Here is a 72,089-nt window from a genome sequence, read left to right on the forward strand (position 1 = left end):
GGGAGAACTCTGCCACAGTCCTTCTGGTCCGCCATGCTCCATGGCATTAAATGTAATTTGTGCTGGCCCCAGAAAAAGGAGTTCTTCAAGGCTATTAATGTTTTAACAAAGTTTGCATTTTGTACTTTAATGATGAATTCTTTTCTCTGGAATGCAGCAGAATCTGACAACTCTTTTTAAAAAAAATAATTGTTTCCTTTGCAAGTAAATATTTAGTAAATAAGATCAATATTCTGATAGGTTTATATTTTCCCCAATGAGATGAGTGGAGCTTAAAAATTCTGCAAATTATTTTGCTTTCCTTTTGTTTTTGTTAATTGACATGTTGCAGCGATGTTAAGTGAGCGTTATTTTATAAAAATATAAGTCAAGCATTGAGTCACATGCTGCAACTTTTGCAGAAAGAATTAAATGCTGATCTTGGTTCCAACACTCTCTGAGCTGTATAGTAACTTCACAGCAGTGACCCGGTCATCAATGAATTTTATCTTACAAATGAGAAAACCAAACAATAGGCCTTGCTTGTATTAATTCAGGAGACCTGGTGACTTGTAGGCATATTTCTTCCTACAGCATGTCCTTCATGGAATTAAACAATACAAGTGTCCATATCTTTCTTGGACACTGTATGCGGTGATTTTGAATTTTAATGCAGAAAGATTAAAGTTAAACACATACAAAAACTGCAACTAAATTTAATTTATTTACCACTGAATCACCATTTGATAAAATTAAGCTTTTCAAATTCATAACTAATATGCAGTTTAGATATTCTTGAATGTCAAAATGATCAGTCAACCTGTCATGTTAAGGAAGACTCCGACAGAGATTAAGAAATCAAAAACTCCAGGGAACACACCATTCCCTAAAGGACCCTTTAAATAGCAAAACAAAGTTGGGGGAGGTGAAGTCAGACTGTTGCAGAATTAAATAATCATCTGTTTGTTTAGGAAGCATTTAAATACAAGTAAAAGTATCTGTGGTGCATATTAGTTATGATTTTTTAAAAAAGGTTAACTTTATCAATTGAATATACAATGTTAAATAAATTGTATTTAATTGCAATTTCTGTACATTCATTTTCTTGTTCCTGACTATATCTATAAAATGAGTGTATCACTGGTTGTGAGGAATTTCAAAGGTTATTTTAGGCTCAGTTTTAACATTTAAATTGAATCATTTTGTCAGCTTATTCATTGCCATTTTAAAACAACTATTGTATCATTGCAGGTCACCTCATCCCTGCCAGCTGATGTTACCACACACACACACACACACACACACTGTTGTAACTCTAATTCTACAGAGTCTGTGGAATAGATATAGATATTGCACCTATTATATCCTGGCAATGCTAGTCAGACACCTTCGCACCAGACAAAATATTGGTATTATGTTTTTTTTTAACCCCAGTATGTCAAGTCAGATTCATCCCTCCCACCCCAATTTAAGACATATTATGGATATGGTTGCCAATAATAGCATTTTCTACCCCTCTCCTTCCAGATAAGAAAGATACTATGAGTTCGTTCAGTAGAGAAGCACACTGCCTAGAATCTAATGCTGCTGCTACTTGGCAGCAAAGACTACTTGTCTTATGAAGCGAAGTTCAAAGATTTCCTATGAATGACATTGAGCACCTTTATAATTAAACCTGTCATTAAACTCACTTTTGGAAGCTGAGCTATTCATGTTCAATGCTGCTTTGTTAACTCTAACACAGTTAATCCAAATGGAGGAATTTTAAATACAAATCATTTGTCTTGTTTTCTATTTAAAGCTGACATCTTTATCCTAGGCTGGATGTTCATACTTGACAAACATGATTGGAATATTGTCACATGGGTACTCCATTACACACTAAAACTAAGGGATATTATTTGCAGTAACAATTTAAGTTATGACATTGATTTTTATACAAGGTCAGCTAATATTAAAACAGGAAAAAAAACAAACATCTAGTTTTTAAAACTGTGAAAATTTCTATTTCACTCTAAGCAGCTTCTACATTTTCAACAATACAATTCTTGTCAAATCCATTGCTGATAATGTTCTCTACAAAACATTGGCAACTCCTTGAGGCTTGCTCACATTACAAGATCTCATATGATAATGTAGACAGAGATAATAAATGTTAAACATAAAAAAAAGTTTAAAAGCTTTTTAAAGTCATATTGAATTTTTATTTTTAAATTATATATTACGCTATACCAAATGAGAACGAATATATCATGACGTTTTCTTCAATAGATTCCATCTTTAACTGATAAGGCTTTTCCACTTCCTGGTATGTCTGTTTAATTGTTGACATTTTGGTTTTGATGTGGATTTAAATGTCACTTAAATTTTGGTGCTATCAAAAAGATTTTCTTAAGGGGTGATACTTAAAAGAAAATTCTCGTTCCTATATTATTTCATTGCCACTGTCATCTGTGTGGCAAAAACTGTACAGAGCTGAATGGTCCTAGGAAAATGGTTTTAAGGATGATCCTAGTCATTGGAATACTACTGTAAGCCAGTAAAAATGTAGGGAGAGAGATTGCAATGTGTCTCGCATGTTTTTTGGGTCCAAAATGGGCGCGATGGAGACGGGCACACCAGCCTGCTGTTCCGTGCCAGGAGAGTGCTGGAAGTGCGTGCGACACCACATTGGCCCTGGCGCTGAATAGGCGTCAACAGCAACTGCCTGCGACAAGCGCAGGCATAATTAAAATGAGATAATAAGGGTCCTGCGCCTGAATCAGGGCCCTTTGGATAAATTGATGTCCGTGCTTGACTAAAAAGTCACTTCCTTAACTTGTCCAGCAAATCACGGTGGGAACAGTCGGTAAGCAGCTTTCACGATCGATATTTACAGGGATCCTCACCTCCATTAAGGTAAGCCTTTGCTCAGTCATTTAGGCTGCTAAAATGCTTATCAGATTTATTTTTGGCAAGTTTGACACTGTTTAATACTTTTGCAGAGTGATTTTGTGGAGGGCAAGAACCGTTTCACAGAATTTGCTTGCTCTGAATTACTCAACATGGGGATACTGCTGCGCTTACCATTGCGGCTCTCAAATCAAGAGGAGGGGCAGCAGCAAGGAAAGCAGCAAAGACCTGCACAGGCTGCAAGAAGAGGGTTAAGGAGGCAAGGGCACAGGAGGCATCACAGCATGTGGGTATTCAGGAACAGAACATCACACCTGGATCTCACAGTGGATGTAACAGGCAGTGTGGTGACAGTTACCTCCCTAATAGAATGGCAAGGTGATTGCTTCTTAATAAGTCCCTTGTGGATGCTCAGAAGATACCTGTTGTATTGAAGTTGAGAGCAGTGATGAACTTTACGACCACTGATAGTGGAGTACACGTGTTGATTAAACGTGCAGGCCTTTGCAGACCAGATGGCCACACCTGTCACAGCCTCATCGGTGAACCTGAGCCTCCTCATGTACTGCTCCTCCATTATACCCACATAATTGACTCTATTGCAGTAGGCCCATTGGCTGGGGTACCTGCTGTATTTCATGAGCCAATGCCCAAAGTTCTGCCTGATCTCATCCTCTTGCAGCTCTACTATGATATGTTTGACATTGCCTGTTACATCCATGTCCTTTTTAAGATTCACTGCCTCCTTGCTACTCACAACCTTTCCCTTTCATTAGCTATATGCCTCCTAGCCATGGAATGCTGTGGGGGTTTTCACACTCATCCACTGTAATTTTGCCGGAAGAGCTATGGGAACCCTAGGAAAAGGGTGGAAGTGCCATCATGCCATTTTGCCAGGATTTCCATGGGTCTTCTGTCAAAATCACGATGGGCTAGCGGGAGAAACCTTACGGAAATTTCCCCCCCGTGACAATTTAAATTGGTTATTGTAAAGAAAACTATTCTCTAGAATTTGTTATTCCTGTTCTGAGGGATAGGCAGTATTGGTATGTGGGTGCTCCTGAAAGTGTATAATTGGGAGCCCAATTAAAAATTCATAGCTGTTGCCCGGGTTTCCCAGGGATCGGGAGACCCAGCTATGAAAGGGAGGCAGGAGCTGCTGGCTCCACAAGGTGAGTGCCTTTTTCAGCACTCCTTGTGGGCTAGACGGAGCAGGGGTGCTTTCTCCCCCTGGCCCCTCAAAGAAGCCTTTGGCCTCCCCCAGCACCGATCGCGGCCCCCCCCTCCGCCCTGCCGATCGCGGCCCCCCCTCTCCGCCCTGCCGATCGCGGCCCCCCCCCCTCCGCCCTGCCGATCGCGGCCCCCCCCCCTCCGCCCTGCCGATCGCGACCCCCGCCCTCCGCCCTGCCGATCGCGGCCCCCCCCCTCCGCCCTGCCGATCGCGGCCCCCCCCTCTGCCCTGCCGATCCCCGCCCCCCTTTCCCCCTGCTGATCATAGCCTCTCCGCCCCCCCCACTCCCGATTGCCGGGGACCAACCCCAAGAGTCCTCGGTTGCGGTCCCTTGCCGCTGGTGTCCCCTCCCAGCCGCTGGCCAGGCTCTCCATTTGGCCAGCTGCCATGCGGGAAATGGAAATAAAAAATGTTAATGAGGCCCTGTCACCAAGTACGGTAGTACTTCTCCGTCCCCGGCCTTGCCAGGTTCTTTGGCCATTATCGGCCTCCCCCACATCCGCCTCGTGAATATCAGGGCCGATGGTTTCACTTGAGGGGAGTCCAAAACTAGGGCTCATAAATATAAGATAGTCACTAATGAATCCAATGAGGAATTCAGGAAAAACCTCTTTAGCCAGAGAGTGGTTAGAATGTGGAACTCGCTACCACAAGGATTAGTTGAGGCAAGTAGCATAGATGCATTTAAGGGGAAACTAGATAAACACATGAGGGAGAAAGGAATAGAAGAATATGGTGATAAGGTGAGATGAAGTAGGGAGGAAGGAGACACATGAGGAGCATAAACACCAGCATAGACCAATTGGGCCGAATGGCCTGTTTCCGTGCTGTACATGCCATGTAAAAATCCATGTGAAAAAAGAGGCTCTCGGTTGCAGCTCCCTGGATCAGAGAATCTTTTTGCTGTCTGGTTTGCCAGGAGATTTTCCAACTTACAGGTCACTTTTTTTCGTTACTTTCTGCCATTATCAACCTAGGTAAGCTTTACTTGCTTATTCTGAGGCCATTCTTGTCTCTTAATTTTGGATGGAGGAACATTTGGAAGAGGAGGAACAGCAGCAGCTGGGCCTCTCAGAAGACAGCAGGTGAGGGGGGTGGGGGCAGCTTGTAGGAACCCATACCCAGCACATGGGGCCTGCAGGCCAAGAGAAATCTGTTTGGACCTATCTGAGGAGCAGTGCAAGAGGAGGCTGGGCTTCTCCAGCCTCCTGGAACAGGACCTGCTGCCTGCTGGGGGACACGCTTTGCCTGTGGCTCTCAAAGTCACAACAGGCCAGAATTTTTTTGCCACAGGATCCTTTCAGGTTACTACAGGGGACTTCAGCCACATATCACAGTCAGAAGTGCACAACTGCATGTGACCGATGCCCTGTTCATCCGGGCAGAGCAGTACACCTCCTGCCCCATTGACCTCAGCAAGAGAAAGCTCAGGGATTTGCTGCAGTGACTGACTTCCCTTGTGTGAGGGCATCATTGATTGCATTTCCACTGATCTGCAGGAGAGCAGACTGCAGAAGATGAGTGAGCCCTTCTCTATCTATTCAATCCACCAATCTCTCCATGGTGGGCCCCAAAGCCTGCATGGCAGCTATTTGAGCTTCCACCAAATCTGTAAAGTGTGCAAGTATGGGGGTGTTAATTGCATAGCCACGGCCTGCTGGCATGAACTGGGCGCAGTGAGCAATCCGTGTGCCAGAACAGGTGAGCCTGAAGCCTGATTAAAATTGGGCCTCGGGGCTCATTTAAATTAGGCTGGTGAGCTGCGGTGCCTGTTGCATGTTGCATGTTCCTAGGCAGTTCGATGCCTGCCTCGCTCATCACTGATGAAGTTTCAAAAGGGGTCCTTTAACAGGCATTAGGCCCCTAATTTACATATTGCAGGAACCTAGTGTTTGTTTTGGGTGTCCGCCTACTAAATTGGTATGTTTTGTGCCCATTTTATGCCTGAAAGACAAGTGCATTGCACACTAATTTCTACCCCATGGACTCCCAGAAATGACACCACATAGCGGACTCCTCCACACTCTCAGCCATGGTGCTGAAACTGCTTGGCAGGCCTCGTATAACTGCTTTTGCGATGCCAGTAGTTTTCCTCTCATGTGCTGGGCCCATGAAGTCCTCAACTCTGTTGTCCTTAACAAGAGCTGGGAGAAGACCTCGCCCTCCGGCAAATTCTCTCATGGATTGTCCCTGCCATCAGTAGCTGCTGCTGCCCACTGGTGCTGGGTACAGACCACTCTAGTTCACTATCTATCCCATGCTGAGTGCCAATGTCTGAGCTGGTGCCTGGGAGGGATAGAGAGCACAACACTGCCTCCCCAGGAGTACTGTCCTCCTCCGAGGTGTCTTCTTGTTCAGGAGTCTCCTGCTGCCGAGAAGGACCTAGAAGAAAGAGAAAAGGGACAAGAGTTAGGTTGGCAGATTGAAGCTGGACATATGCAGCTGAGAGGCTTGAGAAAGCAGCTTGAGGTTGTGCAGGTTGCTGCATATTTGCTGAGGTGAATAAATGGATACAAGTAATATGCAGACACCCTGCTCAGATAAGCCACCAACCACTCCTTCCCTGATACTCATGACTCAGCCTGGGCCAATTATTTCCAGGGCTTCTTGCTCTGCTTGGGTGAGGGTTATAACATCAGGTACTTCTCCCCAGGTCTTGCTTCTCTCCATGACATTATGCTCAGTCTTGTCCTACAGAAAGAGGGAGGGAAAGTTAGTTAGTGTCTGTTGAAAAGGTAAGGGCCAAACCATGTTGGATAGATTCCTGATTAACAAGAGAGTCAAAGGTTATAGTAGGTAGACGGGAAAGTAGGGTTGAGGTCGCAATCAGATCAGCCATGATCTTATCAAATGGCAGAGCAGGCTCGAGGGGCCAAATGGCCTACTCCTGCATTTAATTCTTACGTTTGTATGTTCGTAACCCCTCCCCTTCACACACAATTCGCACCCCAGGTTGAATCGGGTCTTGAGTATTTGCGAACTAATAACATTGTGAGAGATTTAGGAAGATTTAGACAGGCATCTGTCTAAGCACGAATACCTTTTAAAGTAAAAATCTAGCCTTGATTTTTTTTTTCATAGTTCTGCAGACTTGTCATTTTTCAGTAAAAAAGTACTATTATAACTATATTTTATGCCTGTCAAGCTACAGATTGCTTTTTGGAAATAATTTGTGCATATATAATTTGAGTGCACTCATAATGAGTCAAATGTGCAGCAACAGAGCCCAAGTCCTTGACAACTTTCACAACACAACAGCAGCTATGGAATTGCTTGACTGCAAAGTGTACTAGAATTTTAATATCTATGCAAATACTCATTAAAAGTTTAACTAGCCTTTTAGTTTTAGTACACTTATGTGGTTTAATCACAACCTACTCATTTAAAGGATTTTGATGTGGTAATCAATTTCCTACAAGCTCTGTGACAAAGTGGCAAAGCTCTGATAAAATGTAAAATTTGATAAAGAACTAATATTTCTTCAATGATTATATGTATTCAATGTTTTAATTACAGTTAGTGGTACAGTACATTTGTAATGGTTCAGAGAAAAGGTCAAATACAGAAAATTAATTAGTTTTTCAAACAATATTTTTTAATTATGAGTGATCTGCAGCCCATGTTTACACGAGAAGCTCCCAGCTGTCAGGTGTTCATTGTCTGTCACAGAAACTCTCACTAAGCCATGCTGGGCTAAGACCGGATTAGAAATGATGAACCGACATGTTCTGTAAATCTTCTCACTCGTGAGCCTGTAAGGTGGGCCCTGGTACATTTGATTGGCAGCGTGCTCCACTCGGCCAGTTCGCTCTGCTATTGGCTTATTCAACAGGCCTCTGTGGTTGTATTGAATGTCACCTGCTGTGCCCAGCACGTGCCCGACCGTCAATTTCCTCACTCGCCCCTTGTTGTGGTGCAGGTGCTCAAGCTGAGAGGGGAGGCAGACCAGTCATCTGGGTGGCACGTGCAACATTTAGGGCATATGGCACCCTAGTTATGTGTTGAGAAGGATAACTGACGCCAAGCAGAGTCATCACTAACTTTACAACAGATGGGAAGAAGCACTGCATTCAATATTCAGACAGATGTCCCCTCATTCCACCTGTCTTATAACTGGGGCAATGTACAGTCAAAAATGTATGCCTGATAATCATCCAGACAGAGAGCATAATTATAAACAACAGACCAGCAAATCTTTAAGATGCATCTAATCGCTGTATAAATTGTGCTTCTATAGCCGTGTCTGATCCAAATACAGCGATATAGGTGCTATGACTTTACTACAGTTAGAAAAATAGCAGATAATCACTGCTTAAATTGATCACCATTGTATAAGTGACCGTTGAGGCAATATAAATACTATTTTTGAACCACAAAATTCCACAAGGTGATTGTCCTGACGAAGGAAATAGGATTTTATAAATAAATAAAATGAATGTAGACCGAGATTTTTCTTAGGTTAGCAGGTTGTTAAACAATTTTTTTTTCCACAAGAAAACAAATAGCCATAAAGAAAACCTATAATAGAAGACAATGCAAGTAATTAGAAAGTAATGAAATCATAATTTGCTTGTTTAAATAACAGCACTAATAGTTATTATTTTTAAGTATATTATATTATACAAATAAAATACTTATTTTCTTTGGCTATTTAAATATACTTTTTAATATTTGTCTTATCTAGTTAGCTTGAATAGTCACATTTTTTCTCTAAAGTAGTGATATCCCATATTAATAAAATGAACAATATATTTATTAAAATGCATTTAAGAAATCTATAGAGTTATCTTTTTTATACATTTAAAATCTTCTAAACTAAACCTTCAGCATTTTTAATCAAATTTAATAATAAAAACTGTTAAAAATATTGCAAAATATACACTTTAACATGATTTTGTGAAACACTGTGGAGATTTAAAAACTTAGAAAGGCTGGAAGATATAATTTTATAATATTTTACTGACGAACAACAAAATAAAGAATATTGTTACTTTAACATAAATGTGACAGCTGAAAAAAAGACATATGGATGGAATGGGGGTTACTCCCAGCTCAGCAGCACAGAACTCGCAAGGTTAATTACAGATATTAACGCTGCTGTTCTTCACGTTCTCACCATCAAGAAGCTTCAAGCTTCCAAATGACCTGGCTGCAACAATAAGACCCTCTTTAGCCCATTAACTAATTGATAAAATGTGAGTGTTTGGAATGAGTCTAATTAAATCACAGAACTTGCAATTAGTGCCCAATTTGGTAGCTGTTGGTAGATGACAAGGCAAGGCTGGGCCGACTTTGGATGCTGCAGGCATCCTTTATTTTAAAGCAGCAAATTAAAAAAAATTATAATTGAGAAATAGTTTAAGAAAAAAAACATGGAAGTGAAGGCTGTCATGGATGTTTACTCCAGGGGCTTGTAGGACAACAAGAGCCAATAACTAAAGCACACTCATTCTTGTGTGGCACACTAGACAAGAGACGAGAGTCCCAGATGGATTGTCAGAGCTTAGGCCGGGATTATGATGAGACAGTGGGTAATTATTGAGTTGCGGTGCCTGAGCTGTGATTAGTGTCTGCAAGCTTTTCACTTCCTTCAGAGGAAGGATTGTTGCTGCCTGTGTTACCCTGTGTCCCTTACACAGCGCAGAACAACACATTTCAATTTGACAGGATCAGTTCTTCCCTTTGATTACAATCTGTTACCTGTATGGTACTGCAAATTAATCAGTCATCCTTGTATAGCTGCACTTAAATTTTATTGCTAATATCAAATAAATAAATGTGTATATCAGTTTGGCAGCATGTAAGGCAAGAGCATTCATTAAATTCCACCGTACATTTCCTCCATAATAATGAGGTTAGCCCTTTCAGACCTCAATTTCAATTGCCCTGTGCAACATACAAATCAGCTTCATTGTTTTAGACATGAAAATCTGTAAAACTTCTAGGCCAGTGCAGAATATTTCAAATCTTTGATCTGTAGTTGATTGTGAATAATTGTAAAAAAAAACTGGTTTTTAGAATGTTCTTCGACAGGTGTGTTTATCTCAATCTTTCTGTTTCAGGAGTCTGCATTATTCCACACAAACATCTCAGTCTTGCATTGTGCACTAGAAGCTGCAAATTAGTATAATCTGAACAGAGCAGCACAGATAAGCTCTACAAACTGAAAAGTGCATTTCACAGAGAAATTCTGTGAACTCAGTAATGCATTAGTCTGAACATCTCTGTAAATACAAAAGTGAAGGAATATATAGGGGTCAATTAAGTAGAGGAAGATAAAGGATTTACTTTGGGCAAGGACATCTTGTTTTATGCAGTTCAGACCCAGTTGGCCATTTTCAGTCATAATATAGAAGGTGCTTTGAATAGGAAATTCTCGTGCACACTTACCAAAGTTGGAGAAGAGAACAAAACATTTGTGCCAAAGACTTTACAAGAAAAAGTACTTTATAGACTGATTTTTGTATTCCTGGACTCAGTAGCATTGTACATTAATAAAAACCTAAGCAGACCTCACCATAGTGCAACTCTCAAAGTTAACACATCATCATTCTTACATTCACTGTTATTGACTTGTCTAGTTTACAGGACTATGGACTAGCAGGTTTGCTTTATGCAATGACTGAAAGGTACTGTTTTCAACAATTTCAAACTAACTGTTGCATTATCTTGTGATTGTTTTCCAGGCTTGAGCATTCTCTGTTTGAGAGATCAAAAATAAAACTGACGTTTAATTAAAAAGAGAAAAAAATGAAAACACAAGTATGCATTAAACATTTAATTTATGAAAATATTGCATTGATAAAATATTTAATCATAAATGATTATCAACAAAAGAACAATGGGAACTCAACGACTGGGTTCAAACTTTACAACTTATATTTACAGAGCACCTTTAATGTAGCAAAATGTCCCAAAGTGCTTCACTACGGCGTAAGGAAAAAATGGATGCCAATCCAAAGGAGGGGTGACCTAAAGCTTGGTCAAAGAGGTGGGTTTTAAGGAGGGTCTTAAATGAAAAGAGTGAGGTGGAAAGAAGGAAGAATTTAGGGAGGGAATTCCAGAGAGTGGGGCCTATGCAGCTAAAGGCACAGCAGTCAATGGTGGCGCGAAGTGAGGGAGGATGTACAAGATGCTGGACTCAGAGGAATGGAGAGATCAATGGAGGAGGGGACTGTAGGGCTGGAAGAGATAGGGATGGGCAAGGCCATGGTGGGATTTAAACACAAGGATGAGAATTTTAAAATTGAGGCACTGTGGGACCTGGAGTCAGCCAGGAGAGCACTGGAATAGTTAGGTCTGGAGGTGACAAAGGCATGGATGAGGTTTTCAGCAGCAGATGAGCTGAGGAAAGGGTGGAGATTGACAATGTTATGGAGGTGGTAGTACGTGGTCTTTGTGACAGAGAGGATATAGGGGTTGGAAATTCAGCTTGGGGTCAAATAGGACACTGAGATTGCAGACAGTCTAGTTCTGCGGGAGACTGTGGCTGGGTGGGGATGGAGATAGTGGCGAGTTTATGGCGGGGATTGAAGATGATAGTTTTGGTCTTCCTAATGTTTAGCTGAAGGAAATTATGCCTCATCCAAGACTGGATGTTGGACAAGCAGTCTGACTCTGTCGGCCTATGTTTCATGACAGCCTTTACACACTACAACACCACAATGTCCACACACCAGAAGAATACAACACAAATTGGCCTTATAACATTTGGCTCAAACAGCCCCAATAAATCTCTATGACTAACTGCATAAATCTCACATTAACTTCCCATATTTATATTTATTTACAAAAACCTATATATACATTTATATAAACAGATTATCAAATGGGTCCTTCATCACTACATCATTTCACAATCTAAGTGGCATCTTTTATTTCTATTTTTCAATTCTTTTTAATGTATGCTAAATTACACATAAAGTGATAACTATTTCCAAAAACTGCCTTGTCTTACCACAGCACCTGCTGTGTGGTACTGCTGTTCCTCAAATCAAATCTCCCAATAACAGTGACTCATTTTACCTCAACCTCAGAGCCACAATGAGTGTGCTGGGGGAGGGGTGGTGAGAATAGTAAGAAAGCAATTGTTATATAAATAGGCACGTTTCTGAGAAAGGGTAATTCAATCAGAGTTATGGTCACAAACAATTCAAGCTTCTCTCTTCCAGTTTACGATGTAATTTGAGTTCCTAAATTTAATTGCAGGTTTGTAGCACACAGGTAAGTATTATCCCGTGTGTGAATCACTAGTCCTGCCTTTAGATTTGTACCGTCAGTTCTTTAGAAACAAAAAAGTACAACTTAGAAAGTCACCATGCCCGAAAACAGTGCGCAGGAGGCAGGGCGTGTCTGTTCACTGGGTCCCAGGACGATGAGAAATTGGTGCTGGGACCTCATTATAATGATTCAAGTGTGCAGCTAGTGCTACATGCGCTATTCATTGGCTGGGCGCCTGTTTGAGGGAGTGGAAAATTAAGCTTCACTGATGCCATTTAAAGGCTGCCAGCACCTATTAAAGGGGAGGTGCACTCTTGCTGCAGACCACTTGAAAAATGGCTAGAAGCTGTCCAGACAGTGCTCCCAGTTGCTCTGATGCCACTTTAGAGGCTCTGGTCCAGGCAGTGGACAGGAGGAGAGAGATCCTGTTCCCCTAGGGGGCAGAAAGCCCTCCAGGCAACACCTCCACCGCCAATGGGAAGAGGCCGTTGAGGAGATCCGTGGGAGGAGCTTAACTTCCAGGACATGGTTGCAATGCTGAAAGAAATTTAATGATCTCACCAGAGTTGTCAAGGTAACAAGACTGCTCTCTTACTCTCTGCTCACACCTGCAGTCTCACTGATCACAATACTCACCTCCTCCACTAACCTTCACTCTCCTACAATCAACGCACCACACTTCATTCCACATCCTTCTCCTCGCACTCACACACTCACCACAATTGCAACCCTCACTTCCACACACTTCACATCTTACACACTGCATACCAACTATTCTACCATGACAGGCACATTCTCAAAACACATCAAAGACTGCCACTAACACACTCTCTTTGCAGGAGAAGGTTGTGCCCAACTGCACCAGGAGACTGCCACCAGAAGAGGCCGAGCCCGGCTGCATATCCTCTTCCCTGTGGAAGAAAACATGCTGGACATCATGGGCAGGGGATGAGTCATGGCTGTGGTGAGTGGCAATGCAGGAGGAGACATCGTGCATGGATTCTTCACGCCTTATCATCATTTCTATTTCTCTCTACATATTCTGCATGACAAACTACAGCTGCTTTCACCAGCTACTTCTTCCTCGGCTCTGCCTTCACACTAAAAGCTAATCCTTGTCTCTCTCTTTCGTTTCAGGTTCTGAAGATGTGGAGATTCCTTTGCCACTTCGGGAAGAGGGAGCCAGCCTTCCTGAAGATGCAGCATCACTGACCATAGCAATCAGAGATTGGCACCATGCATATTTTTAGAGGCTAGGTTAGAGGAGGGGACGTCACATCATTAATCACCAGCCACAAGTGTGCAGGAGCTAAAGCAGAGAGATAGGATGCCACATGTGTTAGCTCACTGGTGGGCGGATCAGATACTAGCTCTGCTGTAGAGGACTCAGATGCAGACTTCGAGGGCTCAGGTTACCGAAGAAGGCTGATGGGCATATGTCGGGAAATGCTAGGTGCACTGGGCAGCCTGTCAGCAAATGTGAGCACAATGTCGTAGAGCATGGAGGCTGCTCGAGGTCATCCACCACGGCCATCTGAAATGTCCTCAATGGAAGCTCAGCAGCCTTTCACCTCCAACACTGTAGCCACTGGGGAAACACTTTGTAAGAGCAGCGAGATAGGTAAACGAGCACAGAAGACATGCACTAAGGAGTTGCACAAGGGTGATTTTTAATTATTTTTGTTAGCTGTTCGATAATGGAATTGAGCTGTTGGATAAGTTTGTTTTTTGTTCTGGTTTTTGTGTTGGTGTTTATATTTATAGTGAATTGAAGGCGAGACCCATAAGGCTGGACGAAAGGAAGGCAATTGGATGGTGGTAATAAGGATGGTGGTGACAAGGATTGCAGGACTGTTGGTGTATTGGAGGTGGGATGGATGGTTCACGTGAAGTGCTCTTGAATGAACTGCTCTTTGAGAGATCTGGCAGCTAGGGCACTGGTGGTTGGTTGTGCTCCTGCTCCTCCTCCTACTGCTGCACTTCTTGCTGCCCAGGTGGTGGTAAAGGCCATCTCTCATGGTGGCAAAGTTATGCAGCATGCAACAGATGACTACAAATCTGAATACCTGCTCAAGGCTGTATTGCAAAGCTCCTCCCGAAAGGTCCAGGCAGCGGAAGCATTGCTTGAGCACACCGACTGTCTGCTCAATGATGTTTCTGGTGGCAGCACAGCCCTCGTTGTAGGCTAGTTCTGCAGCCATGTCCGGGTTCTTGACAGGCGTCATGATCCAAGATAGGGGATAGCCCTTGTCTCCCAGTAGCCAGCCTGTAACCTGATGGCCTGGTTGAAATAAAGGCAACACAGATGGCTGGTGCAAGATGAATAAATCATGGCTGCTGCCAGGATACCGAGCACAGACCTGCATTACGCGATGCCTATGGTCACAAACAAGGTGGATGTTGAGGGAGTGGAATCCCTTTCTATTGAGAAAGATGCCAGGATGGCGATGGGAAGTACGCAAGGCAATGTGGGTGCAGTCTATGGTGCCTTGCACCCTCAGGAAGCCTGTAATGCAGGCAAAGCCTAGTGCTCTCTCAACCTGCTTCACTCTGTCCATGGGGAAAGAGATGTAGTTGTTCCTCATGGTGTAGGGAGCCTCGGTGACCTTCCTATTACAATGGTGAACAGCAAACTGGGAGATGTCACTGATGTCAACCGATGCAGCCTGGAAGGAGCCTGTTGCATAAAAGTTAAGGGCCACAGTGACCTTGACAGCCACAGGTACTGATGTCCATGCCCTGGTTCGAGGTTCAAGTTGTGGCTGCAGCAGGTGACATAGCTCGTTGACAGCCTCCTTGGTGGAGTGAAGGCACTTGAGACATTGCTCCTCTGACCCACTGTGGATATGGTCTTCTGTGTAGTGCCCTCCTCCTCCCTCTTCTCCCAGGTGCTTCTGCTCTCTCCTGTCTTCTTGGCTGCTCCCCCTCATCCTCCAGCCGCAAAGGCAGACCTACCAGACCACCCATGACTGCAGTAAAACTGTTTTGAAAGTAGCCAAAAACAGTGCATCAAAAACTTCTCAGAATTCAGAAATCAGTTGTAGGATTGAAAAAAGGCCAAAAAAGACCCTGAAGTTAACCAGCAGCCTCAATTGACAAACCAGTAACTAACCTGTATGTAGTGGATGAAACCTTTGAATAGTGCTGCTTGGCTATCAATTTCTGCTCCACGATTTTGCGGTGTCGTGTGTCTCGAAGGCCGCCTTGGAGAACGCTTACCCGAAGACCGGTGGCTGAATGTCCTTGACTGCTGATTGAAGCATCGTTAATAAGCAGCGCAGTCTGAACCAGTAAGTTAGAATAGTGAATTCAATGCCAAATCAGGTACAGAAAGAGTAATAAGCGTAGAACCCTTAAATATTTTAATTCCCATTTTGAATACATCCATCACGCTCCTTAAATGCTTACAGAGGAGGCCAATCCAATATGTTGGGCAGCGCACTTCTGGCGCAGGATGGGCACGAGCGTGTGCCTGCCAAATTGGACGAATAGGCACCTGTTTTATGCCTATAAAATGGGAGCGATGCCAACAAAATTCTCGACCACGGCCTCTAAATACTTTTTCTAATTTGTGGTCTTGTATTTCAGATACGCTGTTCTCTTTTTAAAAAAAAACACTTCATGCAACCCAGGACTCATGTTCACTTCACCAAAGATGCTCACAACAAGAAAACAAACTTATCCTGGCGTTTCTATAATGATACACGATGGGCCAGAATTTACTGTAGCCGGCGAACAAACTGTGCCCGCCATTAGTTAGACTTGCCCGTGCCCATTTAATTTCCATGAGCTTTTGCATGGCAAGTTGCTGTAAGTGAGAGATCCAAACAGTGCGGTGCCTTCTACAGGGCATCTGGGACTTGTGTGAACGGGGCAAGAAATGGTGTATCTCCTTAGTCAATCAGATTGATGTGGAGATGCCGGTGATGGACTGGGTTTGACAAATGTAAAGAATCTTACAACACCAGGTTATAGTCCAACAATTTTATTTGAAAATCGCAAGCTTTCGGAGGCTTTCTCCTTCGTCAGGTGAATGTGGGAATCCTTGAACGTTTCGCATTTATATTCAGAGAACAATACCTGGTGATTACAGATAATCTTTCCAACTGCCCGTTGTCAAGGCAATCAAAGTGTTCAGACAGAGAGGTGTTACCTACAGGACCACCGAATATACAAACGGCCAGAACACAAAACAGAGAGAGAGAGGGAGAAACATCCAAAAGAGAAAGACAGAGAATGACCCGTTGTATTAAAAACAGATAACTTTTATTCGCTGGTGGGGTTACGTGTAGCGTGACATGAACCCAAGATCCTGGTTGAGGCCGTCCTCATGGGTGCGGAACTTGGCTATCAATTTCTGCTCGACGATTTTGCGTTGTCGTGTGTCTCGAAGGCCGCCTTGGAGAACGCTTACCCGAAGACCGGTGGCTGAATGTCCTTGACTGCTGATTGAAGCATCATTAATAAGCAGCGCAGTCTGAACCAGTAAGTTAGAATAGTGAATTCAATGCCAAATCAGGTACAGAAAGAATAATAAAGAGAGGGAAAGAAAGGTTGGATTAAGAGAGAGAGAAAAAAAAAAGACAGAAAGAAAAAGTAAAAAAAAAAATTTAAATTAAAAAAAAATCTCCAACAGCAATTAAAAGCAGAAGGAATGAGACTCTACACTTGTAAATGTTAATTTTCAGTGCCAGAGAGGTTGTTTGGCAGTAATCAAGGCTTATCACACCATTAAAAAGGGTACTTAGACTGAAATGGACAAGCCCTAACTTTCTGTGGTGAGTTTAGTTCGTATCATAAGAACATAAGAACATAAGAAATTGGAGCAGGAGTAGGCCAATCGGCCCCTCGAGCCTGCTCCGCCATTCAATAAGATCATGGCTGATCTGATCCCAACCACAAATCTAAAGAACACAAGAAGTCGGAGCAGGACCCGGCCACATAGCCCCTGGGCCCTCTCCGCCACCCACAGGGCATTGACCGATCCGAACTCAGCTTCATGTCCAATTTCCTGCCCGCTCCCCATAACCCCTAATTCCCTTTACTTCTAGGAAACTGTCTATTTCTGTTTTAAATTTATCTAATGATGTAGCTTCCACAGCTTCCTGGGGCAGCAAATTCCACAGACCTACCACCCTCTGAGTGAAGAAGTTTCTCCTCATCTCAGTTTTGAAAGAGCAGCCCCTTATTCTAAGATTATGCCCCCTAGTTCTAGTTTCACCCATCTTTGGGAACATCCTTACTGCATCCACCCGATCAAGACCCTTCACAATCTTATATGTTTCAATAAGATCGCCTCTCATTCTTCTGAACTCCAATGAGTAGAGTCCCAATCTACTCAACCTCTCCTCATATGTCCGCCCCCTCATCCCCGGGATTAACCGAGTGAACCTTCTTTGTACTGCCTCGAGAGCAAGTATGTCTTTTCTTAAGTATGGAGACCAAAACTGTATGCAGTATTCCAGGTGCGGTCTCACCAATACCTTATATAACTGCAGCAATACCTCCTTGTTTTTATATTCTATCCCCCTAGCAATAAAAGCCAACATTCCGTTGGCTTTCTTGATCACCTGCTGCACCTGCATACCAACTTTTTGATTTTCTTGCACTAGGACCCCCAGATCCCTTTGTACTGCAGTACTTTCCAGTCTCTCGCCATTAAGAAAATAACTTGCTCTCTGATTTTTCCTGCCAAAGTGCATAACCTCACATTTTCCAATATTATATTGCATCTGCCAAATCTCCGCCCACTCACCCAGCCTGTCTATATCCCCTTGCAGGTTTTTTATGTCCTCCTCACTCTCTACTTTCCCTCCCATCTTTGTATCATCTGCAAATTTTGATATGTTGCACTCGGTCCCCTCCTCCAAATCGTTAATATAGATTGTAAAGAGTTGGGGACCCAGCACCGACCCCTGTGGAACACCACTGGTTACTGGTTGCCAGTCCGAAAATGAACCATTTATCCCAACTCTCTGCTTCCTGTTCGATAACCAATCCTCCACCCATGCCAGAATATTACCCCCAATCCCGTGATTTTTTATCTTAAGTAATAATCTTTTATGTGGCACCTTGTCGAATGCCTTCTGGAAGTCTAAATACACTATGTCCACTGGTTCCCCTTTATCCACCCTATACGTTATATCCTCGAAGAACTCAAGCAAATTTGTCAGACATGACTTCCCCTTCATAAAGCCATGCTGACTTTGTCCTATTAAATTATGCTTATCTAAATGTTCCGTTACTGTCTCCTTAATAATAGACTCCAAAATTTTACCCACCACAGATGTTAAGCTAACTGGCCTATAATTTCCAGCCTTCTGCCTACTACCCTTTTTAAATAACGGTGTTACATTAGCAGTTTTCCAATCTGCCGGGACCTCTCCTGAGTCCAGGGAATTTTGGAAAACTATCACCAAAGCATCCACAATCCCTACTGCCACTTCCCTCAAGACCCTAGGATGGAAGCCATCAGGTCCAGGGGATTTATCCGCCTTGAGTCCCATTATTTTACTGAGTACCATCTCCTGAGTGATTTTAATCGTATTTAGCTCCTCCCCCCCGAGAGTCAGACAACAAGATGCCGTTTTCAGGAAGCTATTGGTGGAGCAACGCATCTTGGACAGCAACTTCCAGATTTTCACGTTTAACCTCGCATCTGCCCCTCGCCTGAAGTTGCTATGCGATTTGCACGTAAATAATAGTAAGCGTCCTTAGCTTCACCGTTATTTTGACAGTAAATTCTGGCCTGATATGTTTGATTCTGCCGTGACTCATCCTTTGCATGTTGCTACTGTATTTACCATCAGGTGCAGGTAGGAAGTGACAGTAACTTCTAAGAAAAACAAGCAGGATGTCATAAAGAAGTAATATAAACCCAAATTTCCAAATATTTGACACATGTTTAAAACAAAAAGCAGATAAAAATTATAGTCATTTGCTGCTGTTAAAAGGCCTCTTTTTATGTAGAAGTTCAGCAAATCTTTTTGTTTACAAACTTGCAATGTGATTATGTAAATTGTGTCAAAATACAATGGATAATACACAGCTAGAATCATAGAATCATAGAATGGTTACAGCACAGAGGGAGGCCATCCGGCCCATCGAGCCCGTGCCAGCTCTTTGTAAGAGCAATTCAGTTAGTCACATTCCCCTGGTCTTTCCCCGTAGCCTTGCAAATTTTTTCCTTTCAAGTATTTATTCAATTCCTTTTTGAAAGCCACGATTGAATCTGCTTCCACCACCCTTTCAGGGAATGCATTCCAGATCATAACTACTCGCTGCCTAAAAAAGTTTTTCTCATGTCACCTTTGGTTCTTTTGCCAATCACCTTAAATCTATATCCTCTAGTTCTCGACCCATCCGCCAATGGGAACAGTTTCTCTTTATTTACTTTATCTAAACCCTTCATAATTTTAAACACTTCTATCAAATCTCCTCTTAACTTTCTCTGCTCTAAGGAGAAAAACCCCAGCTTCTCCAGTCTATCCACATAATTGAAGTCCCTCATCCCTGGAACCATTCTAGTAAATCTTTTCTGCACCCTTTCTAAGGCCTTCACATCCTTCCTAAAGTGTGGTGCCCAGAATTGGACACAATACTCCAGTTGTGGCCGAATCAGTGTTTTATAAAGGTTCAACATAACTTCCTTGCTTTTGTACTCTATGCCTCTATTTATAAAGCCCAGGATCCAGTATGCTTTTTTATCCGCTTTCTCAACCTGCCCTGCCACCTTCAAAGATTTCTGCACATCTACCCCAGGGTCTCTCTGTTCCTGCACCCACTTTAGAATTGTACCATTTAGTTTACATTGCCTCTCCTCATTCTTCCTGCCAAAATGTATCACTTCGCACTTCTCTGCGTTAAATTTCATCACCAGGTTATAGTCCATCAATTTTATTTGAAAATCACAAGCTTTCGGAGGCTTTCTCCTTCGTCAGGTGAATGTGGGAATCCTTGAACGTTTCGCATTTATATTCAGAGAACAATACCTGGTGATTACAGATAATCTTTCCAACTGCCCGTTGTCAAGGCAATCAAAGTGTTCAGACAGAGAGGTGTTACCTACAGGACCACCGAATATACAAACGGCCAGAACACAAAACAGAGAGAGAGAGGGAGAAACATCCGAAAGGAAGAGAAAGACAGAGAATGACCCGTTGTATTAAAAACAGATAACTTTTATTCGCTGGTGGGGTTACGTGTAGCGCGACATGAACCCAAGATCCCGGTTGAGGCCATGTTCATGTAACCCCACTATTCAAGAAAGGAGGGAGAGAGGAAACAGGGAACTACAGGCCAGTTAGCCTGACATCAGTCGTCAGGAAAATGCTGGAATCCATTATTAAGGAAGTGGTATCAGGGCACTTAGAACATGATTAGGCAGAGTCAACATGGTTTTATGAAAGGGAAATCATGTTTTTTGAGGATGTAATTAGCAGGGTAGATAAGGGGGAACCAGTGGATGTAGTATATTTGGATTTTCAAAAGGCATTCGATAATGTGCCACATAAAAGGTTGTTACGCAAGATAAGGGCTCAAGGGGTTGGGGGTAAAATATTAGCCTGGATGAGGATTGGCTAATGGACAGAAAACAGAGAGTAAGGATAAACGGGTTATTCTTAGGTTGGCAGGCTGTAACTAGTGGGGTACCGCAAGGATCGGTGCTTGGGCCTCATCTATTTACATTCTATATTAATGATTTGGATGAAGGGACCACATTTAATGTATCCAAGTTTGCTGATGATACAAAGCTAGGTGGGAAAGTAAGCTGCGAGGAGGACACAAAGAGTCTGCAAAGGGGTATAGACAGGTTAAGTGAGTGGGTAAGAAGGTGATAGATGGAGTATAATGTGGGGAAATGTGAGGTTATTCACTTTGTTAGGAAGAATAGAAAAACAGAATATTTTTAAAATATTGGTGTCCAGAGAGACTTGGGTGTCCCGGTACAAGAAATACAAAAAGCTAGTATGCAGGTACAGCAAGCAATTAGGAAGGCAAATGGTATTTTTGCCTTTATTGCAAGGTGGTTGGAGTATAAGAGTAAGGAAGTCTTACTACAATTGTACAGGGCTTTGGTGAGACCTCACCTGGAGTACTGCTTACAGTTTTGGTCTCCTTATCTAAGAAAGGATATACTTGCTTTAGAGGCGGTGCAATGAAAGTTCACTAAATTAATTCCTGGGATAAGAGGATTGTCCTGTGAGGAGAGGTTGAGTAGAATGGGCCTATACTCTCTGGAGTTTAGAAGGATGAGAGGTGATCTCATTAAAACATAGAAGATTTTGATGGGACTTGACAGGGTAGAGGCTGAGAGATTGTTTCCCCTGGCTGGAGAGTCTAGAACTAGAGGGCATAGTCGCAGGATAAGGGGTTGGCTGTTTAAGACTGAGATGAGGAAGAATTTCTTCAGTCAGAGGGTTGTGAATCTTTGGAATTCTCTACGCCAGAGGGCTGTGGATGCTCAGTCGTTGAGTATATTCAAGATTGAGAATAGATCGATTTTTGGACTCTAGGGGAATCAAGAGATATGGGGATCGGGCAGGAAAGTGGAGTTGAGGTTGAAGATCAGTAATGATCTAATTGAATGGCAGAGCAGGCTCGAGGGTCCATATGGCCTATTCCTGCTCCTATTTCTTATGTTTATATGTTCTTATAACACACAGATTCACCAACACTCCCAAAGGGACTGAAAGAGTCCTGAAAACAGCAACAAGGCTCTCATAGCCAACATCTGCAGTGACTTTTCTTATTGTCCAATTGTAGTTTGAGAAATTATACAAAATAATTGACTGTGGCTCTAAGTAGGAATACTCGAAATTAGGATCAGAGTACAACACTGTACAACTATATACTGTTTTTTCTCAGTTACATACTATGCCAATATACCTTAGAGAAAAAGTTAAATTCAAAAACATCCAATGGTTCTGCTGAATGGAGAACACTTGATGGGCATTTTCATACCTTAATTTTACTTACTGTCCAGTTTTTTATTCACAGTAAAATATCTGAATCACATCAGTTTCAGCATCTTCACTGATAACCTAACAGGAGTCTCTAGAACATGACACTGGTCTCACAGTAGAAGCTCATTCTAAAGATTGTGCAGGGAACTATAAATTATTTCTTTCACCAAGCTGTTGACCACAAAAGAGTCATTTTTATAACCAACATTGTCAAATGCCGTGGCTGTAGATCAAGATTAGTGAATAAGTAGCTCAAAACTTTGTAATTAATCCTCAGATCTACGAATAGTCCTTTGGATACAATTTCATTATCTTTTCACTTTAGCCCGCTCACTGAACTACCGGCGAAGGCACTTTCAGACTTCAGAAACATGCACATACACGCTATCAACATATAGTAGCACAGTGTCGACATAGAAGTTACAACATGGAAACAGGCCCTTCGGCCCAACATGTCCATGTCGCCCAGTTTATACCACTAAGCTAGTCCCAATTGCCTGCACTTGGCCCATATCCCTCGATACCCATCTTCCCCATGTAACTGTCCAAATGCTTTTTAAAAGACAAAATTGTACCCGCCTCTACTACTGCCTCTGGCAGCTCGTTCCAGACACTCACCACCCTTTGAGTGAAAAAATTGCCCCTCTGGATCCTTTTGTATCTCTCCCCTCTCACCTTAAATCTGTGCCCCCTCGTTATAGACTCCCCTACCTTTGGGAAAAGATTTTGACTATCGACCTTATCTATGCCCCTCATTATTTTATAGACTTCTATAAGATCACCCCTTAACCTCCTACTCTCCAGGGAATAAAGTCCCAGTCTGTCTAACCTCTCCCTGTAAGTCAAACCATCAAGTCCCGGTAGCATCCTAGTAAATCTTTTCTGCACTCTTTCTAGTTTAATAATATCCTTTCTATAATAGGGTGACCAGAACTGTACACAGTACTCCAAGTGTGGCCTCACCAATGCCCTGTACAACTTCAACAAGACTGTACAACTTCAACAAGACATAAAGTTGGTGTGATAACCACAAATTTTCGTAGTAACCAAATTCAATTTAAATCAAATAAGATTTTTTTTTATTCGTTCATGGGATGTGGGCGTCGCTGGCGAGGCCGTCATTTATTGCCCATCCCTAAACCCTTGAGAAGGTGGTGGTAATCCGCCTTCTTGAGCCGCTGCAGTCTGTGTGGTGAAGGTTCTCTCACAGTGCTGTTAGGAAGGGAGTTCCAGGATTTTGACCCAGCGACGATGAAGGAACGACAATATATTTCCAAGTCGGGATGGTGTGTGACTTGGAGGGGAACGTGCGGGTGGTGTTGTTCCCATGTATCTGCTGCTCTTGTCCTTCTAGGTGGTAGAGGTCGCGGGTTTGGGAGGTGCTGTCGAAGAAGCCTTGGCGAGTTGCTGCAGTGCATCCTGTGGATGGTACACACTGCAGCCACTGTGCGCTAGTGGTGAAGGGAGTGAATGTTTAGGGTAGTGGATAGGGTGCCAATCAAGCGGGCTGCTTTGTCCTGGATGGTTTCGAGCTTCTTGCATGCCGTTGGAGCTGCACTCATCCAGGCAAGTGGAGAGTATTCCATCACACTCACAAGATAATGGGAATGTCACAGAAAGAGACAATTCACCACAGTAACAAGTTCCTATAATGCTACAATAGTTTGAAAGGAAATGGTCCCTCCTTTATTAGAAAATGCCATCAGACTAATAAGGATCAGCAGTGGTTGGGCTTCCATGGACTCAGTATAAAGTTGTGTAGGATAGGAGTGCTATATGGGGACACCTCATTCCATAGGCAATCTGGAAAATGAGGGGCAGATATTCGGGCTAGGCATGACTAGGCATTATATCGGCGGTATGCCCACAACCAGGTTCGGGCCTCATTAACATTTTCTCAGTGAGTAGCAGGTATCAAATGTGTACCGTCCTGCAGTGCGCAGGGCGGATGAGGAGGTAAATTGGCCGGCCAATGCATGCAACCGGCTGGTAGGTAAGGCCTGTTTGGGGGGGACCGTATATCAGGGGCGGGCGAGAATGGGCCGGCGGCAGGCCGAAAGATTTTTGTGGGGTTCCTGTTCCTCCTGACCCCACAAAATCTTTAAAAAAAACAAACAACTCACCTTTTGGCAGAGGGCCCCAACTGTCCCTTTAAGGACCCCCAGTTAGGTCTCGCAACGCCTGAAAAAGGTGGGACAGGCATGAGCCTTGCATGCTTCACCCATTTCTTCTTGAAAGTTGCAATTGGGGTGCGACAACAGGAGTAGGACACCGATTTGCATATTTAAATAGCCTCCCATTTGTATTGGAACACAAGGTCCCCACCAGATTCTGAACTGCCGGTCGGCCGTTCTTCAGCCGAGAAACGGGCAGTCAGCAGTTGAACATCTCTCCCGGAGTGTCTTATCAGGGAAGCTTATATGAGATAAAGCTCAAGTGAGGCACCATTATATTTGATATTCAAAAGTTTTGTAAAGAACATCTTGTTTAGGCCCATCTAAAATACAGAGCTCAATGACTACAGACTTTTGTTATAGATTATTAGCTGTTACTACACTGGTGTGAGTATTTTAAAACCAATTTATGTAAATATACTTTTTCTGTTGACAGTTAAAGGGTAAGTTTAACTTTTTCATATCCATTAAGGATTTATTCTCAGCTATTTCAATCCTTTTTTAGTTTTCAAACAACTACTGTCTTCATGAAAATTTGCTTAGTAATTTGTAATACTGAGTTTTACATTATTACATTGTGAACAAGCAAACAAGAAAAGGTTTGTGAAATGCTTGTTATTGGAGATGCTGCTTGCTTAAACAGAGAGTATGAACATCACCATTGTGTGGGGACTGATTTAAAGAATCACTGAGCCCAACAGTGTGGGAGAGCAACAACGGCTATTTCAGAGACTGTGGCCTGGATTCTAACTTGGAGCCGGGAAGAGAGCGGGGGCAAAGTTTATCGGACACGAAACCCGGAAGTGAAGTTAGTGGGTCGGAATCTGCGATCGCAATTTAGTTGAAGCAATACATTTCTTCTTCTAGGATCCCGACTCCAAGCTGCGCAGTGGGCGTAGTGCACACCCCCGTGATGAGATCTGACGTCCACTATTTAAAGGGCCAATGCAAAAATGGATTTTGGAGGAGAGGGGAGGAAGTGAAGCCACAGATTCACAGAGAGCAAGGCCAGCACCCAGATTCACAGATGCTACTCTTGAAGTACTGCTGGGTGTAGTGAGGACTAGGAGGGAAATAATTTCCCCCAGCAATGGGATGATGAAACCTGGTTCTGCCATCAAGAAGAGGTGGCTGAGGAGGTGAGCAGCAGGATCATGGTGCCCCGGTCTTGGATGCAGTGCAGGATGTGCTTTAATGACCTAACTAGGTCAGGAAAAGTGAGTACAGTTGCCGATTCGCCTACATTCTGTGGTGTACAACACCCCCTCCTCTCACTCTGTCTTGCAAAGCATATTCCATCACATCCTCTTCACACCCACTTAAGTTTCAGCAGTCATCCTTCACTTTCTATCCACTTCCCCATGTATCCACACACCGCTGCCACTCACCCCAATCCTTACATAATGTGATGCATCTGTCTGATAGCCACCCTCACCCAATGCACTGCATCCATCGGGTGAATAAGTGACCTTCAGTCACTCACAGGTCTGTGCATTCGCCCCTTGTAGGAGAAGAGAGTGCAAAATGCAAGGGAGAGGGAGAGGACTGGAGGTAGCCCTCCACAAATTGTGCAGTTTACAGATGCAGAGAAGGAGGCCATGGAGATAAGTGGCACATCTGCATCCCTCTCTATCAGAGATGGAGAGACTGGGAACTTGCAGATAGCTGGTGACAGAATTTTAACATCTTTCACACACATGATGAGTTTATTTCATCAATGGCTGAACTATAAGACGACTGAGTATGGTGATTGGCAACATTGTTACTTTGCCAAGACTAACTCATAGCGGTTTCTTTTGTCTTCCAGGGCCTTCACGCGTACAAGACGAACCTGCAGAGATTCATGACAACAATTCCTCAGAGAATCTCATTCCTTCTGAGGGTGCACCGTCACAGGACGTACAGCCATGCACCAGCGCAGATACTCACACTTTGGTAGGTCCTGTTAGACAGTTAGTTGGGTTTTCACCTGGTGATTCACAACTCACAAGTGAGCACGAGCAGACACTGGTGGCAGGGACAGCTGTGGAGAGTTCGCATCAGGGGTCACACTCCTCTCCAAGCTCTCTTCAGCTGTACACAGATGCCGAACCCCAGGAGCCATTGTTAAGAATGAGAATGATTGAGGTACAGCTGCACCTTTGCGAGGTTCTGGAAAACTTGCCACGCACACTCTCCACAATAGTGGAGAGGATGAAGGAGTCTAACTCCAACAGTAGTGGATTGGTGTCGCAGGTAATTGCGAGAATGTTTGCCATGAAGAGAGTGGCCACCTCCATGGAGCTTCAAGCATGGCTCTCAAATGGATCTATGCAAGCCATGACCACAGCCGTGCAGGAGATGTCTGCTGCCTCAAACAGGATACCTTATCTGTGGCCTTACAACGCATCACTGATCTGCACCGAGCTGCTCTCCAGCAGAGTGATAGGAGTGCTGTGGCGCTGGTCCAGGAGGGGATAATGGCAAAAGGGGACATGGAAGTGTGAACTCCACTCAAAGCGCTCCCACATCTCACCCATTGCCCCCCCCCACCCCACTCAACCAGTACCCAACCTCTCCTGATGGCCGAGTCTGCCCCTGCAGGTGGAGCAGTCTTTGGCAGGGCCCTCAAGGGCTCCAAAACCCAAAGGTCATAGGCCAAGAGCATCACAGCAGTCAGGGCAGGGATTTAAGCAGCCTGCCTCTACCTTTGCTGAAGCCACAGGAGATGCACCATGTAGAAGCGGTAGGAAGAATAAGTTCAAGCTTATTCTTCACCAAGGGCATGCACATGGGTGTTTGAAGAAATGTTATGTTGTAAAGTTGCCTTTTTTTAATTTGACACGTTAAATTTATTGATTAGCATCATTTCCACTTCCACGTCTTGCCCATTATTGTGTCCCGAATGCCTTTGCTTCATGTTGAATGCCAATGCATAACGGGACCCATTGGGCATATGTGCAATGGGCATATGCGTGGTTGAAGGACTGTTTTGTGCAAATAGAGGGGGGGCAGGGTGTTGGTGGTGGTGGTGGGAGGTAGCTGGAGTGTTTTAATGTTTCTTTATTTTCACCCTGATTAAGAGAACCAGTGAAATATGAGGGCATCCCAGGTAGCAATGTATGCGCTGGTCTGGCGATGGGTGCCCCATCTTCATATTGCTCATTGTCCTCCTTTGCCTCCTGTTCTTCAATGTTGTCATAATCACAGGATGATTGACAAGCGCCTTCATCATCCTCCATCTGTAATCCTCTCTGCTGCGCTGTTGTGTAGGACGCAGCACACCACTATGATCCTCATTGACAAGTACTGAAGGGCGCCTCCAGACCTATCCAGGCACCTGAAGCGCATCTTCAACATGCCGCTGGCTTGCTCAATGACACACCTGGTAGTCATGTGGCTTTGGTTGTATATGCTCTTATGCTTCATTGGTGGGGTTCTCCACAGGTGTCATTAGCCTAGTTTGAAAGAGGTATTCCTTATCTCCAACGAATCAGCCCCTTAAGTCTGTCTCCTGGTTGGAAGAGGTCGGAAATGTTGGACTGCTACAATATAAAGGCATCATGACAGCTGCCAGGGAATCTGGCGCACCCTTGCATAAATTGCTTCTTGTGGTTGCACAGCAGCTGTGCGTTGATGGAATGAAACCACTTGCAGTTGATGAAAACCCCTGGTTCATGTGGTGGTCCTCGGATTGCCACGTGTGTGCAATCGATTGCACCCTGCACCTGTGGCAAGCCAGCCAGAGACGCGAATCAACTACCCACTCATTCTGGCTATTGTCATCATGGGAGAAGTTCACATAAGTGAATGCCCTGGAAAACAACCCATCCTTTACCTGCCTTATACATATATGCGCAGACGACTGACACACCCTGGAGATGTCTCCGGTGGTGCCCTGGAAGGAGCCAGAGGGCAGTGGTGATTTTGACAGCGACCGGCAATGCGTGGCCACCACGGAGCAGCTCTTCAAGGAGGCTGCAGATGTCTGCGACAACCTGCCAGCTCTGTCTGAGCCTGCGTAGATAGGTCCAGGAAGCTTAGCCTCTGCCGGTAGACCCTCTCACGTGGGTAGTGCCTCCTGTGACCTCGGTCCCTCTGTTGCTCCCTTCTCTGCTGTCCTCCACAGCTCTTCTCTCTGCTGTTCTTCAGATCTTTCTTGTGCACCTCTCTCTTGTGCACCTGCAGACTCCAACACAGCACGATGTCGCTGCCGCGGATGGTCATTATCTTCCTCCTCTGATGCCCTCTCAGATACATCCATTGCACCCCCCCATCCACATCTTGTCAGATTGAAAGGCTCCAATGTTTCGAAAAAGCTGTATCAACACAAGAACTCTCTGCCAAATGTTTGCCAGAGGGAACTGAGACACCAGCTGTAATAACTGAGCTTTTATTCAGATGGGACAATCACAACTTTAAATACCCTAATGAACTGCGGCTCAATCTTGCCTGTATTTCACTGCGAGATTCACAAGCCCCGGGAAACCCACGCTGGAGATGTTAAATTTAAAGGTAAGTAAAAGTCAATTCAAAAAGACTTAATTAACGTCTCGTAAGGATTGATGCTATAACTACCTGCCTGCCTGAACTAATTAGGTTACTTGCACACATGCAAATACACCTTCGTTAAACCCGGAAGTGGGCGCGTTGGAACCGGGTTGTGGTCGGACTCCAAAAATCAATTATTTTAACTACCCATCCACCCCCCAACCCACCTGTTCTTGGGGCTAAAACTCCCCCTGTGTGTCACTTCAGCAAGAATCTCAATTAATCTCTTTCACATAATCAGTCACTAATTCCTCATGTTAGTTCCCTTGACGATGTCATGAATACTATTATTTAAATAAAAATACTTTTAAAAATGGCAAACTTCCCTCCCCACCAGAGAAACAGAGACAGTAGTCCTTGCCCTTAAGGTAATGGGTCCTCCCTCCTCCAAGAGATGGAACATTTCACTGCTGCTTGGATTTCTTTCTAGAAGGCTGGCCATGAATTCAGAAACACTTAACTAATGAACAAAAATGTTTCTGAATGTTAATTCAGGTTGTGGCTTAAACTTTCATTGACCACAAGAGCTGCAGATTAAGGCAAATTAGCAGGACAATGAAGAAGGAGCTATACATTGTATCTGATCCATATCACATCTGACATGAAAGTAGTTGAAAATGTCACTTGATGCTACAGAAAATTGGCTCATTTTCCAGTACTGTCATTCCTCATCTGTACAGAGGCAAAAATTCTCCAAAGTGTACCAGGAATAACAATTTACATAATGTCCTGTAATTGATTTTTAGTCTGACAATTTGGATAACTTTTATTCGTAAGCAAGCACCATTTGTTTAAAATTCTACATGTTGAAAATTGTATATTACATTAGGAATTATTTACCAGTTCAAAAATTCAAGACTTTACAGGTCTGACAGTAATAGGTAAACCACTAATGTGGTTTGTGTTTTGAAGGAAGGTGAGTAGGCCTAAGTACCCTACAATATTGTTAATGCATAAAAGCAAAATTGCTTGTCTAAAAACAGGGTTGCTCCACAATTACAAGAAACGTGGTCTGATGTCTACTTAATTAAAACAGCCATGACCAGACACAGTCACATCATGCATAAAATTATAACCTGGCAACATGGCCACACTATAAAATGGGGCTTTACAAAAAAATCATATATATCTTCTGCAAAACATTTACTGGCCTTAGCACATATGATCTTGTTTGGTTTGTAAATGAAAAATTGCTTGGTAAATGAAAAATTGTTTTCCACATTGCTTTATCCCTTTCACGAGTATAAACCTACTTGTGGGTTTGAACTGAATATCTCGAGGACAGCTTAACCTACATTTAGGTTTACACTGTGCTGTTCTCCTTTTTGTTCAATCAATCCAATGATACATCTGCTTGATATCCAATGAAAGTATGCATACAGGTCAATGTAGACTTAAACAGAATGATTTTAAATATTCAGAGCTTGAAACATAACCTTATTTAACCCAGAATATGTCTTTCTAAGAACTTCCCAGGGAACACACTGGCCTAAATATTCGGGCACGCCCATTTTTTTTTAGTGGGGGGAAGGTGATCGCCTCAGGACAAACCAATCTTGCAGTGGGGGCCTCAAACAGGCTTTAGGCCCCTTATTTGCATATGCAAAGGAATCTAATGCCGGTTTCAGATGTGGCACTGCATGACAATTTTTTGTACTTTCCCAATATGGCAGGTGGTGCACTTCCAGCCGGAAATGAGCGCGCAATTCCTGCCCGCCATACTGGGACCTAAGTAGGCCCATTAGCACCCAAAAAATGGGCGCTGCGTGGCAGGATTTCTAGGCCACAGTGTTGACGAAGGGGATTAACAGTCAGCCTGTGGATAATAATTATTGTGTGTGGATCATTTTGGATTTGGGGCAGTGTATACAAGTGCAGGAGTGAGGTGCCAACATCATGTGCAGCAGTGTGTCACCAAATTTCAGACTGCCTTTGTGACAATGGATGACAATTGGAGTTTCATTTCATTTAAGTAAAAGAAATTGAATGCCTGATGGGGAATTGCTGACTGATGAAAAATAAATTACCTGTATTGCTGGGTAGTATAACCTGCTTGTGATGAACATAGCCAAACATCAACTAATTGTTTCTTGTCATAAATGGTAAGTATTTATGTTTTCCTTGGAATCAATGCAAGATAATGTAATGAAAACACAGGCTATATTTTGGGGTTGTACCATAATAATGCATCAGAGAAAACGATATTCATTATAGAGCTGCACCTGATCATTACAAAGTCTGTTACTGCAGTCATATCATTGTAACAACTTTTGACATTACAAATCTCTCAATATAAGGCCTTGGGTTTTTTTCTGTGGGGAGGTTACTCCATTATAGTCTCAGTGGACAAGCTCCTACCTCATTAAGAACTTTGGCACTAACAGTCCCTGGTATTGTGGTTTGACTATAATATCAAAGTCTTTAACACTTGGGAGCTTTTTTTATCCCTTTGTTCATAAAATACTGCCAGGACCTTTGATGTAGTATATGAAAAGACCATTCAGGCAATCAAACTCATAACTTTCACAGACAATGCACAATTTATTCTTTAGTGGATTCTGCCCCACCCATATAATCTCCTGAGGAAAGATGTTGGCTAGTTTCTCCCTGACCACCAAAGGTAAATTAAGCAAAATCCCAGAATACCTATCTACTTTACATCTTACATATTGGGCCAGATTTTGCTGGAGCGGGGGGGCTTTGCGCAATGTGCCCCGTCAGTTAGACTTGTTCATATACGTTCATTCTTGACTGGTTGGCATTTACATGGTCCCAGCAACACATGTTCCACAGAGCATTTGATCATCTCTATTTGTACCTATCCTTATAGCCCTTAATCTTATTAATAACTAGCAAAAACAATTTAGCAATAAGTAATTATAAAGCCAACAAGGAGAAAATTGTTCTCAGGCAGTTTGAAGGGAATGAGCCAAAAATCAAAGATTTACAGCAGAGGTTTTAGCATTTAAGTGATATTTTATACATTTTCAGAGGAGTTGGTTATTAATTTTCTTGATGAAAACAAATGAGGTGAGATTGTTCCTGTTAATAATTTTGCTAAAAATGTTTGCATGAGTACAGGCTTAAAATGGATCTTTACTCAAATCAAAATTCATAATCAAATTTCAACATTTTCTAGAATTAAAAACAGAAGAAACAGTATACAGTTGTGTACATTGCAATTATATAGCCCTGATTAGTGCCCTGGAGCCCTCATGTTGCAGTTGCTGAGCTCAATTGCAGGGTGATTAGCCCTTGGGTCTTCCCTAACTACACGTGACAATGGTCTTGGCCTTTATCCTAAAGGCCATTACATCATATACTGCGTTCTGTCACCTTTACTCTTGATTTACACTAACTTACATCAGCTCAGCATTCCAAAACAGATGAAAGTTTCATGGCCTTACTCACCTATTTTTATGGTGGCCTTAAGACAGTAATACAAATAAGCTTGTTGAAGTTACACAAAGAACAGGCAACTATTCTTACGCCTCTAACTGTACCAGCCATAGAGGCCTTGAATGTCTCAGCTGATCTTTGGACATTTTCCAGAATGCATTTGCCAGTAGATTTTGCAAAAGCTGTCTGTTTGTTACAAAACGGAGTCTCTACATGAAAATGGATTCTTTAATACAAGCTTCCCTGCTAACGTTCCTAACAGCTTCCCCTCGCACACATTGGCGCCGATATTACCAGGGAGGCGCATTGGCAGCGGGGGGTCAAATGGGCGCATGGGTAACCCGCCCAGTAAAATTGGTGGGTTCCCCATGCGATCGCGAGTAAACTGAAGCTAGTTAACTTGGCTTCCAGGAAAGCTACACAGGGGGCGGACGACACACCCGCATCACAAGCTGTTAGCTGGAGGAGCCCTATTTAAAGGGGCAGTCCTCCAATGCTGCTCTTGCAGCAAACAGCCAAAATTACAGCATGGAGCAGCCCAGGGGAAAGGCTGCTCCCAGGTTTAATGATGCCCCACTCCAGGTCCTACTGGATGAGGTGAGGAGGAGGAGGGAGATCTTCTACCTGGCGGATGGGAGCAAGTGGCCTGCCTCTGCCACCAAGATGGCCTGGCTTGAGGTGGCAGAGGAGGTCAGCAGCACCAGCAAAATATCCCGCACCTGGATTCAGTGAAGGAAGTGCTTCAATGACCTAACTAGTTCAGCCAAAGTGAGCACACTTACTCATTCTCCTACACTCCGTCTTCCATATCACTGCCCCCACCCCACATCTCCTTCTGCACTGCCAACACTACTCTGTCACATCACTCCTCACATCCACTCAAATCTCATCCTCAACTTACCTGCACTTACTCACCTCCCCAGTACTCATCCCACCACTACCACTCACCCCATTCCTCATACAATCTCATGGCTCTGTCTCATACTCACCCTCTGATGCATCTCTTTCACAGTTAGCCTCACCCAACCTGCCACTACCTGTGCTGCAGCCACAGGTGATGCATCACATATGAGTAGTAGGAAGCGTAAGGCAAAGGTTTCGTGAGCACAAAGGGGATGCACAAGGGTGTTTGATGGTTTGTCATGTTTTTTTATTTATATTTGATTTTGGTTCAACTCACATTAAATATTATATTGCCACCACTACTGCCAAGTCTTGGCCATTCTTGACTGGCTTGAGCAATAAGTCCCTTTCATGAGGCTCTCCATGAACACCCTTGATGCCATCCATTGGGCCACCCTACAGTGGGTGTATGTGTAGTTGCACGACTATTTTGTGCAGGTGCCTGTGGTGCAGCACTGTGTTGTGAAGTTCCACGTGGCAGAGGTGGACGGCGTGCCTGGCGAGGCTGGTGATGTTGCTCGTCCTCGGATGAAGTGATGAATGCAGCCATGGCGCCCCCCCCATTCTGACGGTGTGAGTTTGAGGGGGTCCGCAAAGTAGGTAAATGTGATTGCACAGCAGAGTTTAGGGTATAAATTAATAATTTTGAGTGGAAAGACAAAGGTGTTGCAGCCAAAACTTTGTCTGAAGTGACAGAGTGCCCTGCTGCAATAAATGAGGTTTTCCCCCCAACTGTCAAAAAATCCTTTGCCTCTCCCACTGGCTGCTGGCTGAAACACGTCTGCTACAACAGGGAGTGTTTCCCACTGCACGGGAAACACACTGAGGATCCTTCAAAATTGCATCCCTGCCAAAATCTCCTGTCATTGACGTCTGTCAAGTACCTCAACTAGGAAAGTAAGTATTTAAGTTGTCATCCCGCCAGCTTTAATTGCCTGTGGGAGTCCTGCATGCGGGGGCTGCACGCGCACCCGAACGCATCACTGGGGAACCCGGAAGTGGGCGGGTTGGAGCCGGGCTCCGGACCCGCTCCAGGATTCCCCGATTTTACAAGCCCCCCTGCCCCCAACGCACCCACTCAGCCATCCTAAAATCGACCCCATTATCTTGTTAACATCATGTACCAATCTTTATCCAGCCGTTCCGGAAGCCTTTGCTTCAATTGTTTAATATTATACACCATGATACAGACAAGGAAAATCAGAACACATTGCACAGCAAGCAATGTTTTAAAGCAGGTTATTCCCCAAATATTACGATATACTGAGAAATCATCCCCAGGAATTAAAAGATGCTCCAGCACTCATTTTACCGTTATCCATTTTGTGGATAAATCTGACAAGAATTAATTCTTCTTAGTCCTCAACTGTTCCAATTTCAGTGTTAACTCGGGGGAACCAACCCTGAATTTTAGAATTTCCAATTTTATGTCCTTCTCCACTTCAGTTCCAATCCCTCTGATAGGTACAAGTTTGTTTAACTCTAACCTGGTTGTTTCATTAATTTGTATGTAAAAGGTTGATTTCTCTATGGAGCACATGTCAGCACCCTCAGTAAAAAAGTTTAAATCAGTAGTGATACAATATATGTTCTCACTCTCCTGAGTCACATTAATCATTTCATATAGTGGTGGTGTCAGTGTGACTCAGCATGTCTGGGACCGTTCTTCAGTGCATCTTTACCATGCATTCCGCATACTGGTGCCTCTCCAGACAGCAATATCCCAAGATCATGCCACACGAGGTATCCCAAGATCACGCCACACGAGGTATCCCAAGATCATGCCACACGAGGTATCCCAAGATCACGCCACACGAGGTATCACAAGATCATGCCACATGAGGTATCCCAAGATCATTCCACACAAGACATCACATAGGATCCATTCCTGCCCTCCCGGGCTATATGTCAAAAGATCAGGGGGTGTGCAGGTATTTGATTAGAATCTGCCTCACATGGTCAGGTAGTGGCTAGGTAGCAAAATATATTCTCATTGTTGAGTATAAGCTAGGACACATACATCTCCAAGAGAAAGCTACCAATTCACTATGTTTAACTACACTTTCCTGACCTTTGCTAGATTGTAAGTTGTGAGAGGCCGTTGTGTTTTTGCATTACCTGTATGTCCCTGGTTTGGTATTGCTTAAACGGGAACTTTTTTTAATGAATAAGCGCTGAGTGGATTGAGAGCAGAGACAGGAGTGCTCTTAGTTGCCTTTGGAGATAACCGCCATGCTCCCCCCACCAACTGCCTCCCCCACCCTTCTCTCTCTCTCTCTCTCTCTCTCTCGAGCACTTTGTTTTGGAAGTTGCAAAAGGACATTGAATGGGTTAAAACAGAACCTTTGAGAGCCTGAGCTCTTCTGCACCATGCTGTGAAAAGATATGGGGGTCAATTTTAGCACCCGCGATCGGGTGCGTTCCTGGCAGGGGGGGCTCCGAAAATCAGGGATTCCCGGGGCGGGTCGGGAGCCCGGCTCCAACCCGCCCACTTCCGGGTTTCCCTCAGACGCGCTGACATGTGCGCGCAGCCCCCGCATGTGGGACACCCGCAGGCAATTAAAGCTGGCAGGGTGCCACTTAAGCTATTTATCTTGGTATTTCAGGTCGTTTACAGACCTGATTAATGAGATATTTTAGGAGGGGTGGGATTTTACATACAACTGGGACTGTTTCCCGTACGGGGGGAAACAGTCCCAGTTGAAATGGACGTGTTGCAGCTATCAGCCTGTGGCAGCTGCAAAGGTCCATTTGACAGGTCAGGGGGGGGGGGGGGGGGAAAGAGAGACCCTCACTCATTGCAGGAGGCCACTCTGTCACTTTGGACAAAGTTTGGCCTCCACCACCCTCCTCCTGACAATCAAATTCACCAACTTGCAACCTCAACCCCGGTGTGCAGACACATTTACCTACCTTGTGGACCCCCTCAGATGTACATCTTCCGGATGGGGGCCGCCGTAGCTGCAGTCATGACCTCCTCGGAGGGTGAACAGCCTCGCCTGCCACGCTGTCCACCTCTGACACGTGGAGCTCCACAACACAGTGCTGTGACACATCCACCTGCACAGCAGGAGGGATGGCAACCGCAGAGAGAGATGCGTCGCAGAGGGCACTACCCTCGCCACAGGGTCCACAGACCGAGGCTCAGCTTCCTGGACCTCTCTGAGCAGCAGTGCACACGGAGACTCAGAGTCACTCGACATGTAGTTGTGGACATCTGCAACCTCCTTCATGCCGAGCTGCTCCCGGCTGTCCCGAGCACCATCTTCTTACCTGTCACTGTCAAAGTCACCACTGCCCTCAACAACTTCTCCTCCGCATCCTTCCAGGGTGCCACCGGGGACATCGCCGACGTCTCTCAGTCATCTGCACAAAAGAGCCCTGCAAGTACACCTACATCCATTCTGCAGTGACACAATGGGTGGCATCATAGGAACATAGGAACAGGAGTAGGCCATTCAGCCCCTCGTGCCTGCTCCGCCATTTGATAAGATCATAGCTGATCTGTGATCTAACTCCATATACCTGCTTTTGGCCCATATCCCTTAATACCTTTGGTTGCCAAAAAGCTATCTATCTCAGATTTAAATTTAGCAATTGAGCTAGTATCAATTGCCATTTGCGGAAGGGAGTTCCAAACTTCTACCACCCTTTGTGTGTAGAAATGTTTTCTAATCTCGCTCCTGAAAGGTCTGGCTCTAATTTTTAGACTGTGCCCCCTACTCCTAAAATCCCCAACCAGCGGAAATAGTTTCTCTCTATCCACCCTATCTGTTCCCCTTAATATCTTATAAACCTCGATCAGATCACCCCTTAACCTTCGAAACTCAAGAGAATACAACCCCAATTTGTGTAATCTCTCCTTGTAACTTAACCCTTGAAGTCCAGGTATCATTCTAGCAAACCTACGCTGCACTCCCTCCAAGGCCAATATGTCCTTCCGAAGGTGCGGTGCCCAGAACTGCTCACAGTACTCCAGGTGTGGTCTAACCAGGGTTTTGTATAGCTGCAGCATAACTTCTGCCCCTTTGTACTCCAGTCCTCTAGATATAAAGGCCAGCATTCCATTTGCCTTCTTGATTATTTTCTGCACCTGTTCATGACACTTCAATGATCTATGTACCTGAACCCCTAAGTCCCTTTGGACATCCACTGTTTTTAACTTTTTACCATTCAGAAAGTACCCTGTTCTATCCTTTTTTGATCCAAAGTGGATGACCTCACATTTGTTTACATTGAATTCCATTTGCCACAGTTTTGTCCATTCACCTAATCTATCAATATCACTTTGTAATTTTATGTTTTCATCTACACTGCTTACAATGCCACCAATCTTTGTGTCATCGGCAAACTTAGATATGAGACTTTCTATGCCTTCATCTAAGTCGTTAATAAATATTGTGAATAATTGAGGCCCCAAGACAGAACCCTGTGGGACTCCACTAGTCACATCCTGCCAATGTGATTACCTTTCGCTCAGCCAACTTCCTAACCAAGTCCGTACTTTTCCCTCGATTCCATGGGCTTCTATCTTAGCTAACAGTCTCTTATGTGGGATCAGTTGTGGGTCTTCACTGTGATCCTCAGGAAAGGGCATTATTGCACAAACCAGACAAGATTCGCAAAGACGTGGCAGTAGTGGTGCCAATATAATATGTGATGTGAGTTCAGAAATTAAATATAAGTAAAAACCATGACAAACCCTCAAACACCCTTGTGCCTCCCCTTCATGCTCACAACACGTTTGCCTTACGCTGCCTACTGCACATATGTGATGCATACCCTGTGGCTGCAGCACAGGTAGTGGCAGGTTGAATGAGGCTGACTGTGAAAGAGATGCATGAGAGGTGAGTATGAGACAGAGCCAGGAGATTGTATGAGGATTGGGTTGAGTGGTAGTGGCGGGATGAGTACTGGCGAGGTGAGTAAGTGCAGGTAAGATGAGGATGAGGTTTGAGTGGGTGTGAGGGGTGATGTGACAGAGTAGTGTTGGCAGTGCAGAAGGAGATGTGGGGTGGGGGCGGTGATGTGGCAGACGGAGTGTAGGGGAATGAGTAAGTGTACTCACTTTGGCTGACCTACTTAGGTCATTGCAGCGCCTCCTGCACGGTATGCAGGTGGGCAATATGTTGGTGGTGCAGGTGACCTCCTCTGCCACCTCGAGCCAGGCCTTCTTGGTGGCAGAGGCAGGCCGCTTCCTCCCGCCCGCCGGGGGGAAGATCTCTGTCCTCCCCCTCCTCCTCACCCCATCCAATAAGAGCTGGAGTGAGGCATCATTAAACCTGGGAGCAGCCTTCCCCCTGGGCTGCTCCATGCTGTAATTTTTCCTATTTCTTGCAGCATCAGTCAGTGGAGGACTGCCCCTTTAAATAGAGCTCCTCCAGCTGACAGACCTTACTGCGCATGTGCAGTCCGCCCGCCGCGCAGCTTAGCAGCGGGGAACTCGGAACAAGAGGTAAGTGGATCCAATCAGCCTGCGATTGAGTTCAGGGCAGACTGATTTCACCGGGCGTGTTACCCACGCACCCACTCGCCCCCCCCCCCGCCGCGAACCCGCCGCCATGGTAATATCGGGCCCATGATATTTAATGACGATCTTCTGATGTCTGTGTGAAAACAAGCAAATTGTCAGCCTCAAACAAAATGTGAGGCACTCAAACTGGAATCCTGAAATTTAAAAAAGGTAAGAAATCAACTTTAGTAGTCAAAACAGTGTTCCTAACACTACCACTGCCCTAAAAGAGATCAGCTAACTCAGCACAGCCCAGAAATACTTTTTAATTCCTGGAATCATAGAAGAATCATAGAAATTTATGGCACAGAAGGAGGCCATTCAGCCCATCGTGTCTGTGCTGGCCGAAAAAGAGCTATCCTGCCTAAACCCACTTTCCAGCTCTTGGTCCGTAGCCTTGTAGGTTATGGCACTTCAGGTGCACATCCAAGTACTTTTTAAATGTGATGAGGGTTTCTGCCTCTACCACCCTTTCAGGCAGTGAGTTCCAGCCCCCCACCACCCTCTGGGTGAAAGAATTTCTCCTCAACTCCTCTCTAATCCTTCTACCAATCACTTTAAACCTATTGCCCCTGGTTATTGCCCTCTCTGCTAAGGGAAATAGGTCCTTCCTATCCACTCTATCTAGGCCCCTCATAATTTTATACACCTCAATTAAATCTCCCCTCAGCCTCCTCTGTTCCAAATTCACTTTTATTAACATATACCATTCTCTCCCATTCCTTCTTAGGCCTTTCTGCTTCTGCCCAACACCTTCCCAGTGCAATTTACCACTTTCTTTGGCTTTTTGGTTTGAAAACCTGAAATTCAGGTACTTACAACTCAAAATGACAGTAGTTTCTGGTCATATTCATCAATGCAGGTGAAATTGGTGGTTTTATCAATGCAATGGATCAGGACTAATAGTCTCTGCCATTCTGACTTGCACTCTATACATTGCATGAACACAATACTATCACAAAGCCTCACACTCCACAATGGACAGGAATCAGATGGACACAACTAAAAGAAAAGAAAGAACTTGCATTTATATTGCGCCTTTCTCGACCTCAGGATGTCCCAAAGTGCTTTATAGCTCATGAAGTACTTTTGAAGTGTAGTCACTGTTGTAATGTTGGAAACGTGGCACCCAATGTACACACAGCGAGGTCCCACAAACAGCAATGTGATAATGACCAGATAATCTGTTTTAGTGATGGTGGTTGAGGGATAAATATTGGCCAGGACACCGGGGAGAATTCCCCTGCTCTTCTTCGAAATAGTGCCACGGGATTTTTTTACGTCCACTTGAGAGGGCAGACGGGGCCTCAGTTTAACATCTCATCAGAAAGATGGCACCTCCTCAGTACTACACTGGAGTGTCAGCCTATATTTTATGCTCAGGTCTCTGGAACCCAAGACCTTCTGACTCAAAGGTGAGAATGCTACCACTGAGTCACAGCTAACACTATTACAAAGCCTCTTACCCCATTACAACTGCTAGGGAATAGATGGACACACCACTATTACAAGGCCTTATATCTCACCACACCTACCAGGTATAAGGTAGGGACATCACCATCACAAGGCCACATACTCCAGCCTGTCGTCTTAGCACAAGGGATCAGATAGAATCAGATATAAAATCACCAGTAGTGTAAGGTCACATATGCTCACTAGAGAATAAAATTTATGCACTGCCTGGAATCTGACAATTCCCTACTACAGCAGCAGTTCGTAGGTTCTATTTACTAGTTTTAAAATAAAACCACCTTGATTACAATGGTTCTAGTCACAGACGGTAGTCAATATGTTGTTCTCACAAATCACTACAGAAAAATTACATCAGGTCATTCTAAGCAATGTAGAAGCAGATGAGCACAAAAATAGTTTATTCTCCTGCACAAGCATACCACTACTTATTAAAGGTGTAAACACCCAAATCCAACATATTGGCCAGGACACCAGGCAAAATGTTAGAAATGAAAAAAAACCCCCGAAACAACACATTTAGATCACTTGAGAATTAATTTGATTTTGGATTTCAGTTCTTGTACGTACACAGTATTAGCTGAATGTCCTGTAAAACTGTACGACGCCAATGAACTAGTAGGGAAATTCAGAATTTAGTCTAAATGCTGCGATCAAACATGTTCCTTTGTGCTAGGAGATTGAGGCACCAATACATGAACCACAAATGACAGGATGTCAGGATGTGACTTATGGTTATGATTCCTCACGTGGTGCACTCTTTGGGCTCGATATTAGGAGGTAGGCGGGTTGGCAGCGGGGGGGTCGACTGGGCGCGTGGGTAACGCACCCAGTGAATTCGGGGTGCTCCGCACCCGATCGTAGTTACCTTGGCTTCCGGGATTTGCGCTGGAAAGCTGCGCAGCGGGCGGACTGCGCAGCCGCATCATAGGCTGTCACAGCTGGAGGAGCCCTATTTAAAGGGGCAGTCCTCCATTGACTGATGCTGCAGAAAATAGGAAAAATTACAGCATGGAGCAGCCCAGGGGGAAGGCTGCTCCAAGGTTTAATGATGCCTCACTCCAGATCCTATTGGATGGGGTGAGAAGGAGGGGGAGGACAGAGATCTTCTCCCCGGAGGACGGGAATAAGTGGCCTGCCACTGCCACCGCAAAGGCCTGGCTCAAGGTGGTAGAGGAGGTCACCAGCACCACCAACATATCACGCACCTGCATACAGTGCAGGAGGCGCTTCAATGACCTAAGTAGGTCAGCCGAAGTGAGTACACTTACTCATTCCCCTACACTCCGTCTGCCACATCACCGCCCCCACCCCACATCTCCTTCTGCACTGCCAACACTACTCTATCACATCACTCCTCACACCCACTCAAAGCTCATCCTCATCTTACCTGCACTTACTCACCTCGCCAGTACTCATCCCGCCACTACCACTCAACCCAATCCTCATACAATCTCATGGCTCTATCTCATACTCACCCTCTCATGCATCTCTTTCACGGTCAGCCTCACTCAACCTGCCACTACCTGTGCTGCAGCCACAGGGCATGCATCACATATGTGTAGTAGGAAGCGTAAGGCAAACATGTCGTGAGCATGAAGGGAATGCACAAGGGTGTTTGAGGGTTTGTCATAGTTTTTACTTATATTTGATTTCTGATCAACTCACATTACATATTATATTGTCACTACTACTGCCACGTCTTTGCAAATCTTGTCTGGTTTGTGCAATAATGTCCTTTCCTGAGGATCACCATGAAGACCCACAATGGATGCCACCCATTGTGTCACTGCAAAGTGGGTGTAGGTGTATTTGCAGGGCTCTTTTGTGCAGATGACTGAGAGACGGAGGCGATGTCCCGGTGGAACACTGGAAGGATGCGGAGGAGAAGTTGTTGAGGGCAGTGGTGACTTTGACAGCAACAGGTAAGAAGATGGTGCTCGGGCCAGCTGGGAGCAGCTCGGCATGAAGGAGGCTGCAGATGTCCACGACTACATGTCGAGTGACTCTAAGCCTCCGTGTGCACTGCTGCTCAGAGAGGTCCAGGAAGCTGAGCCTCGGTCTGGGGACCCTGTGGCGAGGGTAGTGCCCTCTGCGACGCATCTCTCTCTGCGGTTGCCCTCCCTCCTGCTGTGCAGGTGGATGTGTCACAGCACTGTGTTGTGGAGCTTCACATGTCAGAGGTGGACGGCATGGCCGACGAGGCTGGTGATGCTGTTCGCCCTCCGAGGAGGTCATGACTGCAGCTATGGCGGCCCCCATCCGGAAGATGTACGTTTGAGGGGGTCCGCAAGGTAGGCAAATGTGTCTGCACACCGGGGTTGAGGTTGTAAGTTGGTGAATTTTAGTGTTAGGAGGAGGGTGGTGCAGGCCAAACTTTGTCGAAAGTGACAGAGTGACCTCCTGCAATGAGTGAGGGTCTCAACCCCCACCTGTCAAATGGACCTTTGCAGCTGCCACAGGCTGGTGGCTGCAACACGTCCATTTCAACTTGGAGTGTTTCCCCCAGTATGGGAAACACTCTCAATTTAGATGAAAATCCCACCCCTCCTAAAATATGCTACAAATCAGGTCTGTAAACGACCTGAATTATCCAATTAATTGATTTAAGTGGGATCCCGCCGGCTTTAATTGCCGGTGGGAGTCCCGCATGCGGGGGCTGCGCGCGCATCTAAGCGCGTCATTGGGGAACCCGGAAGTGGGCGGGTTGGAGCCGGGCTCCGGACCCGTCCCGGGAATCTCCAATTTTCAGAGCCCCCCCACCATGAACGCACCCGCTCGGATGTCCGAAAATCGAGCCCTTTGTCTCTGTTAGGTCACCAGGAAAGGCAGAAATCAGAGATGAGGAGATGGAGCAAAGGGATCATTGGAGAGTGAGTCAATTTGGGTCAGACTTGTGTATTTTCCTGGAGGTATTTATAAAGAAGTACTGGCAGAGGCCCGGGCAGGGAAATCACCTGCCCACCGTCTCAATCAATGGATGGTACCTGCCACAAAATGCATAAACAACATGAGCAAAATGGGAATTTATAATTAAAAAGCGAACATTACATTTTGTGTTTTTCATGAAACTATAGTAAGGATTAGGTATAGAATTATAGTGGAAGTTTACAATGTCATAAACAAGGAATATGTATCTATGCACTAATAAGAAACAATTTTCAGGTATTTTGAATGATTGGGTACACCAATCAGATGGAATCAACTCAGAATTAAAGCCAATTAAAATGATGAAGTATAATAGGATGCTTTAAGGGTTAATGAACAATATGTTCCTCGTCCATCTGTCACATAGAAACATAGGAAGATACGATCAGGAGTAGGCCATTCAGCCCCTCGAGCCTGTTCCATCATTCAATGAGATCATGGTTGATCTGTATCCTAACTCCATCCACCTGCCTTGGCTTCATATTCCTTAATATCCTTGGCTAGCAAAAATCTATCTATTTCAGATTTAAAATTATTAATTAAGCTAGCATCTACTGCTAGATTTCCACACTTCTACTACCCTTTGTGTGAAGAAGTGTTTCCTAACTTCTCTTCTGAATGGCCTGGCTCTGATTTTAAGGTTAAGTCCTTTTGTCCTAGACTTCCCCACTAGTGGAAAAAGTTTCTCTCTACCTACCCGATCAATTCCTTTCAAAATCCTAAAAACCTCAAACAAATCACCTTAACCTTTTTTATTTCAGGGAATACAGGCCTAGTTTATGTAATCTCTCCTCATAATTTAACCCTTGGAGCCTTGGTAGCATTCTGGTGAATCTTTATCTGCACTCCTTCCACGGCCAATATATCCTTTCTAAGGTGCAGTGCCCAGAACTGTATTCAGTACTCCAGATGTGGTCTAACAGGGCTTCGTATAGATGCATCAAAACTTCCTCCCTTTTATATTCTAGCCCACTAGTTATAAAGGCTAATATTCCATTGGCCTATTTGATTATTTTTTGTACCTGACTACTACATTTTAATGATCTGTGTACATGGACCGCTAAATCTCTTTGGACCTCCACCTTTACCATTTAAAAAATACACGGATCTTTCCTTTTTTGGTCCAAAATGGATGAAATCCATCTGCCACAGTTTTTGCCACACAATAGATAAAGATGAGACAGTCGGTTTGATTATGGGATTAATACATGGTTTCCACAAATTTCAAATCAGGGCATACTGTAGTGTCTGGGCACCTTTAGAAAGCATTAGTTAACACACAGACCAGACAAATCAGCACAGGTCACCTGAGATCTTCAGAGACTGTCAAGTTCCTCAAGTTTCCATTTCTTCCAGAGGTGGCCGTTTACCTAGAGTACACTGCCTCTTAACTTTTGTCTGAATAATTGTGTGCCAATGTTTCACATAAATTTTTAATAATGCAACTTCACAAAGTAAATTGCTGGTAGAGATTTCATTAGAACAGAAATTTCAGATTTTTACAAATGTGTTTTACATTATTATATAAAAATATTATTTGCTGTCCAACTGTTTTAATTTTATTCTAATGTTCTTTAACTGGGCATTGAGTCAATAATAATATAACAAATTCATCTAGCTACATTTAGTTCATGAGATTCTTGCACTGACAATGATAGAATGGGTCCCTTTACTGGTTTGTTTTTGAGCTGCTTTGAAGACTGTAGCAGTTGCTTTCTGCCTAGTGGCTGTTCATTTGGGTATAATATTATTGGATTAGAGTGCTCACTCTTTTTCTATTAGGTTTGATTATGGATTTTCAAGGGGAGGCATAATCCATAATAAAAACAGTTAGTTCATACATTGCTGTCCAGGTGATGAACTTTTGTATTTATAGAAAAGAATTGAATGCATTTTAATTTTCTGGAGTAATATAGATGAAAATAAAGGCATCTGGCATCCTTAAATGGGAGCATTTTAAAATTGCATATAAATAACAAATATAATATAATAAAATTAAATGAAAGGATGCATTTGTACTTCAGAAGGTTCTAGAGTTATGACTGCCATTTTGAACAATTCAATGCTACATTATTTAAGAATTATTAAATTTCAGAAATTTGCTGGTAATGTTAAAAATATTTTTGCTTCATTTGTTCTGTTGATCAAAGAATCCAAAAGGATGTATGGATATCAATTAAAAGCAGACCATTTATCTTGATCTTTCTCAGACATACTGTCCATCTGCTGGAGCTGGGTTGAGGAGGATTTTCTCCTTAATCCATCTGATCCATCTGCATAGGTTCAAAATGTTGACCAGAAATCTAAACATCTAAGGCTTGTTTAATTAAAAGCTGTGTTTTGTGATTTTTCAGAATTCCATTCTAAAACGTAGCTTAAAATAAACACATCTTTTGACATGTGTACATTTTAACCCTCATGCTAGTAACAAGACCAAACAACTGTCTGATTTACTGGTATATTTAAAGGTAATCATTTTGTTAGGTCCGTCATCCCTAACATTCTGCAACAACAGATTTGGATACTTTTATTATCCTAAAATCCTTGAAACAAACAAAATTTTATTTTGCTGATTTAAAAGAAAAGGTTTGCATTTGGAACTGGTCTCATTAAAAAAAAGTTGTTTCCTTCACTGAAGCATCAAAAAACATCAAAAGTGAGAGCAAAGGACACTTGCAGTGGGTTCAAATGAATATATTGTAAAAAGAAATCTACATTGCAGGTTGCATTCCTGTCTATTCCTTATTATTGTGGATGGAATGAGAAGCACTCTGTATGAAAGTAATTTTAGTTTTGTGAAATAAATCAGGCCATGGTAATGAAGGGCAGCAAACCATAATTAGCAACGTTTATGTGTGAGGGCTATGAGAACAATGTTTTGACATTGAGTTGTAGAGGAAGGCACCTTTATTGGCTAGCATGCTTTTCTAGGGTTAATACCATTTTTCACAGAAAGGATTACAGAAAAAGATTTCAGTAACTAAAATGTCAAACCAAAGGAGTTGTAAAAATAACTGTACAATGTGAGAATTCCTACCAGGGCATTAGCAGCCAGAAGAATTTTCTGTTTTAATATTTTATCTTCTGTTATTTGCAAACCACTAAAAAATAAACCAATGAGCTTATAGTAAATAGTAATGCCTATTGTGCAGCCCACTTAAACAATTGTCAGATTTGCCTAGAACATTTTAGAACTTTTCCTCACAATTTCTCTGAAAGTTATTCAGTCTTTAACTACTGCTCATTTTAATTTTTAAAAATGGAATTGTGCAGCCTACCCTCATTATAAGAGTTCTAGTTACAGTACAATCTCACTATGAGGCTACATTTTGATTCCTAATTTTTCATGTTCTATTAAAAGATATGTTCAGAGCTAGTCACTATAATGCACACTTAATTATAAAATGCTAAATGCCTGGCTCCCAAGGATCATGTTATAATGGAGGCTATTATTTTTTCCCTATTCTGTTTGCTTCAGAAAATGATGTGAAACTTTTAGGTTGTTTGACACAGAAATAAGAAATTCTGTACGGTGCTGCTCAGGGACTGTAATTATTAAAATTTAAATAAATGTTTTCCATTATCCTGTTCTCTTGCATTCTACTGTATTACAGATGTGCTTTCAGCTGTTGTATTGATTGAATCAGCCTTCTTGTTGTTAATGCAGAAGAGGCAGCTCCTCTTATCCCACCTCACCTCTCCTTTCCTCTCCTGAAGACTGAGGTATGGTTCCCGATATATTTACTGCTGTCCATAGTCAAGCATGCAGTCGTTGGCTTAATGTCACAACTATTTTTCTGTAGCCATTGCTGCAAATTCTACCAGAATAAAACAATCATAAAATGGAAAATGCTGCAGATTCCAAATCAGAATTATTCTATCAGAACTTGAAAAAAGAAAGAAAGGAGAAGACAAGGAGTGAAGAAGAGAGAAAGAAATAGTAATAAATAAAATAATTTGTACAGTGATTTAAATGTAATTTTTCAAAAAATTGGATTATAAATTCTGCTGAGTTTTTCAGTAGGTTTATTTATTCCCTTATGTAAAGTTTAGTAATATTAAGTAACTAAAGAACCTAGAAATTACACTTAAGCCACTAACATTTTTGCACCAGAAATAAATACACAATTTTCCATCAGAGACAGAAATGCTAAAATTTCAAAGTAATTTCACTTGAAAGGGTGTAATAATTATGCAGCACAGATAAGACCAGCATTTAATCCACAAATATCCCAATAAACAATGTAATTATCACCCTAAAATTATATGTTTCCTGCATGTCATATTGCTTAATATTTGGAACAAATGCAATTGATATGAATGTTCAGTCTTTACCTTTTGCAGATGAATATGTTATGTTAAAGAACTGCATCCCCCGTGGCTTCTAATGTTAGGAATTCAAGCTGCGTGTTCATAGCAAGGTATGAGATTACGATTTATTCTGAAATTGCTTCAATTTAAAGGGTATGCTTCTCAGATGAAGATTCTGTCCTTCTGTAAAAGGAATGCACTCCAGAGCTGTAAGACTCAAAATGATGTGACTGTTGCATGCTTAATGTTACAATGTTGCTGCTTAAGTGTGATGATCACCTAATGTTCAGGAAAAATATTTCAGCCATTCTTCTTAAAGTACCTCTTGCTAATAAGTCCACAAGAGATAATGGTACGTGGTCCCTAGTTAATATTTTTGTATAGATCATTCTAAACCTATGAGTCTTGTACCTGGTTTAACTAAAAACAACTCCTCTTACATAAATTACCTGCATCAAATGGAGCCTGAATGTTTTATATTTTTGAATGCAGTTTCATACATTATTATTTAGATGATAAAAGAATATATTTACTATTGCTACAGACTTAAGAAAAAACAGTTTCATATTGTCATTTGATATTTTTTAGTATAAAACACCAGCTGAAATATTTCAAACTTATTTATAAGGTTTATTTTTTCTTTCCCCTATTATCTATTAATAGGGTTTTTTTTTTAATTGAAAAGCTATTCACTACAATGGATTTTGTTTCTCTTGTGGCGAGAGAAAATAGTTCATTTTTTAATTCTTTCTAGTTTGCCCAATAAAATGATGTATGTCTGTTATTATTTTGCTACATATAAATAACATATTGATACAAAGCACATTCCATAATTCTTTAAATCAAATGCATTATTTGTAATGCTCATTCAAGAGAGTCCGTAAATCAGAATCTATAAATCCTATTGCACACTGTTTGGATGTAAGAAGCAGAATTTAAAATGAGGTGTAAATGACCCAATATTGTATCAAGGTGATGCCATTCAGAATCTAGAAACAATTCCTTTGTATTAAACAAAATGATGTTCCTTTTGAAATCTTCCACAGATTGGGGGATTAACGAAAACATTAATTGTCCTCATGGACATCAGGCTTCTGTGGTGGCAAAGGTAACTGGCTGGAGCAGGCCAAGGTTGGAGGTTTTCTTATCAAAGCTGTGCTGCTGGATCCTGGCCTATTCCAGGCTTTATTTTCATCTAACCCCTGACACTAATGGTGCCACAGGCTTTTGACTAATACCATCTTTTGACAGATTTTAATGCACTAAAACTGCCTAACTAAATAATAAAGTTTACCTAAGGTATCATTTTTCATCCGTTCTCTGAATACACAGGATAAAAATGTAGCAATTTCAGTGAAAATCCAAGCCACTCAGATCTAATCACTGTTTAAGCCGCAGCTTTGTTCAACTGTATCTCCAATATGGCTTGAGATGTAAATGAAATGCAAAGAAGAACAAATCTTTAAATTCTATGATAGCTGTCCCTTAGCCATTTGATGCTGTAGTCTTATCAGTCAATTATATGCATACTAAAGTTTAGCGGCAGCATCAGTTGAACAGTACTGTCTAATGGCGGCCGCAATCCCACGCATTAGCCAAACAAAAAACTGCTTTCATAGACTTACAGCAGACTTAATATGAGACTGAGTAAGGTCAAAACAGGCAGGCTTTACTGACTAAATCCTAAAGATCCATTCTCATTTCTACTGAAGGATCTCCTAAGCAGTTTTGGATGCTCTTTATGATACATTGATCCAAACAGACTTCCATTAAAACTTTGATGCTTTTATTTTTAAACCCAATAGCTTCCCAGCACTGCATTACTCCTCAAAGTGCTGATTAAGCTTTCATGCATTAAGTGGCTTGTGTGCGATGGTGGCTTTTTAAAAATTTGATCTGCATGTGTACTACCGTGACTACTCACAAAGTAGAAGGAATGTACTTTTTGCGTTAAAAATAATTTTATTTTTTAAATTCAGCAGAATCCAAACTGTGATTTTGTTCTAAAGATGCGCTGTGTGTATAAAAGGCTATGAAACAGTTCCTTACACCGACAGGTCATGCACAGAATGATGTTCATATTCTGGGTGGTCAACACTGCCAAATTCTCACAGCTGGTTGGAAATGTGGGTTTCCAGGCCTTCATCGCCAAAGGATATTATTGAGGAACACAAATAGCACTCCAGGATGTAGCAGTAAATGAGATAAATATTCTTATCACATCGTTGCCTTCAGGAGTCAGGATGAAATTTCACAGTTCTTCATCTGCCTCAGGAGATTAAAAAAATTAGTGAGAGTGTAAATTGTAAATGGTCTGTTAGAAAGAACTTGCTGCTGGTATGAATGGCCTTTTCACATTCTATACTTGTATAACTTCTGACTGTCCATCACAAAGACCGCCTACTTCCACCTCCATAACATTGTCCACCTCCCCATCCTCCGCCTCAGTCCATCTGCTGCTGAAACCCTCGTCCATGCATTTATCAACTCCAAACTTGACTATTCCAATGCTCTCCAGACTGTTCTCCCATCCTCCAGCTTCCATAAACATCAGTTCATCCAAAACTCTGCTGCCAGTATCCTATCCCACACAAAGTCCTGCTCACCCACCACCTTTGTATTCGCTGACCTACACTGATTTTGGTCCCCCAACCCCTCCAATTTAAGATTTTAATCCTCATCTCCCTTTGTCTGTAACTTTCTCCAGCCCTACAGCCCTTGGAGAACTCAACCACATTTCTCCAACTCTGGCCACGTGCATCTCCAGTTCCTTCGCCCCACCAGTGGTCGCCATGCCTTCAGCCATTTAAACCCTAAGCTCTAGAAACCCCTCCCTCAACCCTTCTGCCTCTCCACCTCCCTATCCTCCTTTAAGACCTCCTTAAAACCCACCACTTTGATCGAGCTTCTAATCACCTCCTAATATATTTGGTTAAGTGGCAATTTTTGTCTGATTAAACTTCTGTGAAGTCCCTTGGGATATTTCTCTACATTAAAGGCACTATTTAAATGCAAGTTGTTGTTGTTGATTCTTGCTTATGGTAATGACCTAAATGTAAATGGTACTTTATGATCAATCAGTCTACAACATAGTTTATGTTTATGTATCCATTAAAGATCTTACATCTGCCCTCATACCCCAACACCCAACTTCCAGTGCATCCAACTGCTGCCAGAACCCACAGCCCCCCCACCACTTCTCCCAGATCCTCATACTCAGCCAGATGCTCTCATATGCCATGACCCCTGTTCCCAATGCTCTCTGACCCAACCTTCCCATTACTACTAAACCCCCTCCTGAACACTCTGAGATTCAATCATCACTCCAACACCACCCTCCCACCACTGCTACAACCCATAACCTCCCTCTCACATTACCACATGCCTCCCCACATACTCCCATTGCTTTCAGATCCCAAGATACCTCTCCCAATACTTGCATATCCCACAGCTCCCCACCAAATCTTCCAATACCCCATTAAAAACCTTCTCCACTTATCCCACATCTATAAACCGTCTTCCAAATCCTTGCACGCCTGAAACTTACCTAACATTCCCAAACATCAAGACTCCCTTCCTTAGTCTTATATATCTATCTATATTAAAATTCATATATAGGTCACATGGTCCATTGAAAATTCCTGTGTAAACATTTGCTCTGGACGTTTCAATGTTAACATGTCCACATTACCTGTTATGTGACCCTGTAATGCCAGTAGGTGGCACTCTACTACAAAATTGCAATGTTAATCTGATCACTTATCTGTCACGACTTTCTGTCATACATCAGATGCTACTGTAGAGCCTGCTGATCTCCTAAAACAGCTTTATCGCCATAGCTGCAGCCTGTGCTGTTGTGTAAACCGCTTTTATCTTTTAAACTGGTCAAACTTTATTCAAAGTTGTAGTCACCTCTCTTGAAGAAACGTTTGCAGCCCTCGGATATAAACTAGCCACAGTGCTTACCACTGACTTTATCCCCAACTTACCGCTGATCATGTCCTAGCTGATCAAAATTCCAAATAAAATGGAATATCATTTTTCTGTATTGAGGCTTCTAGGCCAGCTCCCAATTTTAACTTTGCTCTCCCCAAGTAAGTTTTTAAAAAAAATCTGGTATTGGATGCCTGTCCTTAACTTCTTGTTGCTACTGCTGTACCCACCACAAGGGGAAAGAGGTGTGTTCTCACTGCCATCAGTATCCCTCAGCTACCATTGACCCTTCCCCCCATCTGCTCTTGGCCGGCATTAGCCCCCATCCTGCTCCCTGTCACCCAGTAGACGAACCCACCCATCCTTAGCTGCTCCCCAGCCTACAGCGTCCACCCTGCTGAGCAGTGACCTTTGGCAACTCTGCTCGCTCTTGACTGGCAGGAAAGGGGATAGTGAGGGGGACATATCAGGTGTGAGGAAGCATGTTGCAGATTGAAGGGGAGGAGCATGTTAGAGAATGGTGAAGGGGGATGTTAAGGGAGCAAGGAGGCAGAGGAGAATGTTAGGGGCCAGAGGGGGATGTTAGAGAATGAAGAGGCATAGGGGCATGTTACTGGGGCACAGACAGATGTTAAGGAAACAGAGGGGAATGTTGTGCCGCAGCGGGAGAAGGTGATAATAGGAGAACAGAATAATGGGGGTGCAGAGCGAGAATAGGGAAACAGAGGAATGGGGGGAGGGTCAGGTGATGGTGATAGAGGAGATGGTGTCAAGAGAGTTCGATCAAGGGGATGAGAGGAGAATGAAGGCAGTGAGAGGAAGGGAAAGGAATAATGGCAAGCTGACATGGGGCAAAGGGGCTAGTGCTCCATTCTCTTCATGTTGCTTTCCGGATCCACTGGAAAATGTAGCCTGTTTCCTTCACAGCCCCCTTCCCCATCATGCCATCCACCACCTCACACCCGAAAGGAAAGAAAAGAAAAATAGACAGAAGATGGCACAGAGATGAGAAAAGACTTAGATAAGAGGAGACAGAAAGGAACAGTATAGAACAGAGAGAGAAAAGCAGATGAGACAGACACACAAAGAACTAGCAACATGAAGACAACAGAGATAGGTATAAACAGGATTTTATGCTCTAACTTCCCGTGAACAATGCCATGGGAAATTCACTACTTTTTTTTACTTGAGTCCCTACCTTTTCCCTCAATGTTCTCTCCTTCATCGCCACCCTAACTCTCTCCTTCCCACTTCATCCCATCATTCTCTTTTGCACTAAGTATTGATCACCAAACTTTTAACAGCCCCAATTCTTTCCTCCACCTTTCTCCCAGATGTTTCATACCTCCTCACCACTCAAGCCAAACTCTCCAATCTTTCCCCTTCACCCGTCACACATCAAACTTCACACTCACATAACAAGCTCTAACATGACCTCATCACCTTTCAGAACAAATCTTCCTCTTAAAAGTTATAGAAATAATTTGGTCAGGAATTTAGTTGCACCTCCCCACCATATTCCAGCCATCAAAATGCACATTTATAAAATTGCCCTGAAAGCTTCAACTTCCTACTTCATGATGCGCCTAGTGTCACACTCATCAACATCAGCACAACCTTCCTCCCCAGCAGACAAACTGATGCTCGCAGAAATATTTTTAATTATACCTACATACAGAACATTCCATGCTCATGTCATATAAAAATATTTACTCCACACAAATTGGGGGCGAAATTGGGCCCTGTCGTTCCTGTTTCAGAGGTGGTACGCAGACACCTAAGCCCCAAAAACAGCATCCGAGTTGCACGCGCACACATCTGATGTGATGAGCACAGGACGCCATCTTGGTAAAGGGGTTTGGGCCGTGCACCTAACAACCGCTGGCAGCATGTAGAGTAGGGAGATTATGATGTTAATCAGTGTGCAATTATTTTGGAACTCCATGCTCCAGCCAACACCCTGTCTTAACCTCACACAGCTGAACAGGACTTAAACGGCAGAAGGACCTCCCAGCAGCGCTGTTTAAAGGGATCATGCAGGAGTTACAGGGTAGTTGCTGGATTATTTATTCTGGCTGCTGGTGCAATTGTGGGTGTTTTTGGCGGTTTCCTATACTTGGCTAAAGTTACAATATTATATAGAGAGTGGTCAGGCTGGTCCTGCAGTTAGTGGCATTTAAAATAGTGTGCTAAAATGTTGCTTTCAGACATGGGTGGCTGGCTAGGGCTTCCTCTGGGAATTGAACATGACTGGGAGAATTAAGAGAGGCCACGCAGAGCAGGACAGGCTACTAGAAGAGGAGGAGACGGAGGAGCAGGGCGCTCAGAGGAGGCCGTATCTAAGGAGGGTCTTCAGGGACCAATTCTCTTACCTCAACTTCAGTGATGACCAGTGCATCCAACATCTGCAGTTCACTAAAGAGGTCGTGAAATTTGTCAACTGCTTCAGCCAGAACTGCAGCCTCAAAGCAGGGCAAGGACAGCATTGCCTGTGGATGTCAAGGTAACTATGACGCTTAATTTTTACGGCTCTGGCTCCGTTCAGGCTGCTGCTGGAGATATAAGCAACATCGCGCAGTTTGCAGTGCACTGCTGTATAAGGGAGGTCACTGAGGCTCTGTAAGCATTCAGAAACGCCGCATTCCCTCTTGCCAGAGAAAAGCAGCAGGAGCGAGTACAAGGATTTGCTCGCATTGCAGGCTTCCCTATGGTGCAGGGTGCCATTGATAGCACACATATTGCCATGTTTGCTCCACATCTGAACTCATGAACAGAAAGGGATCCAACTCCCTCAATGTGCAGCTGGTGTGCGAGCACACACATGCAGGTCAATGCCCATTATCCTGGCGGCAGTCCTCTGTGCCACCTATATTTCAACCAGCGTGGCAAGTCAAAGGCTGGCTACTGGCCGACAAGGGTTACCCCCTCATGAAGTGCTCATGACTCCGGACTGGAATGCACACACATGTGCACAGCAGGCGTACAATGAGAGCCATGCTACCACACGGAACATCATCATGCACACCACAGGCGTCCTCAAGCAACACTTCCGCTGCCTGGACCGCTCTGGAGGAGCCCTGCAGTACTCAGCTGAGGGGTATCAAGATTTGTCGTTGTATGCTGCATGCTGCACAGCCTCGCCATTATGAGGGAACAGCCCTCGCCACCGCCTATCAGGCAAGAGCGTAAGCAAGAGGAAGAGGCAGAGGAAGAAGAGGCAGAGAAGGAGGAGGAGGAAGAGATAGAAGAGGAAGTGGAGGAGGAGAAGGAGGAAGTGCAACAGGAAGTGGAGGAAGAGGCAGGGAGGCTACAATGTAGACAGGCCCTGTCTGCCAGGGCTCTGCATGATCAGATTATTAATTAGTGATACCAGTAACCTCAACGACCCCTCCCCATTCACCAACAGTCCCACACTCCTTACCTTTCCTCTCCCCCATGACCATCAAATCATCCTCCTTATCATTACACATTGCTTCCTCCCTCAGCTCATCACAGAAATAAAAACCACCAAATGCCAATTCAAATCCACATTTATAAATTAATAATTTCAAACAAAATGATACTCCTCACCCTCGTGCATTCCCTTAGTGCCTGTCATTCATGTGCCTTTATCTTTCCTAGTGCTCCTACAAGGTGCATCCCCAGTGGCTGGAGCATGGGTGGTGGAAGGCTGCTGACCTTCAATTGAGGAGAGTGCAGATGGCCGTGGAGGACAACCTCGAGCAGCTCTGGGCCGAGAGGGCCCAGCCTCAGACCGCACCATCTTAGCCTGGGCTGCAGCAGTCTGGCCTGGCTGGCTGACAGGCAACAGCAAGGGCACTGACGGAGTGGCAGGGGTGGGAGCAGGAATGCTGTCAACCCGAGAGGGGACAGCAGGTTCATCTTCCATGGTGCCACTGCCACTCTCCCGGGGCGGCACCTCAGCAATTCTGGTGATTTGTTGGAGAACAGATTCATAGAATCATAGAAAATTTACAGCACAGAAGGAGGCCATTTGACCCATCGTGTCTGTGCCGGCCAAAAATGAGCCACCCAGCCTAATCCCACTTTCCAGCACTTGGTCTGTAGCTCTGTAGGTCACGGCACTTCAGGTGCATATCCAAGTACTTTTTAAATGAGTTGAGGGTTTCTGCCTCTACCACCCTTTCAGGCAGTGAGTTCCAGAACCCCAGCACACTCTGGGTGAAAACATTTTTCCTCAGCTCCCCTCTAATCCTTCTACCAATCACTTTAAATCTATGCCCCCTGGTTATTGACCTCTCTGCTAAGGGAAATAGGTCCTTCCTATCCACTCTATCTAGGCCCTTCACAATTTTGTACATCTCAATTAAATCACTCCTCAGCCTCCTCTGTTCCAAAGCAAACAACCCCAGCCTATCCAATCTGTCATCATAGCTAAAATTCTCCAGTCCTGGCAACATCCTCGTAAATCTCCCCTCTACCCTCTCTATTGCAATTACACCTTTCCTGTAATATGGTGACCAGAACTGTATACAGTACTCAAGCTGTGGCCTAACTAGTGTTTTATATAGTTCTAGCATAACCTCCCTGCTCTTATATTCTATGCCTCGGCTAATAAAGGAAAGTATCCCGTATGCCTTCTTACCTATCTTATCTACCTGTCCTGCTATCTTCAGGGATCTGTAGGCATGCACTCAAAGTTCCCTCACTTCTTCTATACTTCTCAGTATCCTCCCATTTATTGTGTATTCCCTTGCCTTGTTTGCCCTCCCCAAATGCATTACCTCACATTTCTCCGGATTGAATTCCATTTGCCACTTTTCTGCCCACCTGACCAGTCCATTGATATCTTCCTGCAGTCTACTGCTTTCCTCCTCACTATCAACCACACGGCCAATTTTGTATTATCTGCATCATTGCTGGACTGCTGTGATGCCCTGGAAGCCCCTTTCAACAGTGGTACTCAGAGCCATGATAGCAGTGGTTTGAGCTTCCAAGGCAGCAGTCTGACCTTTGATGAACTTTATGCTGCAGTGGAAGCTGTAACGTCGGTCATGATGAGTTCCACAGGGTGTGCTGATCGGAGGTGACTACCCGTTCCATGTGGGAAAGGATGGGCTCCAAGCTCTGCGCAAAGCCCTGTACCCAGTTGGAGCTGGACTCCTCCATGCCCCTTGACATTGCGTGCAGGTTTTCTGGCAGGCTTTCCAGTACACCAAGCATTTGGTTGTGTACGCCAATCAGCCTTCTTCTGTAGCTTGGCCCATTGAATTCATCATCTGACTCTTCTGCAGCAAAACTAGCGTGTGACCTTGCCCTCCAGCGAGCTGGCACCTGCGGTATCCATTCCCCCCGCCTTGGCTCCTGTGCCCAGTGTCTCACCACATGCAGATCCCTCCTCTATCCTAGCCTCTAAACTACGTGCAGTGTCAGCCTCTGAGCTGGTGGCTGCGAGTGTAAGATCAAGTGATGGTGTGTCTTCATCATCACTGACATCTTCCTCTGCCTCCTCTGACTGGGCAGGTTCCAGTTCTTTGCTATCTGAAATGACAAAGGGACACGGGTTGAGTTGTGGTGAGGGGAGAGGAGAAAGTAAGACGTGCATGCTCACACCATCTGCAGCACGTGAGTCAGAAAGAATTGTGGGATGAGGGAGAAGTGGGAAGTGAGAAGGAGGATTAGGTATGCAGAAGCCCTCATCATCGATACTGCCACAGCCTCAGCAATGGCCCTTCCAATGATGGCCAGCATTGTCTCCACCATGGGAGTTATGACATGTAGGCGTGCCTGTCCTCCTCCAGTTCTTTCTTGCTGCCTACTGTTGTGCACCACCTTCTCCTACAAGAAAGAGGGAAGTGTATCAGTGAGTGCCCTGCTAGATGGTTGGGTGATGTGGCTGTCATGGTTGAATAGCTGCCAGTATGTGTGACCTGTGAGTTGTGGGTGTGCGGCTTGTAACAGTGGTAATGTGTGAGGGTGAGATGCATATGATTTGAAGGGTTGAGTACTGGTTGAAAGAGATTGTTGCTAGGTGGGTGATGGGGTTGTAGTGCCTTGAGCAATGGATGAGGCTAGTGGTGCAGTTGGTAGGATATGCCACTTGAAACTTAAATTCACTCACCTTGACCACTCGTGTCAAATCATTGAACTTCTTCCTGCACTGCACCCATGTTCTTGGCGCTATGCTCCTGGCATTGACCACATCTGCTATTTCCTCCCACTGTCTCTTAAGCATATTTCTGGAGGCTAGCCACTCCAGATATTGGAGCCCCCTGCTGACGCATGCAGCCAATCAACAGCACAGGTAGCGCTGGCGGCACGCAGCAATCATTCAAGTGATCAGGCAGCACGAATGTTATGTGCTGCCTGCATCACAACCAATGGGCGCGGGTTAATCGCGGACCGCAATCGCAGCGCCCGTTTTCTGGGGTTATCCAATTTAACCCCCGTTATGTCTTATATGCACACTATATATACATGTTACACACACATATTTCATATATTTCAACATAGACAGTGACAAACTTCATGATGCATCTGCATGCTGCGCTGCCCTAGTGGCTTAATCATACTCGCAATAGCAACACCCTTCAACTCACATGGTTCTGCTCCCCACTGACAGAAATTGGAATGCCCTTTTTGTATTGGCACCTACTGCAGCTCGTCAATAAATTTCATGCTGCAAGCAGCAGAAAGCGTCGTTTAAGGAGCTCCGACAAGCAAAATGTTGAGTATCGTCAGTTTTAGCATCTAATGAGGTCTCCAGTACATGGTGCTGGGAGTATAATGACCGTGACAGTGGCAGGTGAAGAAACCAAGCAGAAACAAAATGTTTGTCCTTCTGGTACAATTCCATGGGATTTCTACCTTTTCTTAAGAAACTATAAGTGGCATTATCACATACTTATGAAATGCTGGAAGCTGTACCTGTTTCTAGCAGTGCTCTTTGAGTAGTTTGGGAATACCACGTCGCATGGAAAAGAACTTTCATTTATATGGTGCACTGCACATCCTCAGGACATCCCATAGTATTCACAACCACAGATTTACTTTTGACTGTAGTCAAAGGATAACACTGCAGGTGATTTTCACACATCGCTGGCCGTTCTTCATCCCCTGCGTGATCTCGCGGGATGTGGACTTCAGTTGTGCCCTGATAACGCAAAAGGACTAATTTTCCATGGTCTGCTTGGTCCTCAGTTCCTGTTCACTGCTGGGTTCACGCCTGAAGTCAGGCGCGAACCAATTTCTAGGCCATCAACTTTTATTGAGTTACAGGGGTAGCCAGGTTCTGCTTTTATTGATATCAGTTTTCATGTTCTGTGTTAATTTGTCCTCGAGTTGCTGCTCTTAGTTCTTTATTTATAAATTCCTGTTCTTTTCTTCATATTGTAAATTGTCTGCTCCTGATTCTAGGCTGCCAGAAAGTACCCATAGAACCACTGAAGTTTACACCATAGAAGGAGGCCATTCGGCCCATTGTGTTTGAGCCGGTTCTTTGCGACAGCAATCCAAAGCTATTCCTTGATCTCTCCCAGGCTTTGTATCTTCCTCAGTTTCAAATATGAATCCAATTTTCCCTTAAAAGATGCAACTGTCTTTGCTACAACCATTCCCTGTAGCAAAGCTTTCCATACTCCAAAAATCCTCTGCTAAAAAAAATTCTGCTAACCTCTCTCCTCACTCTTAATGACAATTTTAAAGTGACTGACTCCCCAACCATTCACAATCAACATATTTCAGAATTTTAAAAACCTATGCTAAATTTGCTATTTAATCAAAGATATTTATGGTTTGTATAATTTTTAAATACTAACCACATATACCTAAAGCATTGGCCCGGTATTTTGCGCTGAACGGCGAACAAATGGTGCCCACCATTCATTAGTTTTAAACTTACCCACAAACTATCCATGGCTTCTGGGCACCAACCTGCTGCAATGAGGAGCCAAACAAAGTACAGTGTCCTGTCTCGGGCATCAGTGAGCTGTGTGAGCGGGGAAAGGAACTGTCTGTCCAATCAACCATTCAGGATGAAGCATCCTTGACAAGCCACGCAGAGTGACAACCAGAAAGTGCAAACTACAATAGTAAATTCAATGTAAAATCAATTAGAGGAAGCAAAATAAAGAGAGGTTAAGACATTTGAATTAAAAGACAGAGATAAGAGACAGAAAGCAAAAGAAACAAAATATATTTTTTTAAATGCCCAACAATTAAAATCGGAAGGAATGAGACGTCACACTTTTAAAAGTTCATTTTCAGTGCCAGAGAGGTTGTTTGGCAGTCATTAAGACTTACCACATCGTTAAAAGTTAGCTTAGGCCTAAAAAGCCGAGTGTAGATTAGTTCATTTCCAGCTGGGCAGGACAGCATCTTCGCACTGGTCCATTCATTCTAACGGGGATCCAGCCGGCGATCTGTCCTTCCCGCGCAGCTTTCGGAGGAGCAGGGCATCTCATACAACAACTTCTGGATTTGCGCGTTTGACTGCACATGTGCGCTCGCCAGAAGTTGCTCTTTCTTTTGCCCTTAAATAACGATGAGTGTTGTTTGGGTCTCCATTATTTTTGGAGCAAACTCCGGCCCATTGTCATACATTCTGTGTAATCTGTGCATCACAGTGATTAACAGAAATTATAAATCCGACTCTCATTACAATGAGAGAGTTATTTTACAGAGATTATTTACATCACTTGTGTGGTTCCAGGATAATTGAAATAAAAATCATGTTTCACAACAAAGCAGCAGCACCATTATACAATTTGCGCCCTAATTCTCTGTCTAAGAAATATTAAATGCTACTAAAGGAAACTTCACTTAAACTATTACATTTTGTGGATCTTTACAAACCTTATGACAGATTATTTTGCCTGTCATAATTCAGATCACTCCAATTCCCCAGACCTTCAAGAGTGACTAGCACTTTGGGACGTTCTGAGAATGTAAAGGGCGCTTTATAAATTTAAGTTTGTTCTTTCTTTTTATGCCTTGAAATCTAAGAAATGTTGTGGTAAAGTGTCCATGAAACAAACAAAATTGCTTTTAAGTACTGCACTATATTATGCCTCCATAAGATTTACTCCAGTTTTTGAAAATGGAAGAGCATCAAAAGACCTCATCTTTAATGTATAAAATATAGTGAATTTATTAAAAATAAAAACAAACAATTTAACAATGATATAACATTAGTTATATAGTTATATATTTACAGTAGAATGTCGTTCATCCACTTCCTTGAGTAGACAAAATAAGAAAAAGAATGTAGCTGTAAGATTGAATCTAATCGGTTATAAATGGCTATTAAACAAACACGTTATTTTTTATTTAAGTGGGAATTCAAAACTGTCACAGGTTTCTTCTTCTGAGATTTTCAGCTGTCTCTTCACATCAGATTCTTGAATTGCCCGCTATTAAAGCAAACGAATCTCTTTCGTGTGTCAGTAATGGATTACCAGACTATCCTGGATTTTAAGTAACGTGACAGCGTCAAATATAAACCCAATCGGTCACAATCTGTATATATTTGAAAATTACCAGGGAGACTATAACAACAGCATTGTATCAGGTTAGGCCAGGTGCACAACCTTTGCTTTATCTGGCTGTTACACTCGACAATGACTGGGTCTTAAAGGGGCAGTACCACCAGTCAAAAAAGCACAGTTTTTGTCACAGAAACCCGTAGCATTGGTGATAACATATTTCACAGAAATCTGTGTCCTGTAACCATTACTTTTACTCCTGAGACTGAATAGAAACTGCATACAAATTTGTTACATGTGTTACACAGTCACCTGATTTCTGAAAATAAGTCCTATCATTTGAAGCACATGAAACTGCTTTGACCAAACATCCACCATGATTACAACAAACCTACCCACAGATGGAGTTGTCCTTCAAAATCATTCCATACAAACCTTCCTCAGGTATGTTTCACTACCTGAAGCAGTTGATTGTTGCTATGTTACTCCCTAGAATGTTGAATCATTCTATGTTCTGATAAATCATTTGGTATTTCCCTGATTTCCTTATTTAATCCATTTAACTCCTATTTCAAATGAAAACATTTTCTAACACAGGATAAATCCAGCTGATTACCTTCAGCTTATTTACCATTATTCAAAATGGCAGTAGGTGGACCAGGAGCTCAGTGCATTGATGTAGCAGCACATTGATCCATGGAGGTGGCTTATCTTCTTCACTCCCTTTATGGTGCACTGTTGCTCTGGGACAGGTATGGAACAGAAGGTGATGTGCTTCCCAGAAAGAGAAGAGTACAATTTGAGATGATCCACACTTGTCTCATACACCACTTAGCAGCCAGCGCGAGAACACCCAGAGGGTAGAGGCCTTTGAAACTATCCAAAAATATCATTATTGTAACAATTGTGACAAACTGAACTGTTTGCCACTGTCTTTGACACCCTGAAGTCGCTGCTCTTCGTGTACATAATTTTTGGCTTCCAAGCCAGAAATTCTTGGCAACAGTAGACTTTAAAACTATGCATTCATATATAATGTTATAGAATGTATATGTGCAGGAAATGTTGGAATGTGGATTTCATTAGAAATCTCGTTAGCTTACCAGTTATTTTTTTTTGGGGGGGGGGGGAATGTAAAAACTGTTAGGATTCAACAAACAAGTAAAAATGTATCTCATCAGTCTCAGCAAAGCGCGCCGATAAACTGTATTTATTTAATGCACGTGTTCCTTTTCTTTGGAAAATAGGAGATGCGACTTAAGTAAAAACTCTAGCCCCTTTATTCCACCTATGGGGCTTGGTCTAAAGCCTCACACAGCCGGAGGGTGAATTCAAGCACACTTACAGATTGACCCGAATCAAAACTCCCACATTCCACAACGGATTTAACTTATTGCCCACATCAACAAACAAAAACTCGACCTAACAATAGAATGCACCAAAAAACCATGGTGACAACCTGCATCGCAATAACACCGAATTCCACTGCAAATCTTTGCTGTGTATCAGCTGGTTGCAGGTTGAAAAAAAAAGGGGAAACGGCCAGACAGACGCTAGCGAAGAATGACCTAGGAAATCCAACCCAAATAGCATTTAAAATATAACTCTAAGTGCACAGCACCACGAGCAAATGCTGCCTTCAAAAATTGCAATGAAATTGCAATAAACTGACGATCTATGGATTGAAAGTGAGTTATTTTGCGATCATTGAGAAGATAAAACATGTAAGCAGCACTTTCTGTTTCCCTCCCAATTAATTTCCTTTGATGCTTTCTGATGATCTTCGGTTACACGGCTTGAAAACCCAGCAGTCACCCGATCGCCGCAGATCTCCCTGACTGCCCGCCTCACAACAGTGTTTTGTTCTTCCTCGCTGCTGCACACACCTCAGATGGTCTCACAGTAAATCCTGTCAGATAAACCACCTCACAGAAAGTGCTGTGATGTCAGATGTAAAGAATGCCACCTAGGGCTTAATGCAAGGTGGTGAGGTGGGGGTGGGGGCGGGGGGGGGGGGGGTGGTGGTGGGGGAAAGAATGGGATCTGGGCAAACAATGAGCAGTTTGTCTGCTTAATGCCCGCTCTGCAACTGAGTGGAAATGCTACTTCCATCGCTAATCTACAAACAGAATTAAACTTGTTGAAAGACATCAGATAAACAGCGTTGTCTTGTTCCATAATAAAAATTGAAACCGTACTTTGCAGCTGGAAACTGATTCAGGAAATTTGCTTTCCAATAGCCCTGCTACATTTTTGAATAATATAAAAAAGTTATTTTAAAAAATAGACAAATAACAGCATCTTGAGTGCACCGCTGTGGAATCGGCCCTTAGCTTTAAAGATGGTAAGTCACTGTAAAATAGGAGAGGTATTCTAGAAATCAACACATCAAACTATAGTATTGATTTCCACTCTTAGAAGGGAAATGATAAATTTTACTTCTAAATTTCCACAGCTTTTAGTCCTGTGCCATTTTATATTTATAAAAAAACCAACCCCAGCAATTTTGCGAAGGCTTAAATGAGTATGATAAATGAAACTACAACTGGGCATAGGCTACAGATGAGCATTTGAACTGTAAATGTGACATCAAATTGTGGATGAGTCAGAATTTTCTCCAACTTAACATCAGCAAGACTGAAGCCACCTCACTCAACTATAACCAAAAACTTTGCATCTAAGCCCTTGATTCTACCCTCCTCCCTGGCTGTTCTCTCAGGCTGAATCCAAACAGTGCACACTTTCAGTAACCTGTTTGACCCTAAGCTGAGCTTCAAGTCCCATATCCTATCCATCACCAAGACTGCCTATTTCTACCTCATCAAAATTATTTGTCTCATCTCCTGCCTCTCCTCTAACACCACCCAAACCCTCATCCATGCTTGTGTCACTTCCGGCTTGACTTTTTCACTGGTTTTCTAAGTCCCCAACTTGTCAAAATTGCTGCTGACTCCATTTTGATCTGCACTGAGTCCAATTCTCCTACAATCCCATCCTTGATAACCTCCATTGAATCCCTGTCCATCAACATATTGAATTCAAAATCCTTGTCTATAATGACATCCATGGCCTTGCACCTTCCTCTGCAACCTCGGCCTGCCCTAAATGCCAGGACACATCCTCAGGTCTTCTGACCCTGGTCTCCTTTGCATCATCCCCTTCTCTCTGTTCCATCTTTAATTCAGAGAATTCAGCTGCCTTGGTCAAGCACTCTAGAATTCTCTCCCTCAACCCCTTTACCTTGCTATCTCTCTCTATTCCTTCAAAAGCCTACTCAAAATTTCCCTCTGATCATGCATGGAGTAACTTCCCCTAACTTTTTTCCTGCTATTGCTCAGTGTTCATTCTTTGCCTCTGTGAAGCATCTTGGGATGCTTTACTGTTGAGCACATAATTTAGGCTGACATTTTTGTGCTGCGCTGATGGAGTGCTGCATTGTCGGAGGTGCCATCATTTGGATGAGAAGTTAAACTGAGGTCTGCTGTGCCTGTTCAGGTGATTGTACAAGATCACATGGCACTGTTTGAAGAAGAGCAATTCTCCCAGTATCCTGGCCAACATTCCTCCCTCAATCAATTCTATCAAAACAGATTAACTGATCCTTTTTCTCATGGCTGTTTGTGGGACCTTCCTGTTTTCAAATTGCCTGCCATGTTTGCCTAAATAACTATGTTGTAAGATTCCTTACAACATAGTTGTTGTAAGATTCCTTACATTTGTCCACCCCAGTCCATCACCGGCATCTCCACATCATGCCTAAATAACAACAGTGACAACACTTCAAAAGTAATTAATTGGCTGAGAAAGCCTTTGGGATGTCCGGAGGACATGTTAGGTGCTATACTTGTCCACTGAAAGTTCTTTCTTTCTTATGGCACTATATACTTGCAAGCTGTTTTAATAAATAAACAATTGGATGGACCAAGGCCTTTTTCACTTGTTGAGTCTCTCATTATCACTCCATTATTGATTGACTAAGTGATATTTGGCCTTTGCTTGGAACTGACGATCCTGAGGCCCCATCCTGATTGCTCACGTGCAAAACGCCTCTTCTTTCCAACAACCAAGCCACTTCCAGGAAGGGACAAGTAGACCAACAGAGGAAGGGGAAATATGTCCATTGTAGCTCATATCATGAGGCTAGGCAAGGGATAACCACCTTAAGAAGTGAGATTCTCCTGTTAGACCCCAAGCAATTGGAATGCTAATACTGGCCTCGGCGTCCCTGGACTAGGAATAAAGTCAGATAGGCTCCTAATCACTCTCCAGTGATCTTTGCTAGAAAGTCCTCGAGTGTGACCATTGGGTGAAGACTGGATTGGGTTTAGCTGTGATCCATTCACAGTCCAAGTGTCTGCTGATATTCACTGTCCAGGCATATACATAAATAATGAATACATGGGTGAGGTATTAGAGAGCTGGCACACATGGAACTGCACCCTGACAAGAGTCAGGAGAGCAAGGAATGAAACACTTCTGTTAATAGACTGGTTTATTTTTGTGTAAGTCTGCAATGTCAGTGAATTCTAGAAAATGGCATAGCAACATTTTACTTACAAATAATAATAAGCAACAATATTTTAATGCATTAATGGCATAGGAGCAATATTTAAAAAATATTAATTGGTTTTTAATTCCAAACACGCATAACCTGGTACTATCAGGATGCTACCGGGACTTGATGGTTTGACTTATAGGGAGAGGTTGGATAGACTGAGACTTTTTTCCCTGGAGAGTAGGAGGTTAAGGGGTGATCTTATAGAAGTCTATAAAATAATGAGGGGCATAGATAAGGTAGATAGTCAAAATCTTTTCCCAAAGGTAGGGGAGTCTATAACGAGGGGGCATAGATTTAAGGTGAGAGGGGAGAGATACAAAAGGGTCCAGAGGGGCAATTTTTTCACTCAAAGGGTGGTGAGTGTCTGGAACGAGCTGCCAGAGGCAGTAGTAGAGGCGGGTACAATTTTGTCTTTTAAAAAGCATTTGGACAGTTACATGGGTAAGATGGGTATAGAGGGATATGGGCCAAGTGCAGGCAATTGGGACTAGCTTAGTGGTATAAACTGGGCGACATGGACATGTTGGGCCGAAGGGCCTGTTTCCATGTTGTAAACTTCTATGATTCTATGAAAAGAAACATGGTGTGGCAATCACATTTCCTATCAGACACATATCAAACCCAATGCTTGGCATTTAGAAAACAAAAATATAAAAGTAGATAGTTTTCACTACCTTCATGATAACAAACACAGAGTGCATAATAGATTTAATTTGTGCGAGTTACCAGGTGAGGTGAACCCTGCGATAAATTCCATATCCCACTGGTACTCATCATGTATACTTATTTATTACACATTAATAGTTTAGTATCACTAGAATTAAATATCTAATGAGCATGCATGTTGATGTCAATTCAGCTAGCGAAAGATACTAAAAGAGATAGCGAGTACTGAGTGCTCCAAATAGAGTTTTGTATCCAGTTTACAATCCCTAGACTTTATTTGTCACACTACCATATAAAGAGTCAACAGATTTAGGGTTATTTTGTTTGAAATAAGATATTTGGAAATCCAGTTAAAATTCCACACTGTTTGTTGAATAGTCTGAGTTTGTGAAACAGTGTTCATTTAAGACTTAACCATGCAGGTACAATAAATAAAAGATTAAGGATTACTCGTATGACACAAACTTAAAAATAAGATGGCTATCCACAGCTTTGCTTTGAACCCACATTCAAGCATGGAAAGATGGAGACAAGACATGCTACCACAAATCTCCGATACCTAACATTCTTTCTTAAAATCAGGTTAACAATGCTGGTAAATTACTTGTCTGCTGTGCCCTCTACTGGCTGTAAACTTAAATGCATTGAAATGTTGACAATGTATTTGGTTGTCTTGACAATTCCTTTTCAGCACCCTGGGAATACTGTTGTCTACAGTGAAAAACAATTTGTCTACACCAATGCGAAACAGCCATCTGGTCAAACAGCTCAGGTACCCACATAAAACTCAAAGGTCTCAATAAGCATTTCATTACTGTGGTGTTGAAACTGGGTAGTGTATTCAGAGATACAGGGAGTTCAGGAGTCTACTTGCACATTGCAGAGAATCAGTAGTGTGTAAAGACTCCACTTCTCTCCTCAGTAAAAGTCACAGGTGTCACCCTCCATAAAAAGTAAGCAAAGAATAGACACTGTGGGTGGGACGCAGAGAGTCGAGGGATTTCATTAAGATATACTTATGGTGAATATTACCTGTCCCAGGTGTGTCAATGCTACCGCAGAATCTGGTACCTTATTAATGGTGTTCCAGGGGAAACATTATCCTGTGAGCACTGAGGGGTCATTATCAATCAGCCATAGAACAGCAGACAGGTGAAAGGAGGGTGCTGTGCTTTTTGACATGTGGATAGCAAAGCCAAGCTTCGGAAAGCATTAATCACATATGCTTGAATAATGCAGGAAATACCATGGATAAATTCCTTGAAACAATGCAATTTAATCTGATAAACGTAGTATGTAAATCACAGGTTTGTTTAGCGTAGGTGAGTGGATAGGATGTTGAGCTTGGCCATATCCAACCTGGGCAAAAGACATCAAACCTGAGCCTCCTACATAGCATTCCTGTTTAATGTGAAATATTGGAAAGCACAGAGTGACACCAAAAGACAAATACAACCATGTTACATAACTGAATACTTAGCATTAACACAGATTACATGTACAGAGCACTGTATTATTTATATTTCATTGGTTTCCAGATTTTAAACACAACTCAAAAGGTGGCAAAAGATTTCTTCAATGTATTCAAAGAATATATAAACAAAGCAATATGCTATGGATAAATATCAATTCACTGTTCTACACTGAGGTAGCAGTTTTTAAAAGTTTCACTTACCCATGCAATTCTTTCACAACTTGAGGTACCACATGATTTTTCCCCCTGCTTCTATATTTTCCATGATAATGCATAAAAATCTCAATCAGCAGTCAAGATGCAGGTTAATAATACAAATTCTTCAAAGCAACTGTGAGAAATCACTCTGAAAATCAAGTGAAACATGCCCCAACAAGAGGGAAAGAAATTATACTATCTAACCTACAGAGAGAAAGAAATGATCAGTGCATGAGCAATTACAGAAGAAAAGTTAAGTAACTGGAAATAATACAACCACTAAGAGGCAAGAAAGACGATCATTGTGTGCAAAGGTTGCTCCAGTACATATCGGTCAGCTGTAGTAAGTGAGATTTTTATTTTGGTCTGAAGCATGTGCTACTGATGTTACACATACACATGAAACTAAGCAGTTTCATAAACTACCATCATTTTTGTGAATTGTAATCTGATATTCAGAGTGCACTCCTTTAGGAGACACCTAGTAAGGAGTAAGATCATCTGTGGGGACAGAAAGGATGAAAACTTCAAATCTTATTGCCATCACATACTGTAACAGAAGCATAAAGACAAACTTTACACATTCCCTCAACATGGCAGCAATAGTGTAAATTATCTTGCTATAACGTTCAGATTGCTATTTTCCCTGCACATGGGACACCTTACGAACATATTAAAATGACGGGTAGGAAAAGACCATCTGGTCCATCAAGCCTGTCCCACTGTAGTGATGCCTGAATCATCACGATTGGACACTTCGTACCCGCAAGTAGTCATATAATCTCCTGGGAGAGACAAAAAAAAGATAAAAACCCAAGGCCAAGTACGGAAAAAAAATCTGGAAAATTCCTCTCCAACCCCCCCCCCCACCTTAGGCGATTGATACAAGTCCAGGAGACAACATTGACTATACTTATATTACCTGATAGTTCACCTACCTTTTATAAGATGTGGGGCGCTAAATTGGGCTGTGTAGCGCCCGTTGTTTCGGCACTACTCGGCCTCTTCGACATCCAAGATGGGGTCTTGGATGCGCACGCATGTTTCCAGCATGATGTGCGCCAGATGCCATCTTGGTATAGGAGTTAGCGCAGGCACAGATAACGAACGCTGGAATCATGTAAAGTAGGGAGAAAATGGCTTCAATCAGTGTACAACGCTGATTTAAAGTGATAGACACCATTTTGGGAATTAACACTCAACTCAATGCAGTCTTAACCCCGACCATCTGAACGTGTCTTAGAGTGCCTGGAGGACCCCCCACCGGCACTATTTAAAGGGACCATACAGGATTTACTGGTTAGTGGCTGGGTTATTGCTTCTGGCTGCCGAAACAGTTGTAACTGTTTTTGGAGATCTCCTACTAGGACGCGGGAACATAGTCTAACATTTAGAGCCAGGACGTGCAGGAGTGAAGTTAGGAAATGCTTCAACGCGCAAAGGGTGGGAGACGTTTGGAACGCTCTTCTGCAAACGGCAGTTGATGCTAGCTCAATTGAGAATTCTAAATCTGAGATTGATAGATTTCTGTGAACCAAGGGTATTAAGGGATATGGGGCTAAGGCCCATATGGAGTTAGGTCACAGGTCCACCCTGATCTGATCGAATGGTAGAACAGGCTCGAGGGGCTAAATGCCACAGCCACTTTCTGCCTCCTGATATGTGCCAGCTTCTCCTGCAAGAAAGCAGGACGTGTGTCTGGGTGATGTGCCTACCATGGTTGAATAGCTGCCAGTGTGTGCAGCCTGTGAGTTGTGGGTGGGCGGCTTGCAACGGTGGTAATGTGTAAGGGTGAGAGGGTTGAGTACTGATTGAAAGAGTTTGTTGGTAAGTGGGTGATGGGGGGTGTAGTGTGTGGAGCAGCGAATGTGGCTAGTGGTGCAGTTTGTAGGAGACGCCACTTGACCTCACTCACCTTGACCACTCATGTCAAAGCATTGAACTTCTTCCTGTACTGAATCCATGTTCATCATGCTGTGCGCCTGGCATTGACTTCATCCCCTACTGCCTCCAACTACCTTTTGGGTGTATGTCTGGAGGGCCTCATCCCCCCCCTCCACGGATATAGGATGTCCCGCCTTCTGTCCACTTCTTGCACCAAGGCCTCTGATGCATCAGCAGAGAACCTTGGTGCATGGAGTCTCAGATCGGCAGATTGGTGAGGTCTGGCATGCAGATTGGAGGATGTGGGATTTAGTGGTGCGCAACCTTTATTCAATGTTTTAACATAACTCATCAGTATGTAAAAATAGGGATGGGACCTGCATCTGTGCTTTACATGTGCGATGTCTGATCTCCGTTCAGACTCCGTGCAGACAACAAGCTGTTATATTCAGCAAATAACACGTACCAGCTACCTTTAAGAGATTTATAACAGACAGCCTGCCTTTAAGAGGTTGGAGCTCCCCCTGCTGATAGAATTTGCATGGAATCCTCATTCAACACTGATTTCCAACGCAGATTGCAGGTGAGTCCTCAGGCCTGACAAAAATCTCATCCTGCCTGCGCAGGGGCCATTGGGCGCGAGGTAATAGCGGATTGTGCTACTCCCGCCCAAAAACAGGCCCTATCCAATTTTTTCCTTGTGATCTCTGCCCCATACATTGAGACCTGAGAATATTCAACAATTGTTACGTTTCAAACTTTCTTTTCACTGCTATCTACTTCAAAATACTGAAAAACTAGTTCTTCGTCTTAATATTTAAACTAATATTATGGCTGGACTGGATACTGCACACTGAGTGAGGGGTTGTCAAATCACTCAGGAAAGGGTTAGTATTACATGCATTTTTAATGTTTTTACAAGACATTCAAATAAAACTTTCCAAAAAGGCACAGCTTGGGCAGTTTTACAGGATTCGCCAGTGTCCCCCTGCATCACACTGTGCCACTCCCCAGAACCCCCAAACTGAACAAATAAATAATAGTTAAATAGAACCTACAATAAGCTTTGAATTTACCAGTCATAACCCGGCACTGGAGACTGCTTCAGATATGTTGTTCTCTGTCCAAATCAAGGTGACTGTACCACATTCATTATACCACGTAGAGGAGTTCAATGTTTTGGTTTTGTTTCAGAAGGAAATTGCTCATATATATTTGCATTTCCCATCTCACCATGCCTCTAGGTACCTAGGTTTTTCATAGCCTGTCAAGTCCACCGAATAGGTAAACTTGTGTACCTCTTTAGAACAGGCTTCAGTCCTCCTCCAATTTATTGTAATTAGATAACTTTTTGAACTCAACAGGTCAACAAGATTGGGGATGACCCTCATCAGAACACCATCAGTGAACAGATAAATCCAATGTTTTCAGGTGCTGGTCCAATGCTGTCACAAGCTCCAATGGCTACCAGTGGCTCTGGGGTTAGAACAAAATGGTAGTGACAGACGATGCCTCTAATGTGTGCTGTTGCCAAGGTTAAAGAAATTAGAGATGGAATGTCCCAAGGGAACACAGCAAAGTTTAGTGATGAGAAGTAGATGTGATCATCCACTTCATCGAGGCTCAACTCTAAGTTACACTGCTACAGGGAAGCAGGAAAGATCTTTCGCATCTGATCTCCCCAGAAGTATGCCAGCTGCCAAATTGGAACCCAGCGACTTCCAAATTTCCAGGGCGCCCACCTGAAGCAGGCATTGGGCACTTTAAATATGCAAATCGGGGTCCTAGCACCTGTTGTAGGACCATGCTCAAAATTTGTCATCAACTAGTTGGAGCTGCTACTAGCTCTACTAAACTGCTGCAGGCCACTGCTGGCTCGGGTTTCCCTCCCTCCGGTTTGCCAAACCCCCCCACCCACGATCCACCTGTGAGCGGCTCGGCGTCGGAGCCGGCTGAATTTCCTAAGGCCCCAACCAGCTAGCTGTATCGGGACTATGCGCTTCCGATTGGTGTCCACTGCTCGCAAGGCCCAATTTCCAGCGAGCCTTGGGATGGTGTTCCAGTCGCGATGCCCATTTCACACTGGTTTCCAGCGCTACACGAATTTCTCCCCCATCATCTTTCATAAGTCCCACTGTGACTGTTGGATGTAGTCTGTGAGCAAGTTGTCTGTCCTGTCCTCTCAGCTGCCCAGTTCCTGGTGGAACTTGTAAGGAAAGGGAACCGTACCCTCATAAATAAGAAAAGTAAAATGATGGAATGACCCTAATACCACCATAAGTCAAAGTCTGTATAAAAATTATGTTCATCGTGTAAAAATGCAAAAAACAAGAAACTTTTTCTAGTGATAAAAGACTTGGCTCACACTGGATTTCTTGAAATACTAAAAAAAAATCAAAGAATTCCTCTTTTCTTATAA

General features: G+C 43.4%; 1 protein-coding gene across 1 annotated transcript; it reads right to left on the bottom strand.

Moving 5' to 3' along the window:
* Positions 1-6,236: 6,236 nt before the first annotated feature.
* On the bottom strand, positions 6,237-15,252 carry LOC137326780 (putative nuclease HARBI1). Its single transcript, XM_067992175.1, has 2 exons — positions 14,295-15,252; positions 6,237-6,484 (listed from the first exon to the last, which is right to left on the bottom strand). Exons 1-2 carry the CDS (start codon positions 15,250-15,252, stop codon positions 6,237-6,239), a joined length of 1,206 nt encoding a protein of 401 aa, XP_067848276.1.
* Between the last annotated feature and the right edge of the window lie 56,837 nt (positions 15,253-72,089).

This window comes from Heptranchias perlo, chromosome 10 (genome assembly GCF_035084215.1).
Source record: "Heptranchias perlo isolate sHepPer1 chromosome 10, sHepPer1.hap1, whole genome shotgun sequence".
NCBI lineage: Eukaryota > Metazoa > Chordata > Chondrichthyes > Hexanchiformes > Hexanchidae > Heptranchias > Heptranchias perlo.

Excerpts from the sequence above, each read along its gene's own strand:
- LOC137326780 (XM_067992175.1), bottom strand. The coding sequence starts at position 15,252 with ATGAGGGGGAGCAGCCAAGAAGACAGGAGAGAGCAGAAGCACCTGGGA. Across the intron at positions 6,485-14,294 it reads GGGCAGCAAGAAGTGCAGCA|GTCCTTCTCGGCAGCAGGAG; the intron begins GTAGGAGGAGGA and ends TCTTTCTTCTAG.